The sequence below is a fragment of the Ipomoea triloba genome, chromosome 9 (genome assembly GCF_003576645.1).
Source record: "Ipomoea triloba cultivar NCNSP0323 chromosome 9, ASM357664v1".
Classification (NCBI taxonomy): Eukaryota; Viridiplantae; Streptophyta; class Magnoliopsida; order Solanales; family Convolvulaceae; genus Ipomoea; species Ipomoea triloba.
Window position 1 is genome coordinate 30,374,359 of NC_044924.1, and position 72,089 is coordinate 30,446,447.

At 33.2% G+C, this 72,089-nt stretch overlaps 6 protein-coding genes across 6 annotated transcripts; 2 read left to right on the forward strand and 4 right to left on the reverse strand.

Moving 5' to 3' along the window:
- Positions 1–4,136: 4,136 nt before the first annotated feature.
- Positions 4,137–9,073, reverse strand: LOC116028730. The gene is made up of 7 exons (XM_031270539.1): positions 8,759–9,073; positions 7,287–7,375; positions 7,104–7,179; positions 6,241–6,290; positions 5,825–6,166; positions 5,397–5,435; positions 4,137–4,599 (listed from the first exon to the last, which is right to left on the reverse strand). Exons 1-7 carry the CDS (start codon positions 8,940–8,942, stop codon positions 4,423–4,425), a joined length of 957 nt encoding a protein of 318 aa, XP_031126399.1. The 5' UTR covers positions 8,943–9,073; the 3' UTR covers positions 4,137–4,422.
- A 4,670-nt stretch (positions 9,074–13,743) lies between these two features.
- On the forward strand, positions 13,744–16,083 carry LOC116029922 (monooxygenase 2-like). The gene is made up of 5 exons (XM_031271966.1): positions 13,744–14,186; positions 14,610–14,675; positions 14,772–14,934; positions 15,039–15,267; positions 15,457–16,083. The coding sequence occupies exons 1-5, from the start codon at positions 13,825–13,827 to the stop codon at positions 15,960–15,962; spliced, it is 1,326 nt and encodes a 441-aa protein (XP_031127826.1). The 5' UTR covers positions 13,744–13,824; the 3' UTR covers positions 15,963–16,083.
- Positions 16,084–16,113: 30 nt separating this feature from the next.
- Positions 16,114–18,981, reverse strand: LOC116029923. The gene is made up of 2 exons (XM_031271968.1): positions 18,647–18,981; positions 16,114–16,513 (listed from the first exon to the last, which is right to left on the reverse strand). Exons 1-2 carry the CDS (start codon positions 18,894–18,896, stop codon positions 16,497–16,499), a joined length of 267 nt encoding a protein of 88 aa, XP_031127828.1. The 5' UTR covers positions 18,897–18,981; the 3' UTR covers positions 16,114–16,496.
- A 2,605-nt stretch (positions 18,982–21,586) lies between these two features.
- LOC116028504 (ras-related protein RABD2c-like) lies at positions 21,587–25,830 on the forward strand. Its single transcript, XM_031270235.1, has 8 exons — positions 21,587–21,736; positions 23,532–23,604; positions 24,443–24,490; positions 24,580–24,627; positions 24,876–24,947; positions 25,039–25,194; positions 25,314–25,417; positions 25,505–25,830. The coding sequence occupies exons 1-8, from the start codon at positions 21,723–21,725 to the stop codon at positions 25,596–25,598; spliced, it is 609 nt and encodes a 202-aa protein (XP_031126095.1). The 5' UTR covers positions 21,587–21,722; the 3' UTR covers positions 25,599–25,830.
- Positions 25,831–25,897: 67 nt separating this feature from the next.
- Positions 25,898–29,802, reverse strand: LOC116028503 (RGG repeats nuclear RNA binding protein A-like). Its single transcript, XM_031270233.1, has 7 exons — positions 29,417–29,802; positions 28,509–28,950; positions 28,354–28,419; positions 27,749–27,893; positions 26,872–27,030; positions 26,694–26,744; positions 25,898–26,356 (listed from the first exon to the last, which is right to left on the reverse strand). The coding sequence occupies exons 1-7, from the start codon at positions 29,613–29,615 to the stop codon at positions 26,174–26,176; spliced, it is 1,245 nt and encodes a 414-aa protein (XP_031126093.1). The 5' UTR covers positions 29,616–29,802; the 3' UTR covers positions 25,898–26,173.
- A 35,738-nt stretch (positions 29,803–65,540) lies between these two features.
- LOC116028288 lies at positions 65,541–68,455 on the reverse strand. Its single transcript, XM_031269943.1, has 7 exons — positions 68,312–68,455; positions 68,003–68,082; positions 67,677–67,747; positions 67,091–67,161; positions 66,917–66,998; positions 66,646–66,695; positions 65,541–65,863 (listed from the first exon to the last, which is right to left on the reverse strand). Exons 1-7 carry the CDS (start codon positions 68,441–68,443, stop codon positions 65,792–65,794), a joined length of 558 nt encoding a protein of 185 aa, XP_031125803.1. The 5' UTR covers positions 68,444–68,455; the 3' UTR covers positions 65,541–65,791.
- Between the last annotated feature and the right edge of the window lie 3,634 nt (positions 68,456–72,089).

A 72,089-nucleotide genomic window follows, 5' to 3' on the forward strand; every position in this document is an offset into this window, starting at 1 on the left:
GGACGTGTGGTATTTGGGTAGTATTCATGTAAACTGAATCATCTCAAACTGGAAGGGTAATCGAGGAAATTCAGAGAAAAAGTCCAGAACATTCTCGGTTGACCGCGAAATCCTCACGGGCTAGCGACAAAATGTATCCAGAAAATTTCTGTCTAATGTCTATTACTTAGTTCGCAAGTTACAACGTAAGACGAACCAATGAAATCATGCCATGTCATTTGTAAACTTTTACTTTCTTCCGCCTATTTAGAGCATCCCAATAGGCTAATAGGAGAAGAATTTTTGTATGTATAACTAAGAAAATAGATGATTCAATAGGCTAATATCATATATTTTGAGGAATTTTTGCATATGTGATTATGAAAAAGAGGATGAGAGGAAAAGGAAATTGAAAACAAAAACAAAACAAAACAAAAAAAAAAAAAAGCAAAACAAAATATGAAAAAAAAAATTTCAAATTAACAAGCCCAACAGGCGCGTGGAGTGCAAGCGTCTGACTGGGCGCTAATTTTGCTCCTCACGCAACAATAAGCTTTGCTTTTTTGAATCTTGGTGGGTCCCACACAACAGGCAAAAATCATGTCTTTATGTTATGAAAAACCACCAAAAAAACCCTTCCCATTTGTTGAAAAACCATCTTTAAATTTTTTCTTTTTTTTGATAATAATAAACCTTCATTAATAAACATTAGAAACAAGTACAACAAGGTTCAATGGAATGTAAAACCATTCCATACAATCTGACATAGAACTAAATTTTATAGCTAAGCTAATAAAATTTAGATTCGCAGACTGTGTTACAAGAGAGTTTTGATCCTTATAGGACCTTAAAACTTTTGTCAAATGATTGATGGCCTTGCAGAATGTGTACAAGTCGACCTCTGGATGGAACAACTTGCAAACCACCTGAGTCTTTTTCTTCTTACTGAAGTCCATTGACATTTTTCCCCAACTGAAGGTAGATATCCAGCCTTGTGTCTTTGGCAGGTTCATCAGTGGGTATCCTCCTGAAAGGCATTTCATTGTCTTCTACTTCGATCAGGATGAGTATCGCACGAGCCATGGCCATATATAACTTGAAGCACTCCAAGAAAACGAACCTCGTAAAATAACGAGAAGGAAAACAAAACTACAATAAATGCAGAAGGAGACAACTGCAATAAATGCAGAGGGAGACAAAACAACAATAATTATTAGGAAACAATAAAAATAGGGAAAAAGACAACAAAGTTAGGAGCTCGAGGCGCACGGGTCTCAAGGCTACCAACCTATTACCCTACCCTACTAATATATTATTATTATCAATATATATATATATATATATATATATTATTTTATTTTATTTCTGGAAGATGGCCAATGGAGGAGAAGGCAGCGGTGGCGACAGTGGGATGGCGCTGCAGTTGTGCCGGTGCGGTGGCCGTCGGTGGAAGAGGCGCCGTGGTGGTGGAAAGCAGAGGTGTGGTGGTGGTGAGGGAAGAAAGAAGAGGAAAACGACGGGGAAGGGAGGGAGAAGAAGGTGGCGGCAGTGGTACGTGAGTGAGGAAGGAAGAAGGAAAGGAGGAAAAGAAAGAAGGAAAGAGAGATGGGTGGGGAGAGAGCTAGAAAGGGTTTAGAAATGGTGGACGACGGTGAGCGGGGGGAAGGTCGATGGCGAAGTTGACGGAGGTGAAGAGGAAAAGCGAGGTAGCAGACGCCGCCTCAGCCAAATAAGCGGAGGCGGCGTCCGCCGGAGTTAATGAAAACGGCGGAAGAAGACTCCGAAGAAGAGAGAAGGAGGAGAAAACGGTGGGTTTCAGGGTCTAGCTCGCTTTTTTTGTTTAAGGCCAACTGTCACCAACCGCTGCTTCAAGCTGGCTGGCATTCAACTCTTTTTGACGCGTTTGTGGAATCTCCATCTTCAAATTTTTAGACAAGCAAAATCCACTTAAAATCTACTATTGTGGATGCCCTTATCATGCCCTACCCTGATTTGTTACTCATTAGTCATTACTATTGTCTTTATTTACTTGCTTTTGATATCCTATTATCAAACTCAAATTATTTAGTAATCATAAAATGCATTACAATTTTTTCACTTACTTTTGAAGTTTTGAACAATAGAATCAAAAATGAAAAATTAAAAATAAATTTTAAAAAGGACATTGTTCATGCTTTCAAAAAATTTTAAATAAAAAAGGTAAGTATGAAATTATCATTATATTATTATTTAATAATATTTAAATATTAAATTTGATAAATAATCAAGTTTAAATTTTATTTTTTAAAATGAAAAAAAAAAAAAAAAGAGCTAGCAAAAGATTTCATTTGATTTTTAAATATAATAATAAATAAAGTGAGACAATGAATAGAATAACTAGTTGTAGGGATTCACATTAAAACAAATTTAATTCATATATGCAACCTCTTGTTACTTCAATTAGATTGATTGTTTCCTTGAAAGGTTGACTAGCTTTTTAGTCATTACATTTGATTAATTAATTCGATATTGAAACCTCTCTGCCTATAGTCAAGAAACTCGATTTTTTTACTTGTGGTCAAAGTAAGAGGGTGCTTTGATATGCACCACCTAAAAATAAATGTTGGAGTTATAATGTTTAAAATTTTAATTTAATCACTAATTTACAAAATTTTCTAAATTTCATGGCTAAACTTGTTTTATACATTTGAAAAGAGTAAGGTTGAAAAGAGCAAACTTCTAGAAAACAAGGAACTGCTTTCTTTTTCTTTTTTTTTTTAATACATTAAGTTCCTCAGCTTACGCTAAACTAATCCTAAACCCTCAGAACTTATGCTTAAGAATCGCTGGAGGAAATAAATCACGAGGTGCCCAATCAATTTCTTAGTCAGAACTTACCTATCTTGCTTTCGAGAACATAATTATTATACTCAATTTCAACCATGGCTTCTCCTTCATCACCATCTTCATCGTTTGCCCGTTGGATGTATGATGTTTTCTTGATGTGAGACACAAAAATCATTTACTAATCATCTCTTTATAAATTCATGAGAAAAGTGTCAAATTGGCCCTCTAAGTCCGATGGATAGTGCAATTAGACCCCCTAACTGAAAAAAGCTCCATTCAAGCCCCTTAAACCGGCAAAAAAGTGCAATTGACTCCTAAATGACTTGTTTATTAGGTCAAATTCAGTTATGGGGCCAAATTGCACTATCCACCTAGTTTAGGGGGCTAATTTGGCACTTTTCATTTTTTATTTTATTTTTCAAAACAAATATTTTTATTTATTTCAGTTCAAAAAAAATATTTTAATTTATTAAAAATATTATTTATTATAAATAAAAAAAATTAAAAAACAGCCACCGGCAGTTTAATAATTTGTTCCTACTGTCAAATTAATTTGTAGAATTCGTCCCTAAGTGTTAGCCATACGCATTTTTCGTTCCTAAGTTATAATTGATGTTGCACTTTTTGTGCCTTTATTAATAAAACATTAGGGACGAAATTTACAATTTTAGTATAACTTACGGACGAATATGTTGGCATTGCATTTTTCGTTCTTTTGTGCTCACTTCTCCTTTAGAGACGAAAAATGTAATTTTCTATTTTTTGTTTTTTTTTTTTAAATTATTTATTATTTTTAAATTATTTAAAATAATTTTACAAAACCTTTTTAATAATATAAAAACAATTATTTAAATAATGTTTTTGAAAAAAAAAAAAAAGAAGAAGAAAAAAACATATTTCTTTTTCTTTTTTTGGTTTTTTTTGTTTAAAAAAATTAAAAATTATTAAAATTATTTATAGAATACAAATTAATTTGACATTATGACCAAATGTGATACAAATGACAAAGTTTTGCACTTAATTTCAATCCAAGGAGTAATAACCTGATAAACAAGTCATTTAAGACTCAATTGCACTTTTTTGACGGTTTAGGTGACTTGAATGAAGCTTTTTTCAGTTAGGAGGTCTAATTGCACTATCCACCCCACTTAAGGGGCCAATTTGACACTTTTCCCTAAATTCATTTATGTTATGTTAAGTTTGAGTTAACACTTTTCGGGGATGATAGAAAGTATTTGGAAAGGTGAGATAATTTCTGCTGAGCTTTTGAACTTTGAAGGCCATCAAGGGGGTCCAACACATCCTAGAGTGAATATTTGACTATAATTTCGTATCTCAAATAACTTAAGCTCTCACCAATAACATTGACCCAAAGAATTTCTTTTGCATTGCAGATTTGAACAAGCATAACTGAGGTAGATGTAAATAAAAATTACAGTATAAAATTAACCCCCCAAAAAAATGAGAAGGAAGAATAAGGACCTTTCAACTGAATGAATGCAAATGTGATTCAGTCTCTTTGTTGCCCATTTTAATATCCTATGGAAAGACTTTGAGTTCAAGCTCCCACCTCGGACAAAACCCGGCTAAGATGTCTGTGTTCAATTTCATCGGGGTTCACCTTCTTCTTTGTTTTCTACGGCAATCAAAACATTCGCTGCATGGAGACTTGATTCCACTCGAGTAGCTAGCTTGGAGCTTGGCGGGCGAGACTTTCAAATCTTCCACCAGTATTTGACGAAGTTTCTCATTCTCCTGCATCAGCTCCTCAATCACTTTTTGGTGTTTCAACACCTAAACGCAAGAAAGTTCTCAGTCGAGCATTTCCATTTTAGAAACAAATGTCATGAATGAAACCTATACTTTGTTTCCGTTTCCACAAAAAACTATTCCATTTTATCTGTCATATTTACTACGTAGTATTTATTAGTCAAGCTAACTTTTCTTCTGGCAAACCTGTGTTGGACATCATACAGGACTTTCTTGGTTGGACAGAAAAAAGAAGAAAAAAGAAAGCAGTTGATGATTAAGAAATGGCCCGATAGCTATTCAGGAGTTCTCTAGTAATATAAACGGAAAATCGCATATTTTGTCCTAGAATTATACCCCAGATATAGACTGAGCCCCTCAATTATTGCTTCGTCCCTCAAGCTATTCCAAAGTAGCGTTTTGGTCATCTTTGTTAATATTCCATTAGATTTGAACAGAAAATCAATATTAAAAAAATAATAAATAAATAAAATAAATAAAAAGAAGAAGAAACTCTAGCAAGTTGACAAACTTCAAGCTCCAACCTAACGGTAAACAAAGAGTCATATGTAAAAGCTCGACATTTGTCAAATAAACTCATTGGAACATTATGAACATCTTACTCATATTCCATATTTACCACTGCCATTTAAAGTGTTCTATTGATTTTGCATCCAAATCTAACGGAATGTTAATGAGAAGGACCAAAACCATCACTTTGAGACAACGGAGGGACCAAAAATGGACACACTAATAACTAAGGAACTGAGTATATATCTGAGGGTATAACTTAGAGACTAAATATGTAATTTTCCCTAATATAAATACGGGGGAAATCTTACCAGGTGAAGCAAGTTGTTCTCTGACCTTAGGCGCTCAGTCTGCAAATATGAAACAGTGCATTGAATTATTGGTTAGTAGGCAAAACTCAACTACAATAAACTCATTTAACAAAGATTAAACTACAAATTGGCAGCCACGTCCAATGTACACTGCACCAGTAGAGCCGTCGAAACGGGCCGGTGGGGCAGGCTAAAGATATACGAGTATCATATTTTATGATGAAGAATACTTGTTATATTAATGGAATAGGAAATGAAATAAATTGATGATACCAATTCTAAAATAAACAATCAATTGCAAACATCATCCTTACAGAAACCGAAACCCTCCTATTGAAACAAAAGTGAGAGGAAGATTAATATTTGACATTAGCAACTAAAGATTCATGGACCGTATTGAGAAACACGAAACGATTCAGTTCACATACCAGCTCATTAGCCTCGTTCTCTCCACCTTTAAAGAGTGGAGTCTGCAAAAAATTGCTGATAACATTTTCTGTTCGGCTGCTATACGATGTGCTTAAACTCCTTAAAGGATTCTTTTCCAAATCTGAAGTTTCATTAGAAGAGAAAAAACTTGAATTCCCGTCTTTAGGCATGAAATTCTCTAGGACTTTCGGCTGTACCGGCATTACATTTCCCAAAGGATTGTGAGTCGAGGTCTCACTCACCACCCCCATGCCAGTTTGAATAGATTTTGGAACAATGCCTTGACCAACAGACAAGTTGGGAGCCATTCCAAGCTTCATCATAGCTTTTGCCGCAAGTTGCTGGCAAAGTAGATTATTAGAAGGTTGTATATTAAGCGCTGAACGGGAAAAAAAAATAATGGAAAAATACATACAGCGAGAGATGATTGAATCTGATGTACCACTCCCGGCTTCACAGCAAGACCTGACATTTAGCACCAATGTTTTGCTGTTTAACATAGAAAATAATGGAATGAATATGCTATAATGTAGTTTTAGCAAAAAAAGAAATGTTCGTAATTCAAATTTGGTTCTTCATTACTTTGACTAACATCATTCCCCTACTCACCATAGTTGAGTCAAAGACCTCTGACAATTACCATAACAATGAACAGTAACTCTGCTTTTTAATTTTATGCAGAGTAATTTTTTCTTGCTTCACCTGGAATCATTCCTTCCCTTTCCGGAATCTGATGATATTTCTTATCAAAATATTTGTATAAATAATTTAGATTGGTTTCATCTGTCAGATTTCTTACTGCATTGGTATAAATAAATATATATATATATATATATTTTTTTCTTTTTTCTTTTTTCTTTTTTCTTTTTTTTTTTTGAGTGACAAGGAAAACCTGCAGCCGCTACTCGAGGGTGTGCACTGGTTAAACCCTACCTTGTGACCCTAGCCGGAAAAGGTACACAAGGAAGTACGCCAACCTAGGTTGCCCACAGCTGACCCGTTCAAACCAAGAAGGCCAATAGGCCCCTAGTTATATTTTTCTCCATACTCATTACTGTGTTATTTGGTTTGTAAATTGTTACAATCCTAACATGAACATACAGCATGACTTCTACAATAAAGCTGAATGACATAAACCCTATGTCCCTATCTGATATCCTATGACAACTTGATATCAAGATCTCCTACTAATATGATAATATCTAGCGTTAAATCGGATTTGTCATTTAAAACAATGCTCGGGTACTGTGCATTAAGAGCATAATAATTGATACATACCAATACCAAAGCCATGACCAAAACCTATTCCACAGCCAATACCAGCTTCAATGTTCTTAACCCCCAAATGCCGCAACTATAAAATGGAAATTGTGTACAACAACAAAAGAAAATAAGAGCTATTAAATATTGTGTTGGTATAAGCGTATCATCAAAATAGATAAAGACAGCAAACTGACGTACAGAGTTATTAACATGCCTTCCGACACCAGAGAAAGCATCCGTCGCACCTCTAGTGGCAACCATAACTTGGCTTATCATTGGTATTGCACCTGATACAGGAAATAATAAATAGCGGTAATCTAAAATACAGATGCAATGGAACAGCAGTTCATTAAACGTAAAGTAAACCATGATGTCATGCTAACCGAAAGGAAATTTAATCCCGAAATATCAATTTGAGAAATTTCTAAGAAAACTTCACAGACAAGAACTCTATATTACTTCAACAGAAAATTACAGTAGTACTGAATTTTAGAGCACAATATCATGAAATCAGCAGAACTAAAATACTACTCGGGGGGTAATAAATAGTCAATAAGGTAACAATATAAAATTCTTACACGAAGCATGACAACAAAACACAGAATAAGTACATACATCCCTATGGATCGCAGATTGTCTCTGTATGGACATTTTTGCATGAGAAAGGCTATACACTCCTACCTTTCACTATCACTATCGTAAAAACATTTAGGCTCAAAGAAAACAATCACAACTCACAAGAATCAAACAGGGAAAATTCTGTTGGAACTAGGATATAAATCCTATAAACTGATATTTTAGTGGCCAAGCAGCTGTAAAAAGTGAGTCTAAGGGGGTATATATATGGATCTCATAACCCTACACTAAAAGGCAATAACACTACTCAGAAAATGAAACTTAATTGCTGCCTCTTGATTAGGATCAGCATGGGAACAATACCAGTCAAGTTCCATTCTTAGAGCTTTCCCACATATATATCCACAATCAGAAATTTAAAGCATTAAACTATCGAATAGTCTACTAACAAACTGACTTGTTTATCAAACTAGCCAATTGAGGAATTAGGAAACAGTTCAGTCTTTTCTTCCAAACAGAATATTTACACAAAAGGAACAAAAATAATGACTATCAATAACAATTCAAAGATAACCACATACAAACACAAACCAAAACAAATGCAAGGCTGTCAGTTCTAAATTTCTAATGTCCTTTACTGGCCTTAGCATTCAAAAATGATTCAATACCCCCCATCGAACAATAGCTTAAGCACAAGGAAGCAAATCCCCAGCATTAAGAACAATTTAAAGACTCAAGCTTTACAAAACCCAACACAAACTAAAAAGTAATCAGATAGGATTTCAGTTCTTCTGACATTTATTGTCTTTGGATTTCATAAATTTTCAAAGCTCATATCTTTTTTCAAAGTTAAAGGTTTCTAACACAGGAGGCAGACAAAACCAGCAACACAAACTCAAAATAAATACGACTAAGTACACAAATTACTTGAATTTTTCTGGCATTTTCTGTTTCTGGGTTTCCAAAAATCTTTAAAATTCATATGCTTCCCTTTCTATTGCACTTGTTTTTTTTTTTTTGAGTAATATTTCACCATAAATGCTTTCTGAGAGAGAAAATAAAGAGAATGAGAGGGAGGGAGATTGAGCGCAAACCAAGGTTTAAAGGGCGACCAACACCAATGCCGATGCCACAGCCGATTCCAAAGCCAGTGAATACTTGACCCACTTTCAAAGTAAACGGATTCTCTATTCTCGTCATCCATTCCCTTTCTTTTGTAACAATCACTCCGCTTTTGGGATCCATGTTTATTGTTGAATCAATCCCTAACTCGCTCATAAACTTCTGGATACAACTTTTCTCACTCTAGAAGCTATGCAACCCAGCAAAACCCCCTCCTCAAGAATTCTACCATGTCTTCTTCAGCTCCGCTCTTTCGGTTGCTTCAGTGCAAGAAATGAAACATTGTATTGTGGGTTTTGACATTTTGGGGTTAATTCAAGTGCAACTGTTCAAGACATATTCTTTCTTTTCTTTGGGAAAAGAAATTAGCTGCTTTTTCTTTTTTTTTTAGTGAGATGATTCTTACCCATTATCATTTGTTTATCACTATCTTTTTTTTTTTTTTTGAGTACTACTGACTCTACTACAATGTAGTATTTGTGAGGCTCGAATCCATTCCCATCATCGAAGTGTTAACCGGGACACCGGAGGCCACTAGACCACAAGGTTTTTGGCTGTTTTTTTTTTTTTTTAAAAGAAAGGCAGTGATATTATTGATGGATAAACCGAAGGGAAGTGAAGCCCCGAATATCGTACATACAAGCAAGTTTGACCTTTAAAGGTAACGAGTTGAAAGAGCAAAAAATAGAGGGTGAGTCTTTTCCAAGACCCTCGGAAGCAAGAGCATCGGCAACTTGATTAGCTTCTCGATAGATATGCACTAATGCAACGTTCCATGACATGAGGCATGCTTGAATGAAGAGAACAGCTTCTTTAATTCTCCACGGGATCTCTTTCGACAACGAGGAAACAAAATGAGCAAGTGATTGCGAATCGACTTTCACTAGATAAGGCTTCTTCATCGTTAAAGTACACCAATGCAGTGCATAGCGCAAGGAAAAGGCCTCCGCCTCCACGGCAGATGAAGCATCTAAGGGGAAGCTAAGGCCGACAACAATAGAACCACGAGAGTCTCTAAGACAAGCACCGCCTGCCGCACCGCCACGAGAGGTCTTTGGCTGTTTATCACTATCTAAAAGTATACACTTAAATAAATACTTGATAAATTTTATTAGATGATTGTTTTGGTCCACTCAATTCACATGACATTATTGTGCGAAGTCAGTAACGCTGGTAGCTCAAGATTAACCTCCTCTCGATTAAAAAGAAAGTTGTCACGTTGTAAAATAATTAAAGATGAAAAAATGATCATGCCCAAAATAAAGTGACTGAATAGGTATTAATGCCAAAATTATCATTTTTTTCTTGTTTGGGTTGTCGTTGTACAAGACCTAATACAAACACTTTTAAACTTTAGTAAGTCCAATTATTCAATCCCTCCCCGTTCTAGACTTAATGTTGATTGTTGATTAGAAGAAACAATTAATTGTTAAAAGTTTGTTATGTTTAGCTTGTGAATTGGCATTTTAATGGTCATTATTGTAAATACATTTTAAGCATTTGAAAGTCATATTGTAAAATGCATTAATTTGACAAGAAAAAGACTACTTATGAATAGAGGAAACTAAAAATCTGCCAACAACATGGCTTATTGTGTAACAGAAACCTGCTATAACATATGCTCCTATGCTATCAAAATGTAGTTAACTAAACACCCCAGTTTCTCTACAGATCAGAGGCTCACATTCAAAATTTGTATGCTTAAGCATTGGTCCAAGTTTCACCAGCTTAGGCACAACCACATTGTTCCTGATACAACAAACAACGTAACTGGATTTTCACATTGCAAGAATGCTCCTGCCCGAATGGTTAATGGAAAAATACGCGGCCACCTCTCCCTTTCATACTCTCTGAATGCTTCTTCCACACAAACACTATTACTTTGATTCACAAGCCCAAGAATCAGAAAAGGCTCTCCCATTGAAGAGATCTGCAGAGTTATAATGTTTACCTGGTGATGAGCTGTTGAAGATGATAAACCAATAGAAGATTTTAGTTTAGAAATTGGAAAGAAACCAGCACGTACGCACTCCCCTTCCATATGTGTAAGTCCCTCAGGGTACTCTTTATACTTAGCTTAAACAGAAACTTGATTGCATTGTGTAATACTACCTTAGCAGACAACCAAGATCCATCCTGAAGCTCCAACAATGTGTCACCACTTTCATGTCTTTCAATCTTTGAGAGTCCGATCCGGAAGAGAAAGAGATAGTATCTGGAGGTAGCTAGCTCATTAGCCAGAACCTTCCTCTCCACAGCCCGGAGTTCTTGGCTACTCCAATGTAAGATCAGAGGATTAAGAAACAGAAAACATAGATGAATATAATATACCATATGTGACAAATAGAGGTAGACTTGAGCCGCAAATTATTGTGTGGATCACGATCCAAAATGACATTGTTTTTATGTTAAAAAAATATTATTTTGTGCGCGTGTTAGAATAATGAACATTTTTTGGTAAGATAATGTGTTTTATGAGTTAGAATAGTGTACTTTATATATGTTAAAATAATGTCATGTCATTTTTTGAGTAAGATAATGTATTTTATAAGTTAGAATAGTACATACTCGTGTTAGAATAAAGTATTTTATGAATTAAAATAATGTCTTTTATGTATTTTTAGCAATCGTTATACCCTGCACCATGGTGCACATAGCAATGTGCACCACGTACGTAAAACGGCGTCATTTTGGTGTTAGTGAACGCGGACGCGAATAACTCCAGGAAATTCATTATCTATAATACACATAATCATTATCTAGAATACACAGAACGTTTGCCTAGAATACACAGAATGTTTGCCCAGAATACACAGAATATTGACACACAATACACAGAACTCATCCTCCTAACATTCGAATGCACAAACACATCACAACCTGTGTTAATAACATGAATACACAGAATATTGACAGAAAATACACAGAACTCATCCTCCTAAACATTCGAATGCACAAACACATCACAACATGTGTTACTAACATGAATACACATAACGGTTGCCTAGAATACACAGAACAGTTGCCTAGAATACACAGAATGATTGTCTGGAATACACAGAATATTAACATAAATACAGAGACCGGCCGAAACGGGAAACGTGATTTCTAAAAAAACGGACGATTAGTTTGCAATGCTCAAAACGACGTCGTTTAGGTACGTGGTGCACATAGTGGTGCACGGTATAATTTGCCTATTTTTAGACTGTGGTCCATACATACGCAATAATGATTGGACTTGAACCAGCTAGGCCCAACATGGACCCTTTTTCATGGACTAAGTCAGTTCAGTCCGATTAAATTTTGATCAAATTTGGTCGGGTCCGGAGGTCTGGTACATGGTTGTTATGCCATGGACCCAAGTCTATGTTCACAATTTAAGAACTCTATATATTTACAATTTTAGAACTTTATATGTTTATAATTTTATAACTTTATATTCACAATTACAAAACTCTATATTCACAATTTCATAACTTTATATTTACAATTTCATAAGTCTATATTCAACAGTATTACACAATTTTTGAATCTATATAACAAAATTGTGAATATTGAGTAATGTAATTTTGTATATTGAAATCTAAAATTGTGAATATAGAGTCCTAAATTATAAACATGATCCGCTTTGCAAGGTGAACTTGTGTCCATAGCATAATTTACCTCTGGTCCATAGCTCTAAAAATTTTAAAACAATTATATATCTACTCATTTAAAATAGGTAGTGAAAAGTATTTAAAATGCATGGCAAACTTTGATACTCTTTCTGATGTTTCCAGGTGGTATATATGTAAAGCATGTTGACTAAAGACTAGTCATATACATCCCAACAAGAAAATTAGGCAATGACAAGAAGGTTCTATTTTAAATTACTAACGAAAGCACATGGAAGTTGGAAATTTTGTATAAATTGATATGCGAGTGATTGTATTGAGACATTAGTTTGAATAGTTTTTACTATTTACTTTAAATCAGATTGGATTAAAGTGAATTAAGGTGTACTGTTCAAATATAATTTTGTAAGTAGTTGTATCTTGATGCTCCCCTAACACCTTCATGATGAATTAAATCTACTTTAAATAAATTGTGTGTAATACAGATCTCAATTTTCTAGTCATAATTAATCATCAGTGATAAGTGATACATAGATATTAAATTTTATCCAACAGTCTTAAAACATATTATAAAAAATGTGTCAATTGAAGTTCAAGATAACAACAACAATAACATTTACCAAAAAAAAAAAAAACAACAACAATAATAATTTTGCACAAGCTATGAACTCGGATCCCGACACTTTGATGAATGTGGGTGAGGGGCTATAGGGGCAAACCCAAAGAATAATTAAAGTAAGAGGTGGACTTAATCAAGTGGAATCCAATTAGGAAAGGAGATGTGTAACTTTTTTCCTTGAAAGAGAGCCAAGGGAGCATCAACCAACAACCCCAGTGCCGGATCTCAGCCCACCAGTGAGTGATAGACCTCGTAGGGGCTGAGCAAACCGAAGTGGACCGCCAAAAGGTGGTCGACAAACCGTTCTCGAGTCCGCAAGTCCGCAACCTTAGTGCCTTTTGACCCCTTATCGAAGCACCTTAGCCGTCCATTAGTGATCGGTATGAGTAAAACTACACACTCTCAGCTTCTATCTCATTTTTTACTCCCCACTTATAGGACATATTTGTTCAAAAAAATTAATAAACTACATTTTTTATTATTTTATTTATTTTTTATCAATAAAATCATGATACATGCCGAGATGTTTACTCCCTACAAATCATGTATCATTTTCCTATATACTATGAAAATAATTTTTTCCTCCTTCAAATTTGTACTCTGGTTGAATATTCTTGCCTGTGTTGTCATCGGTCAAAATAATGAGAAAGTGGTGTTGACACGTAAGAAGAAGTTGAGCCGCCCCCCAACATATATTAACGATGGATATGGCGCCAAATACAAATATCCCATTCTCTCTCTCTCTCTCCCTTCATTATCCGCCACTCGTCACTCGTCGTCTTCCCCAAACTCAAACTGCACATTCATGGCTTTCACTTCTTCAGCCCAACTCCTTCAATATTCCTCAATTCGGACATCCTTTCGCCTCCGGACAAGAACATTATCGTCGTCTTCCCAACCCCAAACTAGGATCAGGGCCAATCCCCGTCCTGTGATTGCCGCTAATCTAGATGCGAAAGAGGATATAGTTATAGTGGGAGCGGGGATTGCTGGGCTTGCAACTGCAGTTTCGCTTCATAGGCTGGGGATCCGAACCCGGGTGCTGGAGCAGGCTGAGTCTCTGAGGACTGGTGGGACCTCTCTCGGCTTGTCCAAGAATGGGTGGAAGGTGTTGGACGCCATTGGAGTCGGCAATAGTGTCAGACCTCACTTCCTTGAAATTCAAGGGTAAGTCCCTTTCTCTACCATTAGCTAAGTTGGTCAGGCTAGGTAACCACAACATTACAATTTCGACTCTCAGTAAAAACGACTTATTAATTTTCTTAGTTTGAGCTAGTGAACTTAGATTGGTTTATTCCTTTGTGATCCTTTGATAGCTAAGGCCACATGACGGAGTTTATCCGTGCACACTCTCGGATAGGAATTTACCTCTTGGGGTCTTTTGACGGCTAGGAACACAAGACAGATAATCCATGCACAGTCTCGAATAGGCTGATTTACCTTCTTGTGGTTCTTTGCCAATTAAGGTCACAAATTGAAATTTACAATGCACATTTTCAGATAGTGGTTACGGGTTTTCCTCATTACATGAAAGAGTGTAGCTGAGTTTGAGTTAAGAACTGGAACATGCTGATATTATGAGCCTTACAGGGTTGCAATAAGGTCAGAAGATGGAAGGTTGCTGCGCTCTTTCTCGTTAAAGGAAGAGGATCCCAGGTAGTGGTTCTCTCTGATTGATATTCTTTCTTACATATTTCACTGCCAAGATTCATCTGTGTTTCCTGTTCCTTAACCCCTATTGCATTGGAGCAGCCAAGAACTCCGCGCTGTGGAGAGGAAGGTACTGCTGGAATCACTCATGAATGAGCTGCCTTCAGATACTATCGCTTTTTCTTCGGGGCTGTCAAAGATTGAAAGACATGAAAGCGGTGATACAATGTTGGAGCTCGAGGATGGATCTCGGTTATCTGCTAAGGTATTACACAATGCAAATTTCTGTTTAAGCTATGTAGAGAGAGTTAGAGCATACCTGTTAGGAATGTGTGGCTGGCCGGTTCTGAGCATAAGTATTCTTGACAGATAGTGATTGCCTGCGATGGCATCCGGTCTCCAGTGGCAAAGTGGATGGGGTTCCCAGAGCCAACATATGCAGGGCACCTATGTTTTCGAGGTTTAGGATCTTACCCTGAGGGACAGTCGTTTGATCAGAAAGTACAGTACACATATGGAAGTGGAGTGCGAGCTGGTTTCATTCCAATTTCTAAGACTAAAATCTATTGGTTTATTGTCTTCAACAGCTCATCACCAGGTATACATTGTATGACTATCCAAAAGTTCATTCCTGTATCATTGTCACCAATTATAACTCTGCAGATCTTAGCAGATAAGGGGAGCCCTTTCTGATGTGTTATGATTCTTGGGCTTGTGGCAGTTGAAACTGTCAATCAAAGTTTATGTTAGTACACAGTAGTAACAGCTTTAAAATCTGTAATGGCAGGTCCAAAGATAACTGATCCATTGATTTTGAGACAACAAGCTCAAGAACTGGTCAGAAGTTGGTCACCGGAGTTGCTAAACATCATTAACCACACCCCAGATGAAACGCTCATAAGAACTCCCTTGGTTGATCGTTGGCTATGGCCAGCAACGAGTCCTCCTGCTTCTACCGGGAGGGTTGTGCTGGTTGGCGATGCATGGCACCCGATGACACCCAATCTCGGACAGGGGGCGTGCTGTGCCCTGGAGGACTCCATAGTTTTAGCCAAGAAGCTTGCAGAGGCAATCAAGTCCAAGAATGTTTCTGTGGAAGAAGCATTCAGAGAGTATGAAAGAGAGAGGTGGCCGCGTATTTTTCCATTAACCATACGCGCACATCTTGTAGGAGCATTCTTGCAGTGGGATAATCCAGTGGTGTGTTCTATCAGAAACAATGTAATTGTACCTAAGCTGGTGAGACTAGGACCAATGCTTCAACATACAAATTTTGAATGTGAGCCTCTGTAGGAAAACTGGGCTATTTAGTTTACTATATATTTTAGCAAACTTTTGTTACACAATAAGCTATCTGTTTTATCAAAGCAAATACTTCATGGTTACATACAGAAACACAAGACATTAAACATTGTATAGTGCAGATTTTGCATCAGAATTTCAATTTGGTTTAGTATTGTGCTATTATGTATTGCAGCTGTACATACACTTCCAAATTACAAAAGATGGATACAGAAAGAGTATATAGATTCTGGCCTCTTTCTGGCTACTAAAACCCAAAGGGCAAAACTTTCTAAAGGAAGTAAAAGAAAATTTGTGTTTTCAATAACAATGAATCATATACTACTCCGTGTAATAAGCCTTTAAGCTCAGTAAGAAGCAAAGAAGTAAAAGAGTACAAATAAGAAGTCTATCGAAATGCATAGTAGGGCTTCTATGTCATCCAGCACAGTCCTTACCTACTGAATCTATGGATTATCAGTGTCCTCCAGCTCCAACTTTGATAACAATCTGCTCTTTCCGCTGCACCATTGAATCTACTATCATTCACATCACAACTGAATCTGGAAACAAATTGAATCACATTTACTTGCCATATGAATTGCAGTACGGTGTAGAAATATATAGCCCAGAAAGTTCAAATGTGAATCAAGAAAGCAAGTTGTTCTATCAGGAAATCTTAAAATGCTTCACACTTTATGGTGCATATATCCATGATTTGATAGGGTGAAAGAAATCATAACAAGGGATAAGCACAGGCCCATATTTAGTTTTTTTTTTTTTTATAATATAAATTCTTTAGACCAAGCCATTACCAAGACTGTATTGTTGGAATACAGGACAGAGGCCACAGCTCAACCACAAACACAACCAGAACAAAATAGCAAAATAATAGATAGTGCTTGAAAGGCTACAGATTTAAACAGCATATACACTATGTTTACCCACTGCATCTGTCAATTATAGAAAGGTGTTGGGTCAAAGCCTCAAGTAAACAGGCACCAAAACAACACCCCCCACCCAAATGCAGTCATTGTTACACAGTTGATGACAAGACAAAAGTTCCATCACAAAGAATTCTGATACCACAACAAAAATGGTTAGCAACCATGAAAAAGCAGTTAGTGATCAGACAACTTGAAGTTTGAACCTACTAATTATGTAAGGAAAGTGAGTATAAGTCGGTTCAGCATGATCCGAGTTCAATAAACAAAAGCATATTGAAATTTATAACTAATAAAAAACAAAATCATATTGAAGTTCTTCAAATGTAGGGTCCAGGTTTGAAAGTGGTATGCAACCTTACCTCTATTTTCAGAAAGGCTTTTTTAGGTTTCTGTTCATTACCTATCAATCAAAAGTACTTGGTCACCACACCAAGACTAAACTTCAAACCATATGAAATCTTCATATTTGTTTGGATGTTAGAGGCAAAAACAAACGAAAAATATTACTACATATGAAATATTTTTTTTTTTTAAATCAATCTAGCGCTCTACTATGAAGCAGGTTGGCTACCTAAATACATTGAAATTTTGGAATGGGCTAATCGCCTTGTTTTGGAAAATAGTCCATAATGCTCTAGTGTCCTTTGACAATTGCCCATGGCCCCATGCACTTATACAGTGACATCAGCAGTGAGATTGTATTTCCTGCCACAAATAGACTGTATGCTTTGGCTGTCAGGTGAAGCAAAGGGTGGCCATGAGTCAGATTTCCATTCCATTTTTTTTCTTTCATTTCTTCACCATTATGAAAAGAATATGTTATCAAAGTAGCCTTTTATCCCCTTTTTTTACTCCTTTTTCTTTGTCCTTTCCCTTTCGGCCTTTCCTCAAGCATCCAAAAGAAAAATGTTATTTCTTGGATAAGGCATTTCTTAAAGATTGAAATACAATAGCCAAACTTTTAAAATTACATGTCAAAGCAAATGCTCTCACATCACATAAAAGGCTATGAGTAGTGCATCACTAGCTAGTAGTTGTTTGTTATTGTAGGAATTAGGATATGTCAAGGTCAACAGTGAGCAAAGTACATAGGAATTTAAGCAAATCCAAGTTAGAATTTAAGGAAAATACGAAGACTTCAAACATGAGAGTGGCAACTGAATTTTCAATACTCCCCTTTCATTGTCTCTTTTTTTTTTTTGGTAAGTTCACGGGGTCTTTCTCTGTCCGTTTAACGGTCCAGGTCCACCCACGTTCGCTCCGGAAGGCACGGGAGCTGTCCGTTCATTGTCTCTACCTCTAAGTAACTTCTAACTTATCATAGTCCTCTGTTATCATCAATTTCTTTATTGTAAATACTTCCCAGTAATGATCAAGGCCTTGGTCCATTTTAATTTTAAATAAAGCATGGATCAGCATTAAGCCTTTATTGAATTCAGAGCTACATGATCAATTGATCATATCAAAGCAAAAGACTTTACCATTTCAAGTGCGCACACACAAATAAAGTAACTTAAGCTTCCACGACTCTCAGTCTAATTGGAGAATCTCACAATACACCGCATATTTACTCTAAAATAATCCTACCAAAATAAAATAAAATAAAATAAAATAAAAAGAACTTCATATATCTAGCCGTATATACACAAAACATAACAAATTTAAAATTCACAAATCACAACACTAATTTGATCGAATGGAATAATAATCAAGCAAGAGGGCCGTTGAAATTGATGAAACTCTGGATACCTGGATCAGAGAAAAGCCACAATACGATAACAGACAAGACGAGTATGAGTGGGATGAGATGGACGGCGTTCTCCGCAAATCTTACGCGGTCTCTCTCTTTCGCGGCGATATAAGATCGGGGGTTGAACGTGGGCAGCTCGCCGGCTAACGTTAATTTGAGATTGGGAGAGGAACGTGCAGGCAATAGAGACGACGGCGAGGAGCGTGGAGGGGACTGAGAGAGCCGGCCGGAGCTGGAAGATCGGTACATGATCGCGCCGGCGGGAATCAAGCCGAGAAATGTACTGGGTTTATGACCTCAAGCGGAAGTTATCACCCTTCGTTTTTTCGTTAGGTTTATAGTTTTTTTTTTTTAAATCATATTTAATGAAATTTTTTAGAATATCTTGATCATAAAAATGTCAACTATAAAGAATGAATTACAAGTTTACAACCAATCAAAATTAAACACATAATATGAGTTAAAAAGTATTTCTATATGTTATAAACTTCGATGTTCTTTTGTGTGATTGATAGTAGGTGAAAACCTTATAGCACAATACGAAATAGACGGAGAGAGAAAAAATTTACTTACACGTATCATTCTCATTAATTTAGTAAATGAATCATTCATACAACTTATAATAGAATCCTGAAAATTAAAAAGACAGCTAACCCACTAAGACAACGGAGGGTAGTGGACTATTGGATAATGACCACAAATTGTAAAGTCTTCATAACATTCCTTATTAGCCATTATCACCTAATACTCATGCCTCGTTAAAAGAAAAGAAAAAAAAACTTAGCTAAAAAAAATTATGTGGGAAAAATCTAGTCAATGAAAAAAGTACATAATATATTTTTAAACATGTGTTATACGGGGTTTTCTCATTAAAAACATTAAGCTAAGAAAAATCCGATGGAAAAAAACTTACATAAAGAAAAGAGTAAAATCATAAATCAATCATAAACATTTAGTGCGTAATTTTCAGGATTTTTGTGGTTTGTCTATTTAAATATTTATTTGCATCTTTCTCTTTTTTAACATTACGTACTATACCATACTCATGTCTCGTTAAATACCTCACTAGAAAAATTCAGTGAAAAAAACTTAGTTGAGAAAAAGAGTACATGATGTATGTGTATTATTGTTTTAAACTAGTTACCTCATTAAAACCCTAAGGAAAAATCCCTTTGGAGAAAAATTTATGAAAGATCACGGTTCGATACGAACCTAATCGAACACTGTAGCAATTGAACTTAAATAGTATAGACGGTTACGATTACGATTCAGAACCGAAAAAATAAAATAAATAATTGTTAAATTTAGACTATTTTTAAATAAGAAATAAAATTATAAACATAAATAAATAAATACATAAGTTTTGATTGGCGGTTCAAAATCGAAATTAGAACCGAACCGTACCGATTTATCAAAATAAGTGTTTGATCATTTTCACCATATATGACTGTGGTTAAGTTCCAGTTCACGGTTCAACAATTATTTAATTTTAAATTTTTTGGTTCTGAATCGTAACCAGAACCGTCCATACTATTTCGGTATGATTGCTACAGTGTTTGGTTAGGTTCGAACCGAATCGTTATCATCCATACATATAAATAATAATTTGTTAGAGAAGAAAAATAAATGAAATAATTATTTTTAAGGGTAACAATGTCAATTTAACATTTCAGCGGGAAAAATTGCCACTTTAATAACACAGGGGGAAAAAGTGCTATATGCACATAACATAGGGGAAAAAAGTGTCATTTTAATAACACAGGGGAAAAAGTGTCATTTTAAATTATTTTAATATAATCATAATTTTAACATTAAGAATCAATGGTAGACATTTTCTTTTGTGCATCGCGCATATAAATACTAGTATCTTGATACTTGAGAGGTAACCCAACCGAGTTAGTTGGACAATCGACTTGATAATTACAATGTTTCAAGTTTGACCCAGACTATTCATGGGAGTTGTCTATTGCCTTATTGGTTTGAATTGATCACAAGGTGTAAACCTGGTGTGTGTTTTCTTGTAAATCATATATCTTTATACTTATGGGGTAACTTAACTAAGTTGGTCTGATAGTTAGTTTGGAATCTACTAGAAGTATCTTGATACTTATGAGGTAACTTAACTAAGTTGTTCGGACAGTTAGTTTGGAAACCACAAGATTCAAAACAATGTTGATTTACTTTCAGATTGTTAGTTTGGAAACCACAAGATTCAAAACAACGTTGATTTACTTTTGGACAGTTAGTTTGGAAACAACAAGATTCAAAACAACGTTGATTTACTTGTTTTTTGAGTACTATTGACGAAGCACAAAGAGACATCTTATTTGAGAAGTCACAGCTATGCCGCTCGACCACAAGACCTTTGGCACATTGATCTATTTTATTGTGGTTCATTTAAAGCGCACATTCAAATAGTAGTTACAAATTTGAGTTAGTGACTGAAATGAGCAAAAGTTGAGTGGAGTGAACAAAAAATATACACTTTTTAAAACTTGTACATTTTAAGAAAAACTCCATTAGAACTCGTATTTGTAATAAAAATGTCTCAATGGAGTTTCTTAAATTAATGAAATTTTTTTTTCTTATGAAATACGAGAAACACCTGCACCTCCTAACTTTTATTTATTTCAGTCAATAAATTTACAATTTTTTCCGTTAATCAAAGGCATCTCAATACTTACCAACTAAGTAAAATTTTATTGGTTGGAAACTTGGAACTTCAACTTCAACATGGTCAACATTCAACATTAAAATTTGTTCAAGATTCATAATGTAGACAAGAGAATTTTCAATTTTATACAAGAAAGAAGCCAATTTTAGCAAATGTGCTGTAGTGGGAACACGCGGCAGTTTTGTAGCGTAGTTGCCACGTCATTGCCTGAAACTTCAAAGTTTCTACAGGTTGGGCGTCTTTAAGAAGGGACGTGCTCATCACATTTTTGACATTTTAATTTCCGGCGACTATTCCAAATCTGGTTGAATACTCTCTCCGGAAAACTCAAACTCCGTCCAACTCTCCGGCCACGTTTATCTCTCTGTCGCATCCTACCGATCTCGAAGCTTACACCGGCCATGAATCCAGAGTAGTAAGTCATCTAACCTTCTGTCGGGTCAAGTGATCCTATGTAATCTAAGTTTTTGTTAGAAGCTTGATTTTTAATGCTTATTCGATTAGTTTCTAATAGATCTGTGATAGGTTTTTTCGCGAGATTACTTGTTGGTTTCACTTGGTGAATATCCTGGAAATTCGAGGGCTTTTGGTTGTAGATTTGTTCTCGATTTGTGTAGGTTAATTGAGCAAACCTGTTTAATAGTATGGTATAGATCCGTTTGACTATCTTCCTTCGATTTTTGTTCCGCTAACCTTAGACTTCGATCTCTATATGTAAGCTGGTCAGCAAACTTGGTTGAATTTTGTATGTGTTTTTGGTATTTGAGAACAAAAAACCTCAGTTCAGAGTTGGAATCAGATGACTAATTGTTTTGATTTTAGGTATTTGACTGTAAATTGATACTTTAAGACCTCAATTTCCAGTATTTGAGAAAAATATCACTGGGATCAGCTGACAATCAGGATGGTTAGTGACTGTAGTTTTTGGAGATGTTTTTGTTGGTCAAGCATGTTTAACTACTTGGTGTTCCCTCCCATATTGTCTGGTCTATGTTGCTTTTGGAAGGGTAGAAAGGAATGGGATAGAAAATAGGAGGGAAAGGAAAATGGATCAGAAAACTTGTGATTGGATGTAAAGAAAGAAAATGAGAAGAAACAGAGAGAGGGGATTGAGAAGTCGAGATGGGGTATCGGTTGAGAAGTAGAGAAGAGCTAGTTAATCATGCATAATACGTCTTGAAAAAGGAATGGACAATTTTCTCCTTATTTTCTTCTCATTTTCGGAGAGCAGAATATTTGATAGGATGGGTGATTATTCTCTCCCATTTTCCCCTTTTTCTTTCCTCTTCATTTTCATTTTTATCCACACTAGAAATTAAAGTTCATGTCTTCAGATATTAATCTTAATCTTATACCAGTTCTTTTTTCCTGAGCCAGTATTTTGTTGTGCGGTGCAGTTTGGAGCTTTCTTTTTGCCTAGGCATTTAAAACAACAGCACGTATTTCTCTATTAATTAGCTAGTGGCTGTTTCGGCTTCCATTTTTTGTTTAACTTTTGGTTAAGGTGTGTTGTTGGCCTTGACTATAAACAATGGGGCAATGACTAATGAGCAGTTCGTTCTTCTGTCACTCTATCTACACTTTAAGTTGGCAGTGTTGTCCTCTATCTGTGAGTGAGTGTTCTGGCACTTAGGAGTACATGCAATTTATTTATATCAATATTAAAGTAACAAATTTAGTGGATTTGCCCCACATCAAATTTCCTTCAATGATCAGTTAGGTGTATACTGTTGGTCCTCGAGTTCAGACATCAAGCTTGTGTTTGCTACTATCCTAATTTATACTCATTGAGAGAGCTTCAGAGTTTGGTTTCTCCATTATTGTTGTTGATGTCTTTCATAATCTTGAATTTACTGGTTTGGAAGAGTTATGACAATTTTACTTTGCACTGGAATGTTTACTAAGCGCTTTTGGTTTTTCATAATTCGAGATCAAAATTCAGACTTCAAAATAGCTGGCCAAGAAAAAGCAGAAAATATTAATGGTAGCTATAGCAAAAAATAGTGGCTTTGATACCAGAAGAAATTTGCGTATATGTTTTAATGATGTGTTGGATCAACACATTGAAGCCTGAGTGATAAAGGAAACCTGCAATATAATTATTGTCCCACATAACTGTACTTCTAAATTTTGGTTTTAAAATAAGTAGCAATTTTAAGCTTATTTTTGACTTGAACTCAAATGTTTTTTTGAAATGTATTTATGTGCAGCGACTACCTTTTTAAGCTTTTGCTTATAGGAGATTCTGGTGTAGGAAAATCATGTCTTCTTCTGAGATTTGCTGTAAGTTCTTCATTCCCAGACTGTTTTCATGTTGGTTGAATTAGTTGTTTGAGTGCATTTTCCCATTTTAATATGTTTGCCGGGTTGCTATTTTTGACAAATTATTGTAGGCTGTTTTTTTCACTTCAACAAAAACAAAAACAAAAACAAAAAACAAAAAAAAAAAAAAACAAAAAACAAAATTTGTCTGGAGGATTCTAATTGCACACTGTCTTAAGGTTATTATGATTGCACTACAATCCTACATTAATTTGTTGAAAACAACAATATATATATATGTATGTGTGTGTGTGTGTGCGCGCGCGCGTGCGCGTGCACAAGCAATATCCATATTCATGAATCACGTAAGCTTATTGTCATGAATGTTCACAAGTTAAGCAATATCCAAAGCTAAGCAATATCCATATTCATGAATCACGTAAGCTTATTGTGATGAATATTCATAAGTTAAGCAATATCTAAAGCTAAGCAATATCCATATTCATGAATCATGTAAGCTTATTGTGATGAATATTCATAAGTTAAGCAATATCCAAGGCTAAGCAGTATCCATATCCATGAATATCCAAAGCTTAAGCAATATCCGTATTAATGATTTAATGTCCATAAGTTAAGCAATATCCAAAGCTAAGCAATATCCATATTCCTGAATATCCAAAGCTTAAGCAATATCCATATTAATGAACTCAACAAAATACACGTGTGCCTATATGATATAGCTCACTGATTGCCATTCTATTTTCCTTTTATGTAGTTTTGGTTGGCTAAATGCACAACTTAACATTTTTTGATCTAAGAATGTATTATTCTTTTGATTTTATCTAATTTGGTTTTCCAGGACGATTCCTATCTTGAAAGTTACATCAGTACCATTGGAGTGGACTTTGTAAGTTATTTCCCAATTATGCAAGTATGCTTTCTTATTGTCCTGGTATTAGAATGGAAGGTCTTAACATTGTAATTCTTTTAATGTAGAAAATCCGCACAGTGGAGCAGGATGGGAAGACAATTAAACTCCAAATTGTAAGATGTCTTTTTGGACTAACGGAACCTGGTTGTTGTTTGTACAATGTTCTGGATACTCCCTCCATCCCCCCCACCACATGCACACAATTTGCTCCATAATCACTTGCATCTATCTTACTCTTTCTATTACTATCCATAAATCTCACATCCCCAATTTCTCTTCATATTCACTTGCTTTCTTGTAAATTATCCACTTGTTTCGATTTTAAGCCTAATATTTATTCTCCTTCACTTGGTGCATGCAGTGGGATACTGCTGGCCAAGAACGTTTTAGGACAATTACCAGCAGCTATTACCGTGGGGCTCATGGCATAATTGTAAGCATTGCCATTTCCATATTGCTTCTCTACTTTATTTGCTATATATAATGATTTTGGTATATTGATGATCTGATGGAATTCCGATCAGGTGGTTTATGATGTGACTGATCAAGAGAGTTTCAACAATGTCAAGCAATGGTTGAGTGAAATTGACCGATATGCTAGTGAGAATGTAAACAAGCTTCTTGTTGGGAACAAGTGTGACCTAACAGCACAGAAGGTTGTTTCCTATGAGACAGCAAAGGTAATATTAGAATTTATTTCACCTTCTATCTTGAGACCGAGAATTTGGCACAATCTGAACCTGCCTACGAAGTTTATCAGCATCAATATAACATCACTAGTTTTCTTCTTCTGGTGTAGGCTTTTGCTGATGAAATAGGCATACCTTTCATGGAGACAAGTGCCAAAAATGCAACTAATGTGGAGCAAGCTTTCATGGCCATGGCCGCGACAATCAAAGACAGGTAATGTGACACAGACTTTCAAATCTGCAACATTCCTTCAGCATCAAATAATACTAATGGTAATGATCCCGAACTTTGGTTTTGTAGAATGGCAAGTCAACCAGCAAGCAATGCACGACCTCCTACTGTGCAGATCCGTGGACAACCTGTCAACCAAAAATCAGGCTGCTGCTCAAGTTGAAGAGAGATTCCTTGTATTGCTTGGCATGTAAAACTAGGAGGATCTCCTTTGTTTTTAGTGGTTTGTGAAGTATTAAACTGTTTGGCATTTATTGCCTTTTATCTTTTACTTCAGAACTTTGTTTAAATCACCAAATTCTTTCTCCTTCCATTCAAAATTGTGAACAGCATTTGTACAAAAAGGTCCCAAAATGTTGAGAAATAATGTTAAATACCATATGCCTCTCTGCAAAGTCAATTGAGTTGGAAGCATAAACTAGAATAGCAGTAGGGGCAATTGTTCATGATTAGAGCATAGACTAATAAGAATTTTGCAATAATATTAAACTTAAAACCATGATTTCAAAAACAAAATTGCTTCCAAATCAAAACTCAGATCAAAATTGAACTCCTAACAGATAAAAGATATGAATGTTGAGTAGTTTAACAATACTACTACTGAGGAAAGGAACCCCCAGATGAATTCTAAATTTACACTACTGTAACAGTGATAATACAGGAACATGACTCCTGCAGATATCTTTTGCCTTTTCGGGCAAAAATTGAGAGCTTGGCAGGAATGGCTTGCTCCCTCCCTCACTTTGACCCCAAGGTAGGGAACTGACCGACATCTTCAATTGATGGGGTTCCAAAACTGCTGGTATTGTTTCCACCATACCCTCCTCTGCCACTGCCACGACCCCGACCCCTGCCTCGGCCACCTGGGCGATAGTACATTTCACCTTCAGCAGGCTTCAGAAATTCGTTTATACTTTTTGTCTGCAGTGATGAAACAATATTTTAGTAAGGTTACAGACCGTCAAAGTTCCGAATTGACAAGATTAAAGGCTTAAAAAACTAGTACAATATGAAAATCCAATGCATTCCAGTGAAATAAACCATGATTCACATGCTTTTTATACACTTAGGTTTAAGGGGAGACTATCTAAATGCAAAATGCCTAAAAATATAACCAAATACAGCATTTATGCCAATGCCACACATTGAAAATTTTAAAGACTACTGAATCAAGTGACATTGTGGGCAGGAAGTAGGGAGGAAATAATGGGTGAAGTGAAGTGCATCGACAAATATGGAGTAAGAAGAAGGAATATACCTTTTTGACCTTTTCTCCGGCCTCTTTCTTTTTATCTTCTTTTTCAGATCCCTGCCAGAGTGCCAGTTGCTCAATTAAACACAATCACCAATACGATCCCAAAACCTCCATCAACAAGCATTCATTGCACCAAAATAAAATGAAGACAGAAAAAGATTAAGGATCTCAGAAATCTCACCAACTTAATGAAGACCTCATCATCATTCTTCTTATTTGCCAACAGTGCCATGGATTCAAATTCCTTGTCTAAGCAAACCTTACGTTCCTCAGGCCTTGATGCCAGAAGAGCCTTTCTCTTCTCCTCCAACAATTTCTCATACTCATCCAGAGTCATCTCCTACCAAGTCAAAGAAATGGACATGAATGTCAGATTAGTACAGTTTATTTAACATAAAACAATGTCATCTAAATAATGCAAATATGAAAACAATGAAGTAGACATTGCGAACTCAAAATTATATTACAGATAAGGAAGGTTTCTAAAGCATAAATTAGGTATGGTAACCAACCTGCCCAAACTGATATTTTAAGATTACAGAATGAAATGATAGAAAACAGATGATGATCAAATAATTGATAAAAAAAACTATGTTTCATTACAATTAGGTAACATTTACTTCTTGGGAATCTGTAACTATTACAAGCCTAAATGCAAACAATGAGACTCCCAATACATGCACGCAACGATGTCAATCAGTAGCTTTACCCCTCTATATGAGGGATAGGGAATAGAGCACAAAATTTAGTAAAAATAGAAAAACTTCCTTGAGAGTTGAGAAGAAATGGCAAGCCCACCATTTTAACAAATAGGTAGGCACTGCTTGCTTATGTATAAAAACAGTTTGTTATACTTCATTGAAAATTGATTTTCTATATACTAGGAAGATTCCTCAACTTACGCCTCTAGCAACTAGTATACCAGGGAAAATGATTTAAAACTTATTCAATTCTATTTATTTTGGAAGAAACAGTAAAAGCTAATGCATTAAACAATTTTCATTTATTTACTTTATGGAGAAATTCTTTATTAGAGACAGATCTTATCCAAATGTTACCTTCTCCTCGGGCTCCTTTACTTCTGGTTCATCCGATGGAGAATCCTTCTTGGCATCTCCAGCATCTTCTTGCCCATGTTGCTTCTCAATTGCATCAGTGTTCACAACATCATTAACAACTCCATTCATGGGCTCTTCAGCTTCACTGAATTAAGAACAAACCATATTTAAACAAAACCATATAAGCACAATATTACAGCCTCCATCACATTTTGTTTGGTTTGTTTACTAATTGAGGTACAATCTTTTTTTTGGCTCAATTTTTTCTTTGGAATAATTTCAAAATGGGCTTTGGACAATTTTGTCTCTCCTGTTTATGCTTTTGATGGTTTTAACCTCAAATTCAAAACTGCCTAGTTAACATTCAAATGTGTGGAATTGGTGCAAGTTTTTTACATTCAAAATTCACTTTCTTGTGCAAAGTAGAACTTTTACTGCAGATTGCAAATAAATAAGTTCTATTTCCTACTGTTAATATACTTTATAGGAAAAAATTGTTGAGTTAATGCTCATTAAACAAATCCAACAAACCAATCAGGACATAGAGAGAGTGACACATTCAAGGATCTAATGAAAAATATGAAAAACTAAATAGCATTACATACGGAGCAATCTCATCTGTAGGACTTCCCCAGTTTCCACGACCAGAACCCTCACGCTTAATTTCACTCCTGAAAAACAGGGCATATTAGTACATATCAGAAGTATGAAAAACTTAAAAAGCACTATATGATAATAAATTCAAGCATGATGCACATACCCACGCCCTGTTCCACTACGGCGTTCATACACCCTGCGAGGATATTCCCCATCAGCTTTTTCACCATTGCTTAGATCACCACGGCGATCACCACGGAAGCCACCCCTAGGTCCACCATAGCCTCCTCTCCTTTCAAAGGTCTTTCCACCTTCTCCATCTTCAGATTGTCTATAACCTCCACCATAGCCTCCTCTCCTTTCAAATGGCTTTCCACCTTCTCCATCTTCGGATTGTCTATAACCTCCACCATAGCCTCTTCTCCTTTCAAATGGCTTTCCACCTTCTCCATCTTCAGATTGTCTATAACCACCAGCAAAACCATTGTTGTTGCCATAATTATTCTCATTGTTAGTAGAATCTTGACAGAACCCACGTCCCCGACCACCACGCCCACCTCCACGTGGACCACGTCCCCGCTGAAATTCAGTTTTGGCTTCCCTCACTGTTCAGAATATATTAGCACATTAAGGAATGAAATCATCTTACTATCATTCGTGCAAAAACATGACCAACCCGGAATTTTAGTACATGCAATGGATAAATCTGTAAATGTTCAAATTTTGGATGCAAACTGAATACAGAAACATACATAAATATATATATACACAGAAGTTCATATTTTTTTTAAAACGCACAAAAACATTATCAAACATACTAGCCTTCTTTAGATGATACCAAATAGTAACTACTAAAGACGATTAGCATTTATAAGGATAATAACAGCGATCTACTGCAAAGTGCAAACAATTAAAACCATGAGTAGCAACTTGAAGTAGAAACACTACAAAATATCCTTTTTCTCATACATAAACACATAATCTGTGCATTGACTATAGATCTTATTAATACGAATTATCCAATTAAGATGATTTGTTTGAACACTTCATCTCATCGGCAACGGGAATTACCAGCTTGGGAAGGAGGAAGAGGCTTGGAAGGCAACTTGGCATTGGCGGCGGCGGAGTTAGGCTTCGCCGGAGCCTGACCAGGAGTCTTCTTGGGAGCCGAGGCTGGAGTAGGCAGCTTCTGCTGCTGAGCAGCATGGAGCTGCAATGGATCCTCGTTGTCATCGTCACCCAGAAGGTCAAAAGGGTTCATGGTCGCCATTTCTGAATACTTTTCCGACACTGATATATGTATCACCGCTCGAAGCTTTACCGGAGATTCTCAATAATCAAGGAAGGCTAGTTACAAGAATCCATGGGGAATAAAAAGCGAGAATGGCAGAGAGTAACACTGGAAACCCTAGCTAAAGCGGCAGAGAATGGGGATTTTATGTGGAGCCTAATCCTAAAACCCTAGTGAGCAGTGGAGGAGAAAATAAGATTTAGAGTGAAGGAGGTTATGGGCTATGCTTGTCTGTAGGGGCCCATACTACGTTTTCATGGGCTTTCATTTTCACGGTATCATACACTAAATTGCCAAAATTACCAACAATAGTTTATCGATTATAATGATTTTATTATTTAATAATTACTTTTTTAAAAACTATAATTTTAAAAATAAATTAACTTATAGATATCTAAATCTAATCTAAACACATAATAAGTCTCAATCAAGGTTATATCATTGATTTATGTCCTTCTTTTAGTATGCTAATAAATGTATACATTTTACTTTAAATGTTGTGCATTTCAATGTTATTAGACAAAATTGTCCCTACTACAATCTTGTTATACAAAACTATCCTTACACCGTTAGTTTTTAACTCTATCATTATTATCATACACCTATCTCTATCATATCACTTTCCTATTTCGTAATTACCATTTTATTAAAATCATTATATAATTAATTTAATGGTTAATTATATTTTGATTAAATTTCTATGAATGGTAAATCATATATGTGTGTGTATAAAATACATATATTATTTCTGTATATATAATTCGAATTAAAAATTTTAATTATTTATATTTATAAATGTTTTAATATTGGGCATGAACTTTCACGCATCGCGCTGATACAGTACTCAAGCCAAGACCCTAACTCCACTACAATCTCTTGTGGAGCTTGTGGAGCCGATGTGGGATCATATCATTGCCCACCCCTTGAGATGTGGAGCTTGTGGAGCCGATGTGGGATCATATCATTGCCCACCCCTTGAGAAGCCGACGTCCGCGGCGGCTTACTCTGGACAGCTCACACTTCGGACTCTTCTCAGCACCAGGTAGCCCTTTTCTAGGTCGCCCCCTCCGCTAGGCCGGCACCGGAAGAGTGGATGACTTCACTCTGGATAGCTTTCACTCCGGACTCTTCTCGGTTCCCTTTGAACCTTATCAAGGACCGGGTAGCCCTTTCCACCACACTCCGGCCTCTCAATGAAAGCACCAATGATACGGTACTCAAGCCAAGACCCTAACTCCACCACAAAAGCTAGCTCATGAGTGGAGGTTTGGCCCCAACTTAAGTACCACTCCACAATCTCTTGTGGAGCCGATGTGGGATCGTATCACGCGCGTACAAATACTAGTATATATATATGAATAAATTTATACGGGAAAAAATTGTTTAAAATTGATACGTTACTTGAAGTTGTATTGCGTACAGATTGTTGATTAGTTTTCCTGTTGGGAGGAGGATTAAGCCTTGATCCTAGACCATCTTACAAGTTGTTTGGTAGATATGAATTGAGTCACAAATTACAGTACTTGGTTTGAAGAAATTACAATTCGTTCTATTTATTAATTTGGAGATCATATATTCCTTATGAATTCCAATTCAACATAGCATGGATAGGAAAAAGATATGGAAATGACCCTTTTGACAAGCCAAGAATTGAAAATGGTGATATTTACAATACAAAAAGAAATTTTGACAAATTTATTAAATTTTTTTTAGAGTTAATTCCACCTTTTTAACTGCCTCTAATATTTCAAAAATAAATAAAGAAAAATATTTAGCGACACTTAATAACCGCCACTAAAATTTAACGGAATAAACTAATAGTTATATTTAGTGACGGTTAGAGAACCGTTGCTAAAAGTAAAGTAAACTACCTTATATTTAGCGGTGATTTCAAAACCGCCGTTAAATGCAATTCTGGTCAACAATTCTCACATTTGTCTAAAATCGCCATCAAATAATCTTTTTGGTGTAGTAATCATTCATTTTTAATACCAAAATACAGATAACGTATTTTTTTTAAGGTTCAAACTCACTCCCTTCCATGTGGGAGTGTAAACTGGATCCCACTAGACCACAAGGTCTTTGGTATATGAGTATGCTAATATTATATAATATTATTTGGTTTAAGTTATGTAATTACTAATTTTATATTATGTATTGTCAATAGGATTTTGAAGTAATATGATTACTAGACCTTGACTTTCATAGATATTCTTATATTACTATTCAATATTATAATTTTGCCATAATCAATATCAATATATAACAACAACAACAAGAACATATTTATACATATATAAAATAGTATATGATCATGTATATAAATAATTTTTATTTACGTATTTATTTTCTTGTATTAAGGAAATTTAAATAAATTGTACAATATAACTAACTTAACATATAACCCTAACTCTCACAAGGTAATTACTTTCATATTCCATGAACTTGGAAAGCTGGGAAATGGCTTCTGGAAAATATTTTCTGAAAATGAGTCATTTTTCAAAAAATATTTTCTTTCTAGTGTTTGGTTGCATTCTGAAAAACTGTCTTTGGTGTGTTTGGTTATTTTTTAGAAGATAAACACAATTACTTTTAATTTTAAATATTTAAAATATGATAATGATTTTATTATTATTATTTTTATTAAAACCTCACAACCGTCCAAATCCCTAACCAAAAGTCCAAATCCCTCCCCCTAGCAATGGCGATTTTCGAAGAAGATGGATGGTTGGTTGGGCGACGATTGCTGGGTAGGTTTGGGGTGCGAAGGAGGCTAGCAACAAGGTGGTGGCGTTGGGAGTGGCGATGGCGGCGAAGGAGGATCTAGCTTGGGCATACGAGATCGCGTGCAATATGCGTGTATGACGACTTAATTTAAGCGAGAAAGGAAATTAAAAGTAAATTACTTATAAAAAATAATTTTAAAAAGAAATTAAGTAAATTAAAAATTCAATAGCAACCATAAGCTTTCTACACATCCCTTTACATCTATGAGCAAAATGGACAACAATGAAAGGCATTTCAACAATTTTTTTGTCATGAATCCTATAAATTAAAACAACATTATTATATACTTAATAAGCTAAGGAGATAAAAAAAGGGGAAGGAAGAAAGTAAAAATGGAAAAAAATAAAATCTTTTTAATTGTATTAACGCTCCTAGTGGGCATGCGTAGCGCACACGCCCACTAAGCGCTCCGGGTGCACGCGACGCGCACTAGCACCTCTATCTTCTTCTTCTTCTTTTTTTTGAGTCCATTATAAAAAAAAAACAACAAAATTTCTACAACACAAATTGCTGGATTGGTATTGCAATTAATTATATGGTAATTATTCATTATAATACTTGATATTTTATAATTATAAATACAGTAAATAATAAACAATCGTATAATAGTTAATTTTTATTATAAATTAATCAAAAAAATAAATTTTTACTCTAACTTAGCATCACGTGCCAAATTTAGGATAAAAACATTGGATTACTTTTTATACCCGTAAATATATCTAATCAGATTACTTAAATATTAAACCTCATTACATAGTTGTACAAAATTTGTTTTATATAATATTTTCTTGAGTAGCTTGTTTTATAAGATACAACTTTTGAAAAAACATTTGTCTTCATATATTCTCCGTTTGTTCATTTTTGTTTCATAGTTGTACAAAAAAAATTTTAAATAAAAATTTCTTGTGTAGCTTTAAATCTTTGTTTTATTAAGATACAACTTTTGAGAGAACATTTGTCTTTATATGTTCTCCATTTGTTCATTATTTTGTTTCAATTACTAAAAAATCATAGACAACTAAGGAATGAAGCTACCACAATCTATTCGTATTCATAACTGACAAAAGCAATACGAGTGGATTATAGAGTAGCTAGCTTCCTTAGAGAAACTACTATAGTTGCATTATTTCGATTAATTTTGTGTCCAACAAGGAGATAGAAGTGGAGGAAAAGGGTGATAAAAAGAAAAAGAAAAATAACACCGACAATAGATTATTTTTTTTTAATAGTATTAACGAATTTAGCGGGCACATGCATTGCACGTGCTAACGGTAGCTACTGGTGTAATCATCTTTGTTAACCAATTGACTCCAATTCCACCTCATGGCAATTCAAATGAAATTGAATACAATCATAATTCAAATAAAATTGAACACAATTAAGACTATAACATGTAAACATCTCCCTATTCTAATTAAGTACCTATTATGCTAATATATAGTAGCTTAGGAACAAGAATGTGTAGTACGTGTGGCTCTTATGTGCTCTACTCTTTTAGCTACAACAAAATTAAAAAAAATCTTCAATATAATCAAGCATTAATCGTACACAATATGAAGCAAATCTTCTAACATAACATTGCATGATCAACACCTAATGAATTCAAGACACTTCTTGTTCTTCTTGACTTTCAATGAAATATTCTTCTTTTTTTTTCTTCTTTATCAGACATTTCTTCTTCTTAATCAATTGCTCCTTCAATTCATATTCAATTAATTAGTTAAGCATAATTTAAACTAAAATATAGTTAACGAATCCATACACAATAGGCAATTAGTTTAAATTTTACTATTTTCATTTAATGGAAACCTAAATATAAATCAAAATACCCCTTGTTAATGTTTGGTCCATTTGTTGCAAGGAAGGGAATCTTTTGTAGTCTAACAGCGTCATGGAACATCAATGTGTTATAGTTTATTTTTTTCTTTTGAAAACAATGCGTTGTAGTTCATTAGTTATTTTTTTTTTAATTGCATCATCCAATACACCAAATCCATACTTTTTCTTTCAACTTTCTATCGACTTTTCTGATACAGATGGGATGATTAGTTTCTCAATATTGAGGTAGCAAAGTGCCTGCAACATATATATATATATATATATATATATATATCACCGTTATGCATGTCGTATGTGTTGGGAATTCTTAATAATGTTTTTTTAAATGAAAAGATTTATATAGTGAAATAAAGGGGCTAGTTTGGGCATACGGGAGCGCGTGCAATATGCGTGTATGACGACTTAATTTAAGCGAGAAAGGAAATTAAAAGTAAATTGCTTATAAAAAATAATTTTAAAAAGAAAATAAGTAACTTAAAAATTCAATAGCAATCATACGCTTTCTACACATCCCTTTATGTCTATGAGCAAAATGGGTAGCAATGAAAGGCATTTCAGCAATCCTTTTGTCATGAATTCTACATAAATTAAAACAACATTATATACTTAATAAGCTAAGGAGAGAAAGAAGAAAGGGAGGAAGGAAGAAAGTAAAAATGGGAAAAAATAAAATCTTTTAATTGTATTAATGCACCCAGTGGGCATGCGTAGAGCACACGGTCACTAAGCGCTCCAGGCGCGTGACGCGCACTAGCACCTCTATCTTTTTTTTTTTTTTTTTTTTTTTTTTTTTTTAACTATAAATTTTTACAAGGTACGTAAAAAATAAAATTTCTACAACACAAATTGCTGGATTGGTATTACAATTACTTATATGGTAATTAGATTACCTAAATATTAAACCTATTTACATAGTTGTACAAATTTTGTTTAAAATAAAATTTTCTTGAGTAGCTTTAAACCTTTGTTTTATTAAGATACAACTTTTGAGAGAACATTTGCCTTCATATGTTCTACGTTTGTTCATTTTTGTTTCAATTACTGAAAAATCACAGACAATTAAGGATGCTACTAGAATATATTTATATTCGTAGCTAACAAAAGCCATACAAATGGATTATAGAGTAGCTTCCTTAAAGCAACTACCATAGTTACATTGTTTTAATCGTATTAATGAACTTTGCGGGCACGTACTTTGCATGCGCCAACCTGTAGCTACTAGTGTAATCATCTTGTCAACCAATTGACTTCAACTCCAGGCTCCACCTCATGGTAATTCAAATCAAGTTGAATTCAATCATAATTCAAATAAAATTGAACACAATTAAGACGATAACATGTAAACATCTTCCTATCCTACGTACCTATTACTCTCATATATAATAGGAACAAGAATGCGTAGTGTGGCTCATATGTGCTGTACTCTTTTAGCAACAATAGAATTTCAAAAAATCTGTCATATAATCAAGCATTAATCGTACACAGTATAAAGCAAATCTTCTAACACAAGTACATAACATTGCACAATCAACACCTAATGAGTTCAAGACACTTCTTCTTTTTCTTAACTTTCAATGAAATCTTTTTTTTTTCCTTCATTATCAGGCACTTCTTCTTCTTCTTCTTCAACAATTGCTCCTTCAATTCATATTCAATTAATTAGTTAAGCATAATTTCAACTAAAATGTAGTGAACGAATCCATACCCAATAGGCAATTAGTTTAAATTTTACTCTTTTAATTTAATGGAAGCCTAAATATTAATCAAAATATCTCTTGTTAATGTTTGGTCCATTTGTTGCAAGGAAGTAGGATCTTTTCCAGTCTCACAGCATCATGAAACATCAATGTGTTGTAGTTTATTTGTTGTTTATTTGTTTCATAGTCCAATACACCAAATTCATACTTTTCTTTCAACTTTCTGTCTTTTCTGGTGCAGATGGGATGATTAGTTTCTCAATATTGAGATAGCAAAGTGCCTGCAAAAAATATATATCACCATTATGCATGTCATATATGTTCAAAATAATGTTTCTTTTTTAAAAAGAAAATATTCATATCGAGAAATAAAGGTGCTAGCTTGGATATACGGGATCGTGTGCAATATGCGTGTATGACGACTTAATTTAAGCGGGAAAGGAAATTAAAAGCAAATTGCTTATAAAAATTAATTTTAAAAAGAAATTAAGTAACTTATAGATTCAATAGCAATCATAAGCTTTATACACACCCCTTTACGTCTATGAGCAAAATGGGCAGCAATGAAAAGCATTTCAGCAATCCTTTAGTCATGAATCCTATAAATTACAACAACATTATATACTTAATAAGCTAAGGGGGAAAAATGGGAAGGAAGAAAGTAAAAATGGAAAAAAATAAAATCTTTTAATTGTATTAATGCTCTTAGTGGGCATGTGTAGTGCACACGCCCACTGAGCGCTCCGGGTGCACACGAAGCGCACTAGCACCTCTATCTTTTTTTTTTTTTTTATATAAATTTTTATGGGGTCCATAAAAAACAAAATCTCTACAACACAAATTGCTGAATTGGTATTACAATTAATTATATGGTTATTATTCATTATAGTACTTGATATTTTATAATTATTATAAATACAGTAAATAATATACAATCATATAATAGTTAATTTTTACTCTAAATTAATCAAAAGATAAATTTTTACTCTAACTTAGCATCACATGCCAAATTTAGGATAAAAACATTGGATTACTTTTTATACCCGTAAATATATCTAATTAGATTACCTAAATATTAAACCTCATTACATAGTTGTACAAAATTGGTTTTATATAATATTTTCTTGAGTAGCTTTAAACCTTTGTTTTATAAGATACAATTTTTGAAAAAACATTTGTCTTCATATGTTCTCCGTTTTTCATTTTTGTCTCAATTACTGAAAAATCACAGACAACTAAGGAAGCTACTAGAATCTATTCGTATTCATAGCTGACAAAAACCATATGAGTGGATTATAGAGTAGCTTCCTTAAAGCAACTACAATAGTTAATTGTTTCGATTAGTTTTGTGTCCAACAAGGAGATAGAAGTGTAGGAAAAGGGGATAAAAAGAAAAAGAAAAATAACATTAGTAATAAATTAATTTTTTTAATTGTATTAACAAACTTTGCGGGCACGTGCATTATTGCACGCGTCCACCAGTAGCTACTGGTGTAATCATCTAGTCAACCAATTGACTCCAATTCCACCTCATGATAATTCAAATCAAATTGAATACAATCATAATTCAAATAAAATTGAACACAATTAAGACGATAACATATAAACATCTCCCTATCCTACATACCTATTACTCTCATATATAATAGGAACAAGAATGTGTAGTGTGGCTCATATGTGCTCCACTCTTTTAGCAACAATAGAATTTCAAAAAATCTGCCATATAATCAAGCATTAATGGTACACAATATAAAGCAAATCTTTTAACATAACATTGCATGATCAACACCAAATAAGTTCAAGACACTTCTTCTTCTTCTTGACTTTCAATGAAATCTTCTTTTTTTTTTCTTCATTATCAGACACTTCTTCTTCTTCATCAATTGCTCCTTGAATTCATATTCAATTAATTAGTTAAGCATAATTTCAACTAAAATGTAGTGAACGAATTCATACCCAATAGGAAATTAGTTTAAATTTTACTATTTTCATTTAATGGAAGCCTAAATATTAATCAAAATACCTCTTGAGTTCAAGATACTTATTCTTCTTCATCAATTGCTCCTTCAATTCATATTCATTTAATTAGTTAAGCATAATTTCAACTAAAATGTAGTGAACGAATCCATACCCAATAGGAAATTAGTTTTTTTTTTGAAAACAATTTTTTTTTTTGAAAGAACCAAAATCAATTAATCAGGTGAGAGATACAAAGGGAGGAACTCCAACCCAACTACAAAAACCAGTATCCGAATGTGTTGCCCGGGCAAGGGTATGAGCAAACACATTCCCTGATCTATTGATATATCTAATGTCAAAAGCCTAAAAATTAAAAGAAATAGAAAGACTATCTCTAATCACAATATTAGCGTAAGATAAATCAAGATCATTGAAGCTACGCCAGACTTGTTGACAATCGGTTCGAATGCAAATTTTCTGCCACTATTTCTCTTTTAGCCAAGAAAGCGCCTCCTTGATTGCAAGAGCTTCGGCGAGATAGGCTTCACTAACGGGCCTTAATGGGTCAGAGATAGCAGCAAGAAATGAGCCAGTATATGTACGAATTACTGTACCAAAAGATGCAACATATTCAGTGACCGATGCATCAACTTCACAGTATACCCAACTAGCATCCATATTGTGGGTTCCTTGAGCAGCCTGGAAGGGATCAGAATAGTAGAATTTTTAGCTTTCTGTAGATCACTCCAGTACTGCCAACCATTGATGTAGTTGATTACAACCATTTTGTTTGCAGTTAAGCTCCAAGTTTTGTTGTTCCAAAGAGAATTGTTCCTGCTTAACCATATGGTCCATAGGATAGCAATAATTTCCCTACTTAGATTTTCATCATCAGATTCCAAAACATGGGATAGCCAATCCTCAAAACTCACCTCAGAAATTTGTGAAGCAGTTGCAATATTGTTCCAGAGAGGTTTAGTACAATCACAATTCAAAAATAGATGAGACCTAGATTCTGCTTCTTCATGATAGAGGGGACAGTCTGGGGGAGTTTCGACTCTTCTCTGTAGTAATACTGTCCTAACAGGTAGATAGAATGTAGCACATTACCACGGTGCGTTAATACATTTAAAATATTTTATTTTTTCCCATATTTACTTTCTTCCTTCCCCTTTTTTCTCTCTCCTTAGCTTATTAACTATATAATAATGTTGTTGTAATTTATTGCTGCCCATTTTGCTCATAGACATAAAGGGATGTGTAGAAAGCTTATGATTGCTATTGAATTTGTAAGTTACTTAATTTTTTTAAAAATTAATTTTTATAAGCAATTTGCTTTTAATTTCCTTTCTTTCTTAAATTAAGTCGTCATACACGCATATTGCACGCGCTCCTGTATGCCCAAGCTAGCACCTTTATTTCTCGATATGAATCTTTTCTTTTTTAAAAAAACATTATTTTGATTTCCCAACATATATGACATGCATAATGGTGATATACATTTTCTGCAGGCACTTTGCTACCTCAATATTGAGAAACTAATCATCTCATCTGCACCAGAAAAGACAAAAAATTGAAAGAAAGAGTATAGATTTGGTGTATTGGATGATGAAACAAATAAACTACAACACATTGATGTTTCATGATGCTGTTAGACTGGAAAAGATCATTGCAACAAATGGACCAAACATTAACAAGAGATATTTTGACTAATATTTAGGCTTCCATTAAATTAAAAGAGTAAAATTTAAACTAATTGCCTGTTGGGTATGGATTCGTTCACTACATTTTAGTTGAAATTATGCTTAACTAATTAATTGGATATGAATTGAAGGAGCAATTTTTGAAGAAGAAGTGTCTGATAATGAAGAAAAAAAAAAGATTTCATTGAAAGTTAAGAAAAAGAAGAAGTGTCTTGAACTCATTAGGTGTTGATCATGCAATGTTATGTTAGAAGATTTGCTTTATACTGTTGTGTACCATTAATGCTTGATTATATAGCAGATTTTCTGAAATTCTATTGTTGCTAAAAGAGTAGAGCACATATCAGCCACACTACACATTCTTGTTCCTAAGCTACTATATATTAGCATAATAGGTACTTAGGATCGGGAGATGTTTACATGTTATGGTCTTAATTGTGTTCAATTTTATTTGAATTATTATTGTATTCAACTTGATTTGAATTACCATGGTGGAATTGGAGTCAATTGGTTGACAAGATGATTAAACCAGTAGGTACCGGTGGACGAGTGCAATGCACACGCTGCAAAGTTCGTTAATACCATTAAAAAAATTAATTTATTGCAAATGTTATTTTTCTTTTTCTTTTTATCCCCCTCTTCCTCCACTTCTATCTCCTTGTTGGACACAAAATTAATCGAAACAATGTAACTATTATAGTGCTCTAAGGAAGTTACTCTATAATCCACTCGTATTGTTTTTGTCGGCTACGAATTCGAATAGATTCTAGTAGCTTTCTTAGTTGTCTGTGATTTTTCAGTAATTGAAACAAAAATGAGCAAACGGAGAAAATATGAAGATAAATATTTTCTCAAAAGTTGTATCTTAATAAATCAAAGCTAGGTTTAGAGCTACTCAAGAAAAATGTTATTTTAATAAAAATCTTGTACAACTATATATGTTATTAGGTTTAATATTTAGGTAATCTAATTAGATTAACTGGTATAAAAAGTAATCCAATTGTTTTCTCCTAAATTTGCCATGTGATGCAAAGTTAGAGTAAAAATTTATTTTTTGATTAATTTAGAGTAAAAATTAACTATTATACAATTGTTTATTATTTACTGTATTTATAACTATATATAAAATATAAACTATTATAATGAATAATTACCACATAATTAATTGTAATACCAATCTAGCAATTTGTGTTGTACAAATTTTTTTTATGGCCCCATAAAAATTTATAATTATAAACAAAAAAATAAGATAGATGTGCTAGTCCGTGTCACGCGCAACCGGATCACTTAGTGGGCATGTGCACTACACATTCCTACCGTGTGCGTTAATACAATTAAAAGATTTTATTTTTTTTTTCCATTTTTACTTTCTTCCTTCCCCTTTCTTTTCTCTTAGCTTATTAAGTATACAATATTGTTTTAATTTATAGGATTCATGACAAAAGGATTGCTGAAATTAAATGCCTTTAATTGCTGCCCATTTTGTTCACAAATAGATGTAAACAGATGTATAGAAAGCTTATGATTGCTATTAAATTTGTAAGTTACTTAATTTCTTTTTAAAATTATTATTTTTTCTCTCTTAAATTAAGTCGCCATACACGCATATTGCACGCGCTCCCTATGCCCAAACTAGCACCTTTATTTCACTATATAAATCTTTTCATTTAAAAAATAAAACATTATTAAGAATTCCCAACATATATGACATGCATAACTGTGATATATATATATATATATATATTGCAAGCACTTTGTTACCTCAATATTGATAAACTAATCATCACATCTACAATAGAAAAGACAGATAGTTTAAAGAAAAAGTTGGGATTTGGTGTATTGGATGATGAAAAAAAGAAACAACTAATGAACTACAACACATTAATAATGTTCCATGACGTTGTTAGACTACAAAAGATTCTCCTTCCTTGCAACAAATGGACGAAACATTAACAAGAGGTATTTTGATTTATATTTAGGCTTCCATTAAATTAAAATAGTAAAATTTAAACTAATTGCCTATTGTGTATGGATTCGTTCACTAAATTTTAGTTTAAATTATGCTTAACTAATTAATTAAATATGAATTGAAGGAGCAATTGATGAAGAAGAAGAAGTGTCTGATAATGAAGAAGAAAAGAAGATTTCATTGAAAGTCAAGAAGAAGAAGTGTCTTGAACTCATTAGGTGTTAATCATGCAATGTTATATTAGAAGATTTGCTTTATATTGTGTACGATTAATGCTTGATTATATGACAGATTTTTTGAAATTCTATTGTTGCTAAAAGAGTAGAGGACATATGAGCAAATTCTTGTTCCTAAGCTACTATATATTAGCATAATAGGTACTTAGGATAGGGAGATGTTTATATTTTATGGTCTTAATTATGTTCCATTTTATTTGAATTATTTTTATATTCAACTTGATTTGAATTACCATGAGGTGGAATTGGAGTCAATTGGTTGACAAGATGATTATACCAGTAGGCAGTAGCTACCAGTGGGCGCGTGCAATGCAAGTGCCCGCAAAGTTCGTTAATACAATTAAAAAAATTTAATTTATTGCCACTGTTATGTTTCTTTTTCTTTGTATCCCCCTTTTCCTCCACTTCTATCTCGTTGTTGGACACAAAATTAATCGAAACAATGTAATTATTGTAGTTGCTTTGTAGTTGTCTGCGATTTTTAAGTAATTGAAACAAAAATGAACAAACGTAGAACATATGAAGACAAATGTTCTCTCGAAAGTTGTATCTTAATAAAACAAAGGTTTAAAGCTACTCAAGAAAATTTTATTTAATTTTTTTTTTACAACTATGTAATTTGGTTCAATATTTAGGTAATCTAATTACCATATAATTAATTGTAATACCAATCCAGCAATTTGTGTTGTAGAAATTTTGTTTTTTACGGACCGCGTAAAAATTTATAATTAAAATAAAAAATTATAATGAGGTGCAAGTGCGCGTCGCGCGCACCTGGAGCGCTCAGTGGGCGTGTGCGCTACGCATGCCCACTGGGAGCGTTAATACAATTTAAAGATTTTATTTTTTTCGCATTTTTACTTTTTCCCTTCCACTTTTTTGTTTGTCTCCTTAGCTTATTAAGTATATAATGTTGTTTTAATTTATAAGATTCATGACAAAAGGATTGCTGAAATGGGTTTCATTGCTGCTCATTTTGCTCATAGATGTATAGGGATGTGTAGAAAGCTTATGATTGCTATTGAATTTTTAAGTTACTTAATTTCTTTTTAAAATTATTTTTAATAAGTAATTTACTTTTAATTTCCTTTCTCGCTTAAATTAAGTCGTCAAACACGCATATTGCACTCGTTCCCGTTTACCCAAGCTAGCACTGCTATTTCTCTATATGAATATTTTCTTTTGAAAAAAAGCCATTATGTTGATTTCCCAATATATATGACATGCATAACGGTGATATATATACATATTGCAGGCAATTTGCTACCTCAATATTGAGAAGCTAATCATCTCATCTGCACAACAGAAAGTTGAAAAAAAAGTATAAATTTGGTGTATTGGATGATGAAACAATGAAACAACTAATAAACTACAACACATTGATGTTCCATGATGCCGTTAGACTGGAAAAGATCCTACTTCCTTGCAACTAATGGACCAAACTTTAACAAGAGATATTTTGATTAATATTTAGGCTTCCATTAAATTAAAATAGTAAAATTTAAACTAATTGCCTATTGGGTATGGATTCGTTCACTACATTTTAGTTGAAATTATGCTTAACTAATTAATTGAGTATGAATTGAAGGAGCAATTAATGATGAAGAAGAAGAAGTGTCTGATAATGAAGAAAAAAAAGAAGAAGATTTCATTGAAAGTCAAGAAGAAGAAGTGTCTTGAACTCATTAGGTGTTGATCATGCAATGTTGTGTTAGAAGATTTGCTTTATATTGTGTACGATTAATGCTTTCGATTATATGGCAGATTTTTTGAAATTCTATTGTTGCTAAAAGAGTGGGGCGCAATTTAGTTTTAAACAGCACAAGGCACAACTCACAAGCATAAGCAGAAAACAGTAAAACAGTAAACAAATAAAGATATGAAATAGTTTCAGAGAATTAAAATTTAATTTACTGGTATTGTAGGCAGGGAAGAACCAACTCCAGTGCTTAACTTTGCACACAAAGAAAAAAAAAATAAAAAAATAAACAACATTAGACTTTAAACTAATTGACTAAAAAATAAACAAACTTATAATTAAAGTTAAAACTTAAAAGAATAATTACCTTTTCAAATTTCTCAACCTCATCAATGTTTTCTTCAACCGAAAGAGTCTGATTGTGCAACCTAAGCCAGTCTTGTGCACATACAAGTGTCTCCACAATTTTAGGAGTAAGAGAACTCCTAAATGCATCAAGAACTCTCCCACTTGTACTAAATGTTGATTCTGATGCAACTGTAGAAATGGGAACAACAAGTATATCCCTAGCCATTTTAGAAAGCACAGGGAACCTTCCAGCATTAACCTTTCACCATTTCAAGACGTCAAATTCACCATCCTCTTCTATAATTGCCTCATTCAAATAAACTTCCAACGCAGTTTTCTTTCTGCCTAATTCTCCACTCTCCAATCTTTGTTTTTTAACTGGGATTTTAACAAAGATTGGGGTTTCCCAACAGAAACTGGATCAGACAAAACAGTAGGGGGAACAGACTGTTGTACAGGAACAGATCAGACCGGACTGGGAAACTTGTCACATAATCAGCATACAACTCCTTCAAGTATTTCATAACCTTCTCAAACAAGGACTTGCCAACTTCATCACCATATAATTGATTAAAATGATATGGCATGTATTTAATTTTGTCCCTAGGATCCATTATATTTCCATAAAAAATCAGAAAATTCATCTTGTTTGGATCACCCCAGTATTTATCAAACTTGGCCCTCATATTCATCCCCATTAGTTTAACAGAATCAGATTCAGCTTCCACCAGACCAGTAAGTATGCAAGATAAATCAGACACTTCAGAGAAGAATGTATTAGAAGTTACATACAAAGAACCAGATATCCTAACAGTCATTTCATAAAATGATTTCAGAATTTTCACCAACCTTTCTACTGCATCCCAATCCAAGAAATTAGGAACATTCCCACCCAAATCAGATTTGAAGGAAGGGTCATGATCTTCATACACTTCAAAAACCTTTTGATACAGCAAAGCAGTATGCAGCATCAAATATGTGGAATTCCAGACTTTCAGTAAGCACAATAACACAAAGAAATCTATAATCATTAATCAGACATTCAAGATTTCAAGTACAGTAAGAACACAGTCTTACTTTAAAAAAAATATAATGCTCATCATTTATTCAAAACACTTAGGGGAATAGGGGATAGGGCTTCGGGCTTCCACCATACTGGAAAATAATACACTAGATTGCTAGAAATTAGGCGAATAATTTCACAAAATCAGAGTATATCAATATAAAAATTCAAAACCCTAAATCAAAGAGCTTGAAATTAGGGTCACAACACTATCACAGATTCACATGAGTCACAACACAGGACACAGAATCAGAGAATAACGAAAATAAATTAGGGTTTAGGCGTTACCTTGTTTCTCAGCAATAATCCCCCGAGAACAGAGGGCCTTCGATTCCTAGCAAGCAAACTGCAACCCTCCCGAGTCCACAAGTCATCGTCTGTCCGTCTCTGCGTTTCACTGATTCAGGGACTACCGGACTAGGGCTTCCACCGGAGAATTACAAGTCTCTGATTCTCTAACTCTCTTAGAACTTACAAGTTGTAGAACCGTAGAAGAGACAACGAGACTACGAGAGAGGAGACAGTAATCTGAGACAGAGAAGAGTTTCAACACTCAAAGGACAAAGAGAGAACTCAGAGAAGAGAGATTGAGAGAGGTCGAGAGAACGAGAGAATTCTCTAGGTCAAGACTGAAGAGGTGCGACTGCGCAAATGAGCAGATCTGGAATCTTCGCAATATATATACTAGGATCATACGACGTCGTATATATGTGCTGAATGCAAACCCTAGTGCTACATCGGATATTCGGACGGGTTCGGGTGGCATTACTGCCACCCAAACCGAATTCATTAACCCACTTAGCCTCGCACATCAGTTCGGTTTAGCTAGTTCGGGTTCGGTTCTTCACAGATGACGAATTAGCGGTCGTCGGGTCGGTCGGGTTGTTCGGTTTGGTCGGGTTCTGCATAGCCCTAATTCAAATTTCGTACAACTATGTAATGAGGTTTAATATTTAGGTAATCTAATTAGATATATTTACGGGTATAAAAAGTAATCCAATGTTTTTAACCTAAATTTGGCACGTGATGCTAAGTTAGAGTAAAAATTTATTTTTTTTGATTAATTTATAATAAAATTAACTATTATAAGATTGTTTATTATTTACTGTATTTACAATTATAAAATATCAAGTATTATAATGAATAATTACCATATAATTAATTGCAATACCAATCCAGCAATTTGTGTTGTAGAAATTTTATTTTTTATGGACCCCGTAAAAATTAATAATTTGAAAAAAAAAAGATAGAGGTGCTAGTGCGCGTCACGTGCACCCGGAGCGCTTAGTGGGTGTGTGCGCTACGCATGTCCACTAGTGTTATAATAATATTATTATTATATTTATTAAACCAAGTAGCTAGTAATTAGTTAGTTAATTTGAAATAGTCAATGTGTGGGTAATAATGCGTCATGCATTATTAGTACGTGGAGTTGTGTGGAGTGATTGTAGCTTTACATGAGCTTAAGTTTAGCATTATCTTGTTGTGCTCTTTGCACTATAAATAAGTGCATTACTCATTTCATAAATCATCAATTCAAAGTATCATTTCTTATCTATTCCTCTTTCTCTCTCATTATATATATATATATATATATATATATATATATATAGATATATTATATATATTATATAGATATATTATAATTAATATATCTAACATTTGGTATCAAAGTTAGTCAACCTTCCAACCCCGAGATATTTCCCGTAGTGAAATATGTCCACAAATTTCAATATTGTATGGTCGGGCCTCAAATTAGATGGGAAACTCGATTATAATTATTGGCAAATTATGATGACCACACATTTGAAAGCCCAGAACCTTTGGAGCTATGTTGATCTTGGTCTACAACGAGTTGATGCAGCCGTTATACGGCGAGATCAATTGGCCTTGGGGCAGATTCACCAAGGTGTTGATTACTCAATTTTTGGGCAATTAGCTCGTGCTCAAACAACAAAGCAAGCTTGGGACATCCTAATGGTGTCACACAAAGGAGTTGATTGGGCATAGAAGTCGAAGTTGCAGTCGTTGAGAAGGTTGTACGATTATTGTGAGATGACCTCTACAGAAACAGTAGATACGTATTCCACTCGTTTTATTAATCAGGTGAATAAGATGAGGTTATATGGAGATACGATTGAAGATAATGCAGTGGTTGAAAAGGTTCTTCGAACTATACCGATGAAATATGACCATGTGGTGGCTTCAATAACAGAGTCACACAAAACCGAGCTCTTATCAGTTGCAGAGCTGAAAGGTATGATAGAAAGTCATATTGACAGGATTGAGTCAAAATCGGAACCACTTGCAGAAGAAGCTTTGAAGAGCCAAGTCACTCTTAATATGACTGGCTCTAATCAAAGAGGTGGAGGATCTGGTAGAGGTCGTGGAAGAGGAAGAGGAGGATTTAGAGGAAGAGGACGTGGTAACTCCAATCAAGGAGGAGGACGTGGTAACTCTAACCAAGGAAGAGGTGGAGGTAATATCAAACAAGGAAAATTTCCATTTCATTGCTACAATTGTGGCAAGTATGGGCACAAGATTGCAGATTGCTGGTACAATGAGGACAATCGTGGAAATCAAGCAAACATTGCTGAAAAGTCAGGTGAGAGTTCTTAATTTTTCTGCAGACGAAAACATATGGTTCTTGGATACTGGGTGTAGTAACCATATGTGTGGGAAGAAAGAATTGCTTTCCGAACTAGATGAATCAGTCCGGTCTGAAGTGACATTTGGAAATAAGTCAAAAGTGCCAATTTTGGAAAAAAGTAAAATCTCTATTCAGTTGAAGGATGATACTCACAATTTTATATTCGATGTGTTCTATGTTCCTGAACTGCACCAAAATTTGTTGAGTATGGGGCAGTTGTCAGAAAGAGGATATAAGATAAATATTACTCAGGGGTGTTGTACCATTGTAGATGCTAAGGGAGTTTTGATTTCAAAGGTAAATATGTCCCAAAATCGACTATTTCCTTTGAAAATCAATCATGCACTTCTTGTTTGCTTTAATTATGAAATTTGTGATGATAATTGGTTATGGCATATGCGATTTGGACATTTTCATTTCTCTTGATTAAATTATCTAGCGAAAAAGGAGTTTGTTTCTGATTTACCTGTTGTGAATGTTCCTAATCATATTTGTGAGATTTGTTTGATTGGGAAGAAGCATAGAGATCCCTTCCCCGTGGGCAAGTCAAGGAGAGCCGCAAAACAGTTGGAGATTATTCACTCAGACCTGTGTTCGTTGGAGGTTCCCTCACATGGAGGTTGTAAGTACTTTGTTACTTTCATTGATGATTTCAGTAGGAAAACATGGGTTTACTTTCTGAAGCAAAAGTCTGATGCATGTGATGTTTTCAAACAATTTAAGACTTTTGTTGAAAAAGCAGAGTGGTTATGAAATTAAAATCTTGAGAACTGATAGAGGTACAAAATATATTGCTTGTGATGATTTTCTGAATGAAAATGGTATTCAGCACCAGATGACAGATGGAAGATTTAAGCCAACCCAATCCCAAACCCATTTTCTCTTCTATGGAAATAGGGGAAGATTTGGGGCTAAATAGCTTTTGTTCTTCAAGAACTTAGGTTGGTTCACCATGGAAATGGGACAACCTTTGTTCTAATCCTTGGGAACTTGGATTCCTTTGTGCTAGCCTTAAGAACCTAGGGTCATTGTTCATCCCCCAATCCTAGTGTTAATGCATCAATAGAGTAATTCACCTAATTTAACCCATTCTTCCAAATAGAATTTGCACCTAATTTAATATTGTTTTTCCCTTATATCCAAAATTCCAAAAATACTTCTTAGTTGTTACACTTTAAACCTTAAAATGGTTGCTTGGATCCTTATGGGTTTCAAGACCTTGGTGACTAGAGTCTAGGCGATTACTCCTTACGTGCCATAAAATTCAATCCTCGTGGTTCGACTTTACACCCATTTTCACACCCCGCTCACACTACATCATTCTCATTATGTTATTTCATAACATCCTTTATGAACATATTTCTCATGACACAAGGATATTAGTCATGACAAATGCAGTAAAGTTAATTGATATTGACACACAAACTGTGGCCTGGAGTTGTACAGTTCATGTCATTAAAAAAAATGAACCAAAAAACGCTATTAGAACGCCTGAGAAAAAGTATATGCTCATCGTACTTGAGGATGAAACAATAAGTAAACAGTAAAAAATTTCTCCCTTTATTATTATTATTATTATTATTATTTTTATCATTATTATTAGTAGTATTATTATTATGAAGATGCTCTCATTCACCACCAACATCATTGTAAATGTTATATCTAAATGCAAGGAACTCGGGTTCAATCAATAGTGTTTGATAATGACATTGGAATATATGATATCACTTTACAAACCAACAAATGGTACATTATCTCAAATGTTATTGTCAAACCTGTCCGGACGAACTATAAATTACTTGATCACAAATACAATTATACATGGATTTTAAATGGTCGGACTGGTGTACAAACAAGTGACAATGATGACACGCCATTTTCTCCCATGTAAGTGATTTATTTGTTTCTACTTACGTTAGTTGCAATTTAGCTATTTACAATTTCGTTATGTTTTATTAAAATATATAAGCGTCGAGACTATTTCTTTGATTTTTATTAATTTAACATTTTTTTCTCTCTCATTATTATATGATGACTACTTTAACCAATTAAGGGACACTAATTTAAAAATACGCATTGGACATTGGTTTAATTGCGCAACGCGCGTGTGATAACTAGTATAATATATAAATATAAATGTGCAATCCAACTTTATCAGCTTAGATTTTTAGTTAAGATGGAATACATATATCTATCAGAGCCAACCCTATGTCAAGAGTGAGTACATGCTTAAATTCTCCAAGAAGAGTAATGTCATACCAATTGAAGATGTTCATAGTATGTGACAACTCTTTTTTTATAAAAAAAAAAAAAGAAAAATAAACCCTTAATATGAGACAAGTATGTTATATGCCACTTTATCTAATATTACTCTCAATTTCTAATTCATTTATTACTCCCTATTTACATGACACATCTTCAATTAATAAAATCATGACATGTGTCCGAGTTTTACTCTCTAAGAGTCCATATATCATTTTCTTTTTTCCAACATAAGTTAATATAATAATAATAATAAATGTTTCCCCTCCCCCTCCCTTCCTGAATTTGCCTTAATACATTGAAATAAAATTCTTTATATTCATTAGTTGTTTTAAAATTAATGAACCCACTTATTAATCAAATACAAAATAATTATTAAAAATATTTATTTACATAGTATCCCACCAGTACATAGGTCATCAATATGATCAAAATACTAATGTATTAAAAGACATTTCAGAAAATTCAATTCATACTTTTAGTGATAAAATAATGTACACAACTAACCATATATATATACCTGATGTTGTATGCTGTGCAGGTTCTTGATTAGTATCCCTAATGGGAGGAGGATTAAGGTTTGAATAATGTCTTCTGATCTAGACAACCTTAGTGCATAATCAGGGTCTTTAGTTCTGTCATCATCAGATGAGTCATTGGATGACACTCTACCTGGCCACTTCCCCTTTGTTGCCTCACTCTACTTGAATTCTCAGTCATCATATATTGCTTTCTATATTTGCTTCAAATCAATTAAACACACACACACAAATTGGTAAAAATTCACTAAACTATAAAAAAAGGAGTAATTACACTTTATGTCCCAGAGTTATAACATATATAATAGAGAATTTAATTCATATATTACAGTATCACAACTTTTAGTTCTTGCTGGATTGTCAACAAAGTGACATTCTCAAATCGTTTATATTTTAAAAATTTTTCATTATTATTCAAAACAAATAATATGATATTACTTATCTTTTTTCATCAAAGTCACGCCTCCAACGACTTTACCAATCACTTGCTAGAGTTGAATAAATAAAAAGTTTTGCCAAATCCATTAACAAAAGGACCAAAAGTGCCACTTCATTGATAAGCCTAGAATAGAAAGTAGTGATGCACATAACACAACAAAAAGTTTTGACAGATCCATTAAAATATTTATATATCTAGAGTGAAGCTGGAATAGATCATTACCAAGTGTGCACTTAATCCATTTAATTTGTAAACCTTGCACAACAATTCGTTTACACCAGTGTGAGTTTTGTGCAGAGAAATTTAAAAATAATGATTGAAATATCTGATATCAATATAATAATAAATTCAAATCACAAACAAAATGATGGTTATTAATAACGATTTATATAAAAATTCATATCAATTTTACAAACATCAAGTCATTTGCTACTTTTCCTGATATCCTTTTAAAACAATCAAAATATTGAAAATTTCACACGAATAAATAATGAAAAGATTCAAAATTTTTAAACACATATATACTTACTCAAGGATCACCGTCCTCTACTATATGTGACTATATGTGTTAGGGTTTTTGTCGGCTAGGATTAGGAGTAGATTGCAGTAGCTTTTTTAAGAGCTCAAGACAATTCTTCTTCTTTTTCTAAATAATTTTTTCAAAGAAAATATTCGATCATATAGAGAAATAAAGATGTTAGGTTGGTCATATGGGAGCGCGTGCAATATACGTGTATGGTGACTTAATATAATCTAGAAAGGAAATTGAACGGAAATTACATATAAAAATATAATTTTAAAAAGAAATTAAATAACTTACAGATTCAATAGCAATCACAAGGTTTCTACACGTCCCTTTATGTCTATGAGCAAAATGAGCAGCAATGAAAGAGGTTTCTTTGTTAATGTATGTTTGGCCATTTATTGCTAGCATTAATCATACACCATATGAAGCAAATTTTCATATATGTTTTTGTCTTTTCTGGTGCAGATGGGATGATTAGTTTCTCGATATTGAGATAGCAAAGTGCCTGTAAAAAATATATATATCACCGTGTCATATATGTTTGGAAATCTAAATAATTTTTTCAAAGAAAATATTCTATCACATAGAGAAATAAAGATGTTAGGTTGGTCATATGGGACCGCGTGCAATATACGTGTATGGCGACTTAATATAATCTAGAAAGGAAATTGAACGTAAATTACATATAAAAATATAATTTTAAAAAGAAATTAAATAACTTACAAATTCAATAGCAATAACAAGGTTTCTATACGTCCATTTATGTCTATGAGCAAAATGAGCAGCAATGAAAGACATTTCTTTGTTAATGTTTGGGCATTTATTGCTAGCATTAATCATACACCATATGAAGCAAATTTTCATATATGCTTTTGTCTTTTCTGGTGCAGATGGGATGATTAGTTTCTCAATATTGAGATAGCAAAGTGCCTGCAAAAAATATATATATATCACCGTGTCATATATGTTTGGAAATCTAAATAATTTTTTCAAAGAAAATATTCGATCATATAGAGAAATAAAGGTGTTAGGTTGGTCATATGGGAGCGCGTGCAATATACGTGTATGGCGACTTAATATAATCTAGAAAGGAAATTGAACGTAAACTACATATAAAAATATAATTTTAAAAAGAAATTAAATAACTTAAAGATCCAATAGCAATCACAAGGTTTCTACACATCCACCAAAATGAGCAGCAATGAATGTCATTTCAGCAATCCTTTTGTCAGAGCACCACTATCTTTTTTTTTTTTTTTTTTTTTTAATTATAAACTTTTAAGAGGTCGACAAAAAATGTAATTTCTACAAAGCAAATTGCTGGATTAATGGTATTATAATAAATTATTTTGAAATTATTCATTTTAACAATTGATCTTGTAATAAATATTGTACATGATTATCAATGGAATGATAATTATATTTTACTCTAAATTAATATAAAAATAATTTTAACTCTAACTTCGCATCACATGGAAAATTTAGTACGAAAAAAATAAGATTACTTTGCATACCCGTAAATATAATTGGATTACCTAAATATTAAACCTAATTACATAGGTGTATAAAATTTTGTTATATTTAAGATTTTCTTGATTAGCGTTACACCTTTTGTTGTACTAAGATACAAGTTTTGAGAAAAGATTTGTCTTCATATAAGTTCTCCATTTGTATTTTTCTTTAAATTACTGAAAAATCACAGATAACTAAGGAAGCTGGTAGAATCTATTCATATTCCTAGCCGACAAAAACCATACGAGTGGCTTATTGAGTAGCTTCCTTAGAGAAACTACAGTAGTTACATTTTTTTTCAATTAGGTTTTTCTCCCACAAGGAAAAAGAATTGGAGGAAAATGGGGGGAAAATAAAAATAAAAATAAGACATGCAAAATAAATTAGTTCTTTAATCCTATTCGCCGACATAGTGGGCACGTGCATTGCACGCGCCCTCCAATAGCTACTGGTGTAATCATATGGTCAACTAATTGACTCTAATTCCACCATCATGGTAATTCAAATCAAATTGAATATAATCATAATTCAAATGCAACCGAAAACAATCAAGCCTTAATCACACACCATATGAAGCAAATCTTCATATATGATTTTGTCTTTTCTGGTGCAGATGGGATGATTAGTTTCTCAATATTGAGATAGCAAAGTGCCTGCAAAATATACATATCACCGTGTCATATATGTTTGGTAATCTAAATAATTTTTTCAAAGAAAATATTCGATCATATAGAGAAATAAAGATGTTAGGTTGGTCATATGGGAGCGCGTGCAATATACGTGTATGGTGACTTAATATAATCTAGAAAGGAAATTGAACGTAAATTACATATAAAAATATAATTTTAAAAAGAAATTAAATAACTTAAAGATCCAATAGCAATCACAAGGTTTCTACAAATCCCTTTCTATGACCAAAATGAGCAGCAATGAAAGCCCATTTCAGCAATCCTTTTGTTAGAGCACCACTACCTTTTTTTTTTTTTTTTTTAATTATAAACTTTTAAGAGGTCTACAAAAAATGTAATTTCTACAAAGCAAATTGCTGGATTAATGGTATTATAATAAATTATTTTGAAATTATTCATTTTAACAATTGATATTTTATAATACTTGTAATAAATATTGTACATGATTATCAATGGAATGATAATTATATTTTACTCTAAATTAATATAAAAATAATTTTAACTCTAACGTCGCATCACATGGAAAATTTAGTACGAAAAAAATAAGATTACTTTGCATACTCGTAAATATAATTGGATTACCTAAATATTAAACCTAATTACATAGGTGTACAAAATTTTGTTATATTTAAGATTTTCTTGATTAGCGTTACACCTTTTGTTGTACTAAAATACAAGTTTTGAGAAAAGATTTGTCTTCATAAATTACTGAAAAATCACAGATAACTAAGGAAGCTGCTAGAATCTATTCATATTCCTAGCTGACAAAAACCATACGAGTGGCTTATTGAGTAGCTTCCTTAGAGAAACTACAGTAGTTACATTTTTTTCAATTAGGTTTTTCTCCCACAAGGAAAAAGAATTGGAGGAAAATGGGGGGAAAATAAAAATAAAAATAACACATGCAAAATAAATTAGTTCTTTAATCCTATTCGCGGACACGTGCCCTCCAATAGCTACTGGTGTAATCATATGGTCAACTAATTGACTCTAATTCCACCATCATGGTAATTCAAATCAAATTGAATATAATCATAATTCAAATGCAATCGAAAACAATCAAGCATTAATCATACACCATATGAAACAAATCTTCATATATGTTTTTGTCTTTTCTGGTGCAGATGGGATGATTAGTTTCTCAATATTGAGATAGCAAAGTGCCTGCAAAATATACATATCACTGTGTCATATATGTTTGGAAATCTAAATAATTTTTTCAAAGAAAATAGTCGATCATATAGAGAAATAAAGATGTTAGGTTGGTCATATGGGAGCGCGTGCAATATACGTGTATGGCGACTTAATATAAGCTAGAAAGGAAATTGAAGGTAAATTACGTATAAAAATATAATTCTGAAAAGAAATTAATTAACTTATAGATCCAATATCAATCACAAGGTTTCTACACATCCCTTTCTATGACCAAAATGAGCAGCAATGAATGCCATTTCAGCAATCCTTTTGTCAGAGCACCACTATTTTTTTTTTAATTATAAACTTTTAAAAGGTCGACAAAAAATGTAATTTCTACAAAGCAAATTGCTGGATTAATGGTATTATAATAAATTATTTTGAAATTGTTCATTTTAACAATTGATATTTTTTAATACTTGTAATAAATATTGTACATTTTTAACAATTGATATTTTTTAATACTTGTAATAAATATTGTACATGATTATCAATGGAATGATAATTATATTTTACTCTAAATTAATATAAAAGTAATTTTAACTCTAACTTCGCATCGCATGGAAAATTTAGTACGAAAAAAATAAGATTACTTTGCATACCCGTAAATATAATTGGATTACCTAAATATTAAACCTAATTACATAAGTGTACAAAATTTTGTTATATTTAAGATTTTCTTGATTAGCATTACACCTTTTGTTGTACTAAGATACAAGTTTTGATAAAAGATTTGTCTTCATAAGTTCTCCATTTGTATTTTTCTTTCAATTACTGAAAAATCACAGATAACTAAGGAAGCTGCTAGAATCTATTCATATTCCTAGCCATCAAAAACCATACGAGTGGCTTATTGAGTAGCTTCCTTAGAGAAACCACAGTAGTTACATTTTTTTCAATAAGGTTTTTCTCCCACAAGGAAAAAGAATTGGAGGAAAATGGGGGAAAAATAAAAATAAAAATAAGACATGCAAAATAAATTAATTCATTAATCCTATTCGCGGACTTAGTGGGCACGTGCATTGCACGCGCCCTCCAATAGCTACTGGTGTAATCATATGGTCAACTAATTGACTCTAATTTCATCATCATGGTAATTCAAATCAAATTGAATATAATCATAATTCAAATGCAATCGAAAACAATCAAGCATTAATCATACACCATATGAAGCAAATCTTCATATATGTTTTTGTCTTTTCTGGTGCAGATGGGATGATTAGTTTCTCATATTGAGATAGCAAAGTGCCTGCAAAATATACATATCACCGTGTCATATATGTTTGGAAATGTAAATAATTTTTTCAAAGAAAATAGTCGATCATATAGAGAAATAAAGATGTTAGGTTGGTCATATGGGAGCGCGTGCAAAATACGTGTATGGCGACTTAATATAATCTAGAAAGGAAATTGAACGTAAATTACATATAAAATATAATTTTAAAAAGAAATTAAATAACTTAAAGATCCAATAGCAATCACAAGGTTTCTACACATCCCTTTCTATGACCAAAATGAGCAGCAATGAAAGCCATTTCATCAGCAATCCTTTTGTCAGAGCACCACTATCTTTTTTTTTTTAATTATAAACTTTTCAGAGGTCGACAAAAAATGTAATTTCTACAAAGCAAATTGCTGGATTAATGGTATTATAATAAATTATTTTGAAACTATTCATTTTAACAATTGATCTTGTAATGAATATTGTACATGATTATCAATGGAATGATAATTATATTTTACTGTAAATTAATATAAAAATAATTTTAACTCTAACTTCGCATCACATGGAAAATTTAGTACGAAAAAAATAAGATTACTTTGCATACCCGTAAATATAATTGGATTACCTAAGTATTAAACCTAATTACATAGGTGTATAAAATTTTGTTATATTTAAGATTTTCTTGATTAGCGTTACAGCTTTTGTTGTACTAAGATACAAGTTTTGAGAAAAGATTTGTCTTCATAAGTTCTCCATTTGTATTTTTCTTTAAATTACTGAAAAATCACAGATAACTAAGGAAGCTGCTAGAATCTATTCACATTCCTAGCCGACAAAAACCATACGAGTGGCTTATTGAGTAGCTTTCTTAGAGAAACTACAGTAGTTACATTTTTTTCAATTAGGTTTGTCTCCCAAAAGGAGAAAGAATTGGAGAAAAATGGGGGAGATATAGAAATAAAAATAACACATGCAAAATAAATCAATTCTTTAATCCTATTCGCAGACTTAGTGGGCACGTGCACTGCACGCTCCCTCCAATAGCTACTGGTGTAATCATCTGGTCAACTAATTGACGCTAATTCCACCATCATGGTAATTCAAATCAAATTGAATATAATCATAATTCAAATGCAATTGAAAACAATCAAGCATTAATCATACACCATATGAAGCAAACCTTCGAATATAACATTGCATGATCACAATCTATTGAGCTCAAGATAATTATTATTCTTCTTCTTCCTCTTTATTAGACATTTCTACTTCTTCATCAATTCATCCTTCCATTAATATTCAATTAATTAGCTAAGCACAATTCCAACTAAAATGTAGTGAAAGAATCCATAGCCAATAGGAAATTAGTTTAAATTTTTTTATTTTCATTTAATGGAATGAAAATACCTCTTGTTAATGTTTGCCCATTTGTTGCAAAGAAGGAGGGTCTTTCGTAGTCTAACAGCGTCATAGAGCATCAATGTGTTGTAGTTTATTAGTTTTTTCTTTGTTTAATCAGCCAATACACCAAATTCATACTTCTTCATCAACGTTTTTGTCTTTTCTGGTGCATATGGGTTGATTAGTTTCTCAATATTGAGATAGCAAAGTGCCTTCAAAATATATATATCACCGTGTCATATATCTTTTAAAGTCTAAATAATTTTTTCAAAGAAAATATTCGATCATATAGAGAAATAAAGATGTTAGGTTGGTCATAAGGGAGCGCGTGCAATATACGTGTGTGGCGACTTAATATAATCTAGAAAGGAAATTGAACGTAAATTACATATAAAAATATAATTTTAAAAAGAAATTAAATAACTTACAGATACAAGAGCAATCACAAGGTTTCTACACATCCCTTTATATCTATGAGCAAAATGAGCAACAATGAAAGACATTTCAGCAATCCTTTTGTCAGCACCACTATCTTTTTTTTTTTGTTTTTTTAATTATAAACTTTTACGAGGCCCACAAAAAATGTAATTTCTACAAAGTAAATTGCTGGATTGGTATTTCAATAAATTATTTTGTAATTATTAGTTTTAACAATTGATATTTTATAATACTGTAATAAATATTGTACATGATTATAAATGGAATGATAATTATATTTTACTCTAAATTAATATAAAAATAATTTTAACTCTAACTTCGCATCACATGACAAATTTAGTACGAAAATAATAAGATTACTATGCATACCCGTAAATATAATTGGATTACCTAAATATTAAACCTAATTACATAGGTGTACAAAATTTTGTTATATTTAAGATTTTCTTGATTAGCATTACACCTTCTGTTGTACTAAGATACAACTTTTTAGGAAATAATTGTCTTCAAATGATCTCCATTTGTATTTTTCTTTAAATTACTAAAAAATCACAGAAAACGAAGGAAGCTTCTAGAATCTATTCATATTCCTAGCCACAAAAACCATACGAGTGCCTTATTGAGTAGCTTCCTCAAGAAACTACCATAGTTACGTTTTTTCAATTAGGTTTGTCTCCAACAAGGAGAAAGAATTGGAGGAAAATGGGGGAAAAATAAAATAAAAATAACACATGCAAAATAAATTAATTCTTTATACCTATTCGCGGACTTAGTGGGCGCGTGCTATCCAATAGGTACTGGTGTATTCATCTTGTCAACTAATTGACTCTAATTCCACCAACATGGTAATTCAAATCAAATTGAATATAATCATAATTCAAATGCAATCGAAAATAATCAAGCATTAATCATACACTATATGAAGCAAATCTTCTAACATAACATTAATATTGCATGATCACAACCTATCGAGCTCAAGACAATTCTTCTTCTTCTTCCTCTTTATCAGACATTTCTTCTTCTTCATCAATTTATCCTTCCATTCATATTCAATTAATTAGCTAAGCACAATTCCAACTAAAATGTAGTGAAAGAATACATAGCCAATAGGAAATTAGTTTAAATTTTATTATTTTCATTTAATGGAATCAAAATACCTCTTGTTAATGTTTGGCCATTTGTTGCAAAGAAGGAGGATCTTTCGTAGTCTAACAGCGTTTTTGTCTTTTCTGGTGCAGATGAGATGATTAGTTTCTCAATATTGAGATAGCAAAGTGCCTGTAAAATATACATATCACCGTGTCATATATGTTTGGAAATCTAAATAATTTTTTCAAAGAAAATATTCGATCATATAGAGAAATAAAGATGTTAGGTTGGTCATATAGGAGCGCGTGCAATATACGTGTATGGCGACTTAATATAATCTAGAAAGGAAATTGAACGTAAATTACATATAAAAATATAATTTTAAAAAGAAATTAAATAACTTACAGATTCTATAGCAATCACAAAGTTTCTACACATCCCTTTATGTCTATGAGCAAAATGAGCAGCTATGAAAGACATTTCAGCAATCCTTTTGTCAGCACCATTATCTTTTTTTTAATTATAAACTTTTTCGAGGTCCACAAAATATGTAATTTCTACGGAGCAAATTTCTGGATTGGTATTACAATAAATTATTTTGTAATCATTCATTTTAACAATTGATATTTTATAATACTGTAATAAATATTGTACATGATTAGATAATTATATTTTACTCTAAATTAATATAAAAATAATTTTAACTCTAACTTCGCATCACTTAGTACGAAAAAAATAAGATTACTTTGCATACCCGTAAATATAATATGATTACTTAAATATTAAACCTAATTACATAGGTGTACAAAATTTTGTTATATTTAAGATTTTCTTGATTAACGTTCCACCTTTTGTTGTACTATGATACAACTTTTGAGAAAAGATTTGTCTTCATATGTTTTCCATTTGTATTTTTCTTTAAATTACTGAAAAATCACGAATAACTAAGGAAGCTGCTAGAATCTATTCATATTCCTAGCAACAAAAACCATACGAGTGGCTTATTGAGTAGCTTCCTTAGAGAAACTACCCCAGTTACAATTTTTCAATTAGGTTTGTCTCCAACAAGGGCAAAGAATTGGAGGAAAATGGGGAAAAAATAAAAATAAAAATAACACATGCAAAATAAATTAATTCTTTAATCCTATTCGCGGACTTAGTGGGCACGTGCATTGCACGCACCCACCAATAACTACTAGTGTAATCATCTGGTCAACTAATTGACTCTAATTCCACCATCATGGTTATTCAAATCAAATTGAATATAACAATAATTCAAATGCAATCGAAAACAATCAAGCATTAATCATAAACCATATGAAGCAAATCTTCTAACATAACATTGCATGATCACAACCTATTGAACTCAATACAATTCTTCTTCTCCTTCTCCTTCTCCTTCTCCTTCTCCCTCTTTATCAGACATTTCTTTTTCTTCATCAATTTATCCTTCCATTCATATTCAATTAATTAGCTAAGCACAATTCCAACTAAAATGTAGTGAAAGAATACATAGCCAATAGGAAATTAGCTTAATTTTTTTTCATTTAATGGAATCAAAATACCTCTTGTTAATGTTTGGCCAGGCCATTTGTTGCAAAGAAGGAGGATCTTTCGTAGACTAACAGCTTTATGGAACATCAATGTGTTGTAGTTTATTAGCTGTTTCTTTGTTTAATCAGCTAATATACCAAATCCATACTTTTTCATCCACCTTTTTGTCCTTTTTAGTGCAGATGAGATGATTAGTTTCTCAATATTAAGATAGCAAAGTGCAGGCAAAATATACATGTCACCGTGTCATATATGTTTGGAAATCTAAATAATTTTTTCAAAGAAAATATTCGATCATATAGAGAAATAAAGATGTTAGGTTTGTCATATGGGAGCGCGTGCAATGTACGTGTATGACGACTTAATATAATTTGCTAGAAAGGAAATTGAATGTATATTATATATAAAAATATAATTTTAAAAAGAAATTAAATAACTTACAGATTCAATAGCAATCACAAGGTTTCTACACATCCCTTTATGTCTATGAGCAAAATGAACAGCAATGAAAGACATATCAGCAATCCTTTTGTCAGCACCACTATCTTTTCTTTTTTTAATTATAAACGTATACGACGTCCCCAAAAAATGTAATTTCTACAGAGCAAATTATTGGATTGATATTACAATAAATTATTTTGTAATCATTCATTTTAACAATTGATATTTTATAATACTGTAATAAATATTGTACATGATTAGATAATTATATTTTACTCTAAATTAATATAAACATAATTTTAACTCTAACTTCGCATCAGTTAGTACGAAAAAAATAAGATTACTTTGCATACCCGTAAATATAATTGGATTACCTAAATGTTAAACCTAATTACATAGGTATACAAAATTTTGTTTTATTTAAGATTTTCTTGATTAGCGTTACACCTTTTGTTGTACTAAGATACAACTTTTGAGAAAAGATTTGTCTTCATATGTTCTTCATTTGTATTTTTCTTTAAATTATCAAAAAATTACGGATAATTAAGGAAGCTGCTAGAATCTATTCATATTCCTAGTCGACAAAAACCATACGAGTGGCTTATTGAGTAGCTTCCTTAGAGAAACTACCGTAGTTACATTTTTTCAATTAGGTTTGTCTCCAACAAGGGGAAAGAATTAGAGGAATTGTGGGGGAAAAATAAAAATAAAAATAACACATGCAAAATAAATTAATTCTTTAATCCTATTCGCGGACTTAGTGGGCACGTGCATTGCACGCACCCACCAATAGCTACTAGTGAATCATCTGGTCAACTAATTGACTCTAATTCCACCATCATGGTAATTCAAATCAAATTGAATATAATCATAATTTAAATGCAATCGAAAATAATCAAGCATTAATCATACACCATATGAAGCAAATCTTCTAACATAACATTGCATGATCACAACCTATTGAGCTCAAGACAATTCTTCTTCTTCCTCTTCATCAGACATTTCTTCTTCTTCATCAATTTATCCTGTTGCAAAGTAGGAGGATCTTTCGTAGTCTAACAGCGTCATGGAACATCAATGTGTTGTAGTTTATTAGCTATTTCTTTGTTTAATCCGTCAATACACCAAATCCATACTTTTTCATCCACCTTTCTGTCTTTTCTGGTGCAGATGTAATGATTAGTTTCTCAATATTGAGATGATAGCAAAGTGCATGCAAAAGATATATATATATATATATATATATATATATATATATATATATGTGTGTGTGTGTGTATATGTATATATCATTGTTATGGATGTCATATATATATGTTTGGAAATCAAAATAATTTTTTCGATCATATAGATAAATAAAGATGTTAGCTTCGTCTCTCCTTGTTGGTGCCCAAAAACCCAACAAATTGGGATGCTCTACTTCGGTATCTTCTGTGGTCGTAAGAAAGCAGCTATCAGAGAGGGCAATTTGCCCTCTCATTTAAAAAAAAAATGCTTCTTTTGATCTTAATTTTATTTTTTTATATGGAATATATATATATATATATATATATATATATATATATATATATATATATATATATATATATATATATATATATAGGATCGCGTTCAGGTGCGTACTGGCCTCTCAGGAGAGAACTGCGGACGAATCACAGCGCGCCACATGTCCGGAATGTAGTTGCATATAACGTTATAACGTTATAACTAGGTGCACGTAATGTTATAACTAGGTGCACATAGGTGCACCCAGGTGCATAAATGTTAACAAAGTAAATTACTTGCACCTGTAAGTGAAAATAGGTGCACACGTGCAAGTAAACTGTATTACAAGTGCAAGTAAATTGTACAATGAGCATTAATACTAAGTGCGCCTAATGTTATAACTAGGTGCGCCTAATGTTATAACTAGGTGCACATAAGTTGCACCTAGGTGCATGAATGTTAACAAAGTAAATTACTTGCACAAGTTCAACTAAAATGTATTGCAGATGCAAGTAAAATGTATTACAGGTGCAAGTGAATTATACAGTGAGCATCAATACTAAGTGCACGTAATGTTATAACTAGGTGCACATAGGTGCACCCAGGTGCATAAATGTTAACAAAGTAAATTACTTGCACCTGTAAGTGAAAATAGGTGCACACGTGCAAGTAAACTGTATTACAAGTGCAAGTAAATTGTACAATGAGCATTAATACTAAGTGCGCCTAATGTTATAACTAGGTGCACATAAGTTGCACCTAGGTGCATGAATGTTAACAAAGTAAATTACTTGCACAAGTTCAACTAAAATGTATTGCAGATGCAAGTAAAATGTATTACAGGTGCAAGTGAATTATACAGTGAGCATCAATACTAAGTGCACGTAATGTTATAACTAGGTGCACCTAATGTTATAACTAGGTGCAACCTATGTTAAAACTAAGTGCACCTAGGTTACGTTGCATCCAGGTGCATGAGTATTAACAAGGTAAATTTACTTGCATTTGTAAGTGAAAATATTTGCGAAAATAGGTGCATGAATATTAACAAGGTAAATTACTCGCACTTGTAAGTGAAAATAGGTGCGAAAATAAGTGCACTTGTAAGTGAAACTAGGTGCACTTTTAAGTGAAACTAGGTGCACTTGTAAGTGAAACTAGGTGCACCAAAGTTCCAGTTATTTACGAAAATGCCACCGCGTCATTTTTTAAAAATTGCATCTGATTCGTTAATCTGGACACGTTGACGGCTGTGGAGCGTTCTCATTTCCTACCTGGGCGAGAGTTCGCACGAGAGTGCAACCCTATATATATATATATATATATATATATATATATATATAACCCTATATATATATATATATATATATATATATATATATATAACCCTATATATATATATATATATATATATATATATATATATAGAGAGAGAGAGAGAGAGAGAGAGAGAAAGAGAGAGTTAGGATCATATGAGATCACTTGTTTAGATAAGATCGTGAGATCAGATCTTGTGCATCCATTTAATAATTTAATGGTCTAGATTGATTTAAGATGCTAAGTTGAAGTGTGTGCGAACGGTAATAAAATGTGTGCGAATGGTGATTAAATGTGTGCAAACGGTGATTGATGTACAAGATTTGATTTGTGTGCGAATGGTGATTAAATGTGTGCAAACGGTGATTGATGTACAAGATTTGATTTCAAAATTTTTTAATGGTCTAAATTGATTAAGATTCCAAGTTGAATGTGCGAACCGTGATTAAATGTGTGCGAACAAAGTGTGTGTCAATCAATCTAGACCATTAAAAAGTATTAAATGGATGCACAAGATGCGATATCACGATCTCACTGTATCCTTAACCTCTCTCTCTCTCTATATATATATATATATATATATATATANTAAGTGAAAATAGGTGCACACGTGCAAGTAAACTGTATTACAAGTGCAAGTAAATTGTACAATGAGCATTAATACTAAGTGCGCCTAATGTTATAACTAGGTGCGCCTAATGTTATAACTAGGTGCACATAAGTTGCACCTAGGTGCATGAATGTTAACAAAGTAAATTACTTGCACAAGTTCAACTAAAATGTATTGCAGATGCAAGTAAAATGTATTACAGGTGCAAGTGAATTATACAGTGAGCATCAATACTAAGTGCACGTAATGTTATAACTAGGTGCACCTAATGTTATAACTAGGTGCAACCTATGTTAAAACTAAGTGCACCTAGGTTACGTTGCATCCAGGTGCATGAGTATTAACAAGGTAAATTTACTTGCATTTGTAAGTGAAAATATTTGCGAAAATAGGTGCATGAATATTAACAAGGTAAATTACTCGCACTTGTAAGTGAAAATAGGTGCGAAAATAAGTGCACTTGTAAGTGAAACTAGGTGCACTTTTAAGTGAAACTAGGTGCACTTGTAAGTGAAACTAGGTGCACCAAAGTTCCAGTTATTTACGAAAATGCCACCGCGTCATTTTTTAAAAATTGCATCTGATTCGTTAATCTGGACACGTTGACGGCTGTGGAGCGTTCTCATTTCCTACCTGGGCGAGAGTTCGCACGAGAGTGCAACCCTATATATATATATATATATATATATATATATATATATAGAGAGAGAGAGAGAGAGAGAGAGAGAAAGAGAGAGTTAGGATCATATGAGATCACTTGTTTAGATAAGATCGTGAGATCAGATCTTGTGCATCCATTTAATAATTTAATGGTCTAGATTGATTTAAGATGCTAAGTTGAAGTGTGTGCGAACGGTAATAAAATGTGTGCGAATGGTGATTAAATGTGTGCAAACGGTGATTGATGTACAAGATTTGATTTGTGTGCGAATGGTGATTAAATGTGTGCAAACGGTGATTGATGTACAAGATTTGATTTCAAAATTTTTTAATGGTCTAAATTGATTAAGATTCCAAGTTGAATGTGCGAACCGTGATTAAATGTGTGCGAACAAAGTGTGTGTCAATCAATCTAGACCATTAAAAAGTATTAAATGGATGCACAAGATGCGATATCACGATCTCACTGTATCCTTAACCTCTCTCTCTCTCTATATATATATATATATATATATATATACTTTTTTCTTCAAAATCTGAGCCTAAAACTCTCATTTGGAGGAAGAAGAATGATTAAAACTCTCGTAATAAGTTCCAACTTTTATTTTGATCAAAATGTCATATACACATACACAGACAAACAGAATGATTATGCTTGCAAATTTCATGAGGAGATGAATCACCTCCCAGAGACGGATCAATCAATCAGTGGACTAAAATTTAATTTAAGAATGGACGTCGACAAAAAGAATGATGAATCAAATTAAAGAAATTGACACCAAAATTGGTTACACTCCAGAGCCAAACACCGTGGATTATTTTCTTCTCTACTTTATTACTCTTTTGAGCAAGAATCTGCTGGCCTTACTAGACACGAATATCCATGGAATAATCCCAATCTGCAATTCAGAATTACAAAATTGTGTTAAAAGGACTGTTTCTTCGCAGATGTTTAGCATAATGAGTAGATTATATTTTTTGATTTACAAGAAAATTTGCAATTGACAAAAGTGCACTCACAAGTAGATAAACAAGCTAAGTTGGTAATAACTGACTAGCTCAAACTAAGAATGCTAATAAATTGCTCCAGATAGAGTCAAACTTAAAATCTTGTGGTTACCAAACTAATTGTACGATTAACTTGGTTAGAATTGTCTTTACTATATTGTATTATGACTGTACAATGATAGGGAAACAGGAAGGAGAATGTCGATGAGATGACACAACCGATTGGTTTAGTATTTGATGCTGTTATATGATAATTAAGTGATGAACAACAAGAACACACATACTAATAGTCATTCTTTACACAGAAATTACGACAACTATGTTTACTTCAATTCTCCATTTTTTTATTTTTTATTTTTTTCAGTTTTCTATTTCTCCAAAAAACTACTGAGTCGAAAGATTCTCTGGTTAGTGAAAGTACCAGCGTTTCTAACATTCTGAATCTCAGAGTAAACTGATCACCATTACACTAGAATTTACTTATAACCACCTCCTTTATCTATTTCGCTATTCCAAATTTACTAAAACCTTTCTGTGCATTAAGTTTTCAGGATATGTTAGAGCCAAAAAGTGTGCCCACAAGATGAATTGGACATTTGATGAACCGATGTTAGGAATGCAAAGAAATAAATTATAGTATTATACAAAAGAAGAAATTTTGATCAATGAGTACCGTGGTATAGTTGGGTGCATCGCCACCAGATAGCCAAGATAACACCATACCTGCAAAAAGGAGACAAATATATAGCAGCTAAACATGAGGTGAGGTACTTTATACAGTCATCGCTTATGAGTTTCGAAAACTATGTCAAAAGCTCTATACACACGCACACGCGCAGATTATGGATTACAAGAGCAATCATAGAAGTGGCAACATTAATAAAAACTTAAAAAGAATCCAATCATAAATTACAAAAGTGTGAGGGGTATGTAGTAGTCATTACCAAAAGGATGTACAAGCTGCTGAGATATGAAACCCAAAGGCACCCGCCAAAAACATAAAACGAGCAGAAGGTATGTGCAGATCTGCATGACATAGATGTGTAAAGTTTCTAAGATAATATAAAGCACGCGACCCTAACAAGCATCGAATTCTCCATACATTCATTAGTCATTACCTTTAAAAAGAATAGGCCTTTTGTATACATATCAAATGACATGCTTATCTCCTTACCGTGTGTCTCAAAGCCTGCACAAGTATATGGAAGCCATTAGTATAAGCGATTCAAAATAAATTTTAAATAGTGGACACCAGATAAGTTCTTGACAGCAGCATCAACCACAAATTATTAAGGTGTTCACCAAAGAGAATTGAACATTGGACCAAGAGGCCTAAACCAAAATTAATCACATAAATATCTTCACAGCACCCTTTTTTGTTATATGCAATCTTCAACATAACAAATAACACAACTTAATTTAATTGGAAAACAGACAAGCAGCAAGAGAAAACAAGCCAAGTCACCTATGCTGAAAACTGAGCAGCTAGCAACCAAATCTTTAAGGATAAAATTAAGTGCATGTCAACTAGGGATCAACAAATCAGTTAATGCACATGAAAATGGTTGCTCAAAACATTAAAATTACGCACAATCATATACAATGCAACTTTTTATCCTAAAATCTTGGACAATAATTTGAAATGAGATAGACACAATGACTAGTCTATCTCAACCACAAAATTTTTGTGCAGAATAAATATACTTTTTGCAAGTTCCTTCTCCTTAGCTGCCGCGATCCTCCTCAGCTTTGCAGCTTGTGCAAATGTTGAAGGCCTGAAACCAAGACGAAAACAGACTGAGTGTTCTATAACTCTTTACAAACACGCATATTGTAGAAACTGCAAAAGAATACCAATCTCTAATTCAGTGACTTCTTTTCATTATATAAAAATGATAGATCCTACTAGCTTAATAGCTTTCAGTCCTATAACAATGCATGCAAATGTAATTAACAACAAACGAATCCTAAATCAGATATTGAAAGCAGCTTAAATAGAAATTAATCCTAGAATAATTAGAATCCCTCACTGTGATAGGGCAGCCGCCTCTCTTAAGAGCCTCTTAATTTCTGCCTTCAGCCGTACATCGTCCGCAGACATGGTTGCTCTCTGCAAAAACTCGTGTTAGGGGAGAAAATCAATTTTGTGTATACGTCAGAAATGACACTGTTGTTTCCATTCCTTCTCCAATTCCAAATCAATATTACGGAAATTCGTGAAGATTGAACAAATTCATAGCATGCATCCAACAGAAGAAGAAAACCAGATGATGAATCAAACACGAGATAAAAGCATTCGATAATGAAACGACATTACAAGATATAATAAAAATAAAAACCTTCTTATTGACTTCGATGTATCGATTGATAAACTGGATAATAGATACCAAAATGAATATCATGGGTGCTGCCATTGAAATATCGAGTTTCTCCAGAGATTCTTCTATACTTTCTTCCATATTTTCTGACATTTTCGTATTATATTTTTCCTTTTTCTCTCTGCTATTTCGTTTCAATACCATCGTTATTTATTAAGGATCTAATTCCTCTATTTTTTTTAATTTGTTTTTGTATATTTAGTTTTTTTTTTAAAAAAAATTGAGAGTTGGTTTAATATAAATTGGGTAACATTAACTGAATTAGTTAGATTGTTAACTTGACAATAAAAATATTTTAAATTTGACTCTTTGTAAGAGTTGTTTAAAGTTTATAATGAATATATGTATAATGATCACTAACCCTTACACCAAAATAACATTTAAGTAAGCTTTCACATGTTTAAAACATATTATATTCGTATTGTGTTTAAATACTATAGTTTATTTTCAATTGATTGCGTAATAATAAAATTGACTAATAAAAAACACTATGTTCCCTGATTTTTTCTTGCATACTATTTATGTAAGTTTGTTTAAAAATGTCCAAAAAAATTGTTGAAACCATCTAAGTACATAAAAATAAAATAAAATTAAGAGCAAAAAAAGCATTTTTAAAAAAAATTAGGGAGGCAAACCGCCTCTCTAATGGTTGCTTTCTTCCGACGTATGGCCATCGACAGAAGATACCCAAGTAGAGCATCCCAATTTGTTGGGTTTTTGGGCGCCAACAAGATAAATCCCAAGTGTAACAGCATTGAGGTTGCCCTTAATGATTTCTGGTAGAGAGGCCAGGCTTCAAGCAAGATAAGTATCAAGTGGAAACTAACGCTGGCAGGATCTTTGTTCTCCTGGCAGGTTAATTGCCCCCAGGCGAGTCTCCAGCAAAATGGCAACGTCCGCCTCCTGGTTACTTGATGCTGCTAACGACATCAATACTAACGTAACGTCACTGGATGGGGTGGCTTTTCTTCTAAGAGACTCCGAATTGAAGGCTCCTTTATAGCAGCGCACCAAATTAAGTTCAGAGGCTACTACACTGCCAGGATTAATTGCTGAAGCCCTTAGTGTTCAGGAAGTTCTAAAATGGCTCAAGTCAAGACATGTGATGTGGACGAATCACAAATTGAATCTGATGCTATGTTAGTGGTCCAAAAATTCTGCTTGTTGTACCTCTTTCGGCCTTATTATGCATGCATGATATTATTAGAATCATCCTAACTTATGACTTTTCTAGTTTAAGCTTTGTATTTACTAAACGTTCCGCGAATAAAACAGCCCATTCATTTGCTAGCTAGGGATGCTTTATTCATTGCTGATCGTAAGGAGTGGGGGTCTTCTCTTCCGCCCTTCCTCATTGATGTACTCAGTTCTGATCTCTTTTAACTAAATGAAAGTGTTTTCTCTAAAAAAAAAAAAAAAGAAGAAAAAAACAGAAGAAAATGTTTTTTAAAACAAAAATTTGTACACCTATGACTTATCTAATTAGGTTGTAATACTTTAGGAAATTCAATTACTCCTTTTGTCTCATTTTATGCATGTGTCGTCAGGTTCGGTTAACTCAGTCCTTATACTGTGGACCATGGTCCACAATGCATTGTGGACCATGGGTCATGGTTGATACTGCAGTTGTGTTGAAAGGATAATGTAGTTGTGTTGAAAGGATACTGCAGTTGTGTTGAAAAGGAACTGCAGTCGTGCGGAACAGAGGCCGTGTCATTCATCTGGAACTGCAGTTGTGTTGAATGGATACTGCAGTTGTATTGAAAAGATACTGCAGCTGTGTTGAACGGATACTGCAGTTGTGTGGAACGGATGATCGTCTTTTGTTCCGTGCAACTGCAGTTTCCTTCCAACACAACTGCAGTATCTTTTCAAGCAGTATCCGTTCAACACAACTGCAGTATCATTTATGATCATGGTCCACAATGCATTGTGGACCATGGTCCACGATATAATTTGCCCGGTTAACTAGGCTTGACAACACAATTCAACCTCTTTATGTTGCGAACCCATGTCTCTGAACACTCCAAAGATCAAGTCGCGTTTCCTACTAGGGCTTGCAAAGAAGAACGATGAGCTAGACAATATTCATTGACCATACAATTTGGGAATTTTGACTCCGGCCTATTTCTAGTTTAAGTGTTTAACATAACTGATTCAATTTGATGGCCAACTAACATAAAATTTAATGGAGGACCTCACAAGATAACTTTTTAGTAGTTAGGGGACTAACTCAAGCAAAAAATTAAACAGATGACCCTTTTAAACAAATCGCAATAGTCGTGGGACAACAATTGATATTAACTCTTATTTATTATACTAGTTTTATACGCGCATTGTGTGAATGGGTTAATGCCCAATGTTTATATTAAAATAAATATTTGAAAGTATATCAATGCAAGATTATATAGGAGAAGTTTATATATGGGTAATTGAATGTCAAATTTTTTTATTTAAATATCTAATTCAAAGTATATGAATCTAAGATAATATAGAAAATTCATTATAATTATTACTAAAATAAATAAATGTTTGCAACCTTGTAAAATCGATAGTCTAAATATTTGGTCTAAAAATGATAGTCTAAATAAATACTACTTTTAATTTGAATTTTTCTAAGTGTTCTTAATTCTCTTTTGAGTAACATTGTCATTGTCTTCATCTTTTCTATTTGTTCTATTCCTTTTTGTTGGTAGTGTGTTATTTACAATTCGGTTATTGTTGGTAGCATAGATGACAACGTCATGCAACGAGATTATGATATAAGAGCTATGAACTTTCCTTTAGGTGTTCTGCTTGAGGTTCATTTGGTTCAACCATTATTGTTGAATGAGTTATTGTGGATAAAGAAATCCATAGTTTAAGAAAAAAGATTAAATAAATTAATAAAAATTTGAAAATTTAAAATATTATGTATTCCAAAGATATTAAAAGGTAGTTTCTCGCTTCAATTTGCTGGGTAATGGTTATTTGAGTACTTTCATTGTCAACAAATCCACCAAGTAGTTAATATGATTGGTTTAAACTATTCTTTTTTATTTTTTTCATGGTATTAAAGAAATACATATGTACCATTTTTTGGTGTAACTACTAATTTATTTAATTCAATAAGAGTAAAATAGAGTGATTCCGCTTCAATTTGTTGGGTTATTATTTGAGTACTCTCTTTGTCAACCAATCCCCAAGTAGTTAATATAATTAGCTTCAAATTATTTTTAAAAAAATTTCATAGTATTAATAAAATACTTGGTAAATAAATATATAACATTATTTTGTACTATTACTTTGATATTTAATTACAAGATATTGTAAAAATAAGATAATGGACAATGTAATGAATATCAATTGATAAATTTGAATGTAAAGAATCTTTGCATGAGAGAAAATAAAGACAGTATAACTAATGAAATTATTTCTCTTATTTAAATTAATTTTTTGATAATGAATAATTTTTTCAAATAAAGATATTGTAGACACATAATTCTAAATTAAAGAAATACATATGTATCATTTTTTGTTGTAGCTACTAATTTATTTAATTTAATAAGAGTAAAATATAGTGAGAAACTTAATTATGTCAAATTTGATTGAGATGAGGCTCGAACCTAAGACCTTTCTTATAGAAATTAATGGGTAAGTTAAAAGTTAAACCGAATATTAACGGAGAAGATAATATTTAACGGAAAACTTAACGGATAATCATAAAAGTAAGGTTAAATTAGGTAATCTCTGTTAATAA

What these genes read in the sequence shown, in the direction of transcription:
- LOC116028730 (XM_031270539.1), bottom strand. Translation starts at nt 8,942, where the DNA reads ATGAGCGAGTTAGGGATTGATTCAACAATAAACATGGATCCCAAAAGC. An exon ending in TGGTCATGGCTTTGGTATTG is followed by an intron (nt 6,291 to 7,103) that starts GTATGTATCAAT and finishes GCTAAATGTCAG; the next exon opens with GTCTTGCTGTGAAGCCGGGA. An exon ending in AGAACGAGGCTAATGAGCTG is followed by an intron (nt 5,436 to 5,824) that starts GTATGTGAACTG and finishes TCATATTTGCAG; the next exon opens with ACTGAGCGCCTAAGGTCAGA.
- LOC116029922 (XM_031271966.1), top strand. Translation starts at nt 13,825, where the DNA reads ATGGCTTTCACTTCTTCAGCCCAACTCCTTCAATATTCCTCAATTCGG. An exon ending in TTAAAGGAAGAGGATCCCAG is followed by an intron (nt 14,676 to 14,771) that starts GTAGTGGTTCTC and finishes GCATTGGAGCAG; the next exon opens with CCAAGAACTCCGCGCTGTGG. An exon ending in CTTCAACAGCTCATCACCAG is followed by an intron (nt 15,268 to 15,456) that starts GTATACATTGTA and finishes CTGTAATGGCAG; the next exon opens with GTCCAAAGATAACTGATCCA.
- LOC116029923 (XM_031271968.1), bottom strand. Translation starts at nt 18,896, where the DNA reads ATGTACCGATCTTCCAGCTCCGGCCGGCTCTCTCAGTCCCCTCCACGC.
- LOC116028504 (XM_031270235.1), top strand. An exon ending in GTGGGGCTCATGGCATAATT is followed by an intron (nt 24,948 to 25,038) that starts GTAAGCATTGCC and finishes AATTCCGATCAG; the next exon opens with GTGGTTTATGATGTGACTGA. An exon ending in GCCGCGACAATCAAAGACAG is followed by an intron (nt 25,418 to 25,504) that starts GTAATGTGACAC and finishes TTGGTTTTGTAG; the next exon opens with AATGGCAAGTCAACCAGCAA.
- LOC116028503 (XM_031270233.1), bottom strand. Translation starts at nt 29,615, where the DNA reads ATGGCGACCATGAACCCTTTTGACCTTCTGGGTGACGATGACAACGAG. An exon ending in TCTTCCTCCTTCCCAAGCTG is followed by an intron (nt 28,951 to 29,416) that starts GTAATTCCCGTT and finishes TATTCTGAACAG; the next exon opens with TGAGGGAAGCCAAAACTGAA. An exon ending in TAAAGGAGCCCGAGGAGAAG is followed by an intron (nt 27,031 to 27,748) that starts GTAACATTTGGA and finishes TTGACTTGGTAG; the next exon opens with GAGATGACTCTGGATGAGTA.
- LOC116028288 (XM_031269943.1), bottom strand. Translation starts at nt 68,443, where the DNA reads ATGTCAGAAAATATGGAAGAAAGTATAGAAGAATCTCTGGAGAAACTC. An exon ending in ACATCGAAGTCAATAAGAAG is followed by an intron (nt 68,083 to 68,311) that starts GTTTTTATTTTT and finishes GAGTTTTTGCAG; the next exon opens with AGAGCAACCATGTCTGCGGA. An exon ending in AAGGCCTATTCTTTTTAAAG is followed by an intron (nt 66,999 to 67,090) that starts GTAATGACTAAT and finishes TATGTCATGCAG; the next exon opens with ATCTGCACATACCTTCTGCT.